At 42.2% G+C, this 72089-nt stretch overlaps 2 protein-coding genes across 3 annotated transcripts; one reads left to right on the top strand and one right to left on the bottom strand.

Moving 5' to 3' along the window:
* The first annotated feature begins 1825 nt into the window (after positions 1 to 1825).
* Positions 1826 to 3936, top strand: LOC101468862 (titin). The gene has a single exon (XM_004570632.6). It carries the CDS (start codon positions 2044 to 2046, stop codon positions 2782 to 2784), a length of 741 nt encoding a protein of 246 aa, XP_004570689.2. The 5' UTR covers positions 1826 to 2043; the 3' UTR covers positions 2785 to 3936.
* Positions 3937 to 38762: 34826 nt separating this feature from the next.
* On the bottom strand, positions 38763 to 47042 carry cyp26c1 (cytochrome P450, family 26, subfamily C, polypeptide 1). 2 transcript variants are annotated; one of them, XM_004570630.3, is made up of 7 exons: positions 46912 to 47042; positions 45821 to 46177; positions 44314 to 44538; positions 43890 to 44165; positions 43608 to 43766; positions 42382 to 42789; positions 38763 to 40466 (listed from the first exon to the last, which is right to left on the bottom strand). In XM_004570630.3, exons 2-7 carry the CDS (start codon positions 46025 to 46027, stop codon positions 40122 to 40124), a joined length of 1620 nt encoding a protein of 539 aa, XP_004570687.2. In that variant the 5' UTR covers positions 46028 to 46177; positions 46912 to 47042; the 3' UTR covers positions 38763 to 40121. The 2 variants fall into 2 exon arrangements, with proteins under 2 accessions (XP_004570687.2, XP_076747519.1); XM_076891404.1 differs by having other exon boundaries at positions 45821 to 47042.
* Between the last annotated feature and the right edge of the window lie 25047 nt (positions 47043 to 72089).

Genomic DNA, 72089 nt, shown 5'->3' with positions numbered 1-72089 from the left:
AAGAGGTACTAACCCCAAGCAGCACCCCATCACAGTCTGAATGTGTGTGAATGTTAGATGAAAAGCACTTGAGCATAGAAAGAGGCTGTGAATGAGGCACATTGTGTAAAGTGTTTTAAGTTCTCTGGGAGAGGAGGAAAGTGCTATATAGGAATCAGGCCATTTACCCTTTCAAAGGAAAAGGAGTCCAAATAAAATAAATTCAAAACCTCTAAGACAAATCAAAAACCCTGGAACCTAAACCAGCGATCATAACAGGCAAACAGCATAAATGATACAGTATACTGTATCATATGTGTTGGTTCAACAGTTCAGCATTCACGAGGATTTTCGAAGGTCTGACAGCATCATCTGTTTATCAGCTGCCTGTTTCATTGGTAACAAGTAACATGAAGTGCATGAAGTCATTATGCCACTTATCCATTCTGAATGTGTTTAAATTAATTGTAATAATTTATAATCCCACTGCATCAGGGACAACTTCACACATTTTGTAAATGGCCTGTGGCCTGTATTTGTATAGCGCTTTACTAGTCCCTAAGGACCCCAAAGCGCTTTACACATTCAGTCATCCACACATTCACACACATTTACAGGAACACACGACAGGACGCAGGCAAGGAGGCTTTGTTCTTTCATGTCTGAATAGAAAACCAGAAAAACCATCTATTCTTTTCTTATTGTAAATATCAAATTCACCCTGAACAATCACTGCAGTCACTCTGTGGATGAACTGAAATGCACATATTTACGTTTATAGCCTACTGTGTGTCAAAATAAACATTTATTTACATAAATAAGTCTATTTACATACACATTCTTTCCAAAGAAAGCACATGGGAAAGACACGGAGCACATTTCTTTCCTATGTGGAAACTGCTCTGATCGGTCAGACACCTCCCCGTAGAGCCAGTGTGTGTGTGTGTGTGTGTGTGGTGGGGGGGGGGGGGGGGGGGGGGTTCTCGGGGTTGCTGTCAAATTGTCGCTTTTACTCTTTAAGACTAATTTAGTTCTTAATACAGACGTTATGTGGCTACAGACAAACCATTTTACAATAAGTGCGGGACAATAGGACCGAGGCCTACTTTAGAGTTACTTTCACTTTCTAAGGAAACTCGATTCCGCGCTTTTCAAAATAAAGCCGTGTTGCGTCGCTGTTCTGCTTCATTGCACATATAAAACATGAATTGTCATGTTAATAATATAAATACAATATCAGCGAGGATTGTTTTGACTGCAGCAATAAAGCAGTAAAACCTCAAACAGCGCCTCTGATAAACTCTTCTTTCTTTTTACATGTTCCTGAGGATTTTCCTGATTATGACGTTATTAAATTGGTACCTGATGTTACGCTCACACTAACAGCAGTGTTATATAGCTGTAAAAATAAGCTGTTTGCCTCTTTCTTCTTCTTTCTTCTTCGCATTCAGGTTGCTTTCTTCTCCTCGTGGTGCTGAGGCGTTAGTTTGAGTGTTGTATTCACCTGTGTTGATCACTTTCACCTGCGAGCCTTTAAGGATTAGGAAGGGAAACCATAAATCCCATGGACAACAGTTGGATCCAACTTTATACAACCGATGCGAGTTTTTGTTACTGACTTTCACCTCACAGATCTCCAAATTAACTTTGATATTGCTAAAAAAAAAAAAAGGGGGGGGGGGGGAGAAAGAAAAGAAACAATTGTTATTAATTTATTAAGAAATAAATCATCTGGTTCACAAATATTACAAAATTAACAAATGTTTCATTTAACACTGAATTGATTAGAATATATGGCTTTTAATCAATGACTGTAGAAATTGGTTGAAATATTTTTTGTTCTTTCATTTTGAAAGCGAACAGCAGAGAAGCCACGCTGAAGGTTTTTTTCTGAGACATTTTGCTCCACAGCAAAAGAAAAAGGCGGAGGTCTGTTTCTTTATCAGCGACTCAAACCGCCTCATGTTCGTCGGTTTTTACTGACCTGCCTGAAAAGATTTCGACGAGTGAGTTTTTATTGATGTGATCATCGATACTCTGTCACTCCTGTATTGATCAGTGGACATGGGTCGGTCTGTGGTTCTCGGAGCGCTGCTGCTGCTGGTGGCTAACGTTAGCTTCTGTCAGGCCGAGACTGTGGAGAAGTACTTCAGGGTTGGTGGCACACTTCAGCTCAGCCCTGAGCCGGTCTATGAACAGATCACCAGCATCGTGTGGAAATACGGCAAGAACCTGCTGGCTGAGTGGGTGAAAGACCAGATTCCTCTGACATATTACAGCAAGTTTAGAGGCCGAACCACTCTGAACACTGGCACAGGAGTGTTGGAGATCAGGGACATGACTGCGGCGGACAGTGGATGGTATTCAGTGGAGATCAACAACCAGTTCCAGGGTCGGGTTCATAAGACCGTGGCGATCGAGGATGTGCCCCGACCTGAGGTGACTCTGCAGCCGCTGGCGTGTGATCGACCATCGCTATGTGGACTGAAATGTTATGGAGACATTACAAATGCCGGGCCTGTCACCTACTCCTGGAAGAAGGACGATGGAGAGTGGGAAAGGGGACAAGACAAAAGGGATCTCAGCAGTCTGGAAATGGACAGCGTGAAAACCTTCACCTGCAGGATGGAAAACTCAGTGAGCCAGAAAGAGAGCTTACCCTTCAAAAATCGATTCTACCAGGAGAAAACGCCAGAACCAGAACCAGAATCAGCAGCGGCTTTTTTCTACAGATTCAAAGAATCAGTCAAGACTGGGATTGATGGTATTTTTGCAGCAATGTTCCCAACAGCCCCTGAACAATGAAAACAGCCTGCCTGTGGGTATTATAGATTGCTACTGCTGCAGTAGTCATTCTTCCTAAAACAAAAGAAAATGTTTTTTTATTTGAGGGTCTGCCTTTATTAACATAAGAGCCCACACCCTTTGTACTGTCAGGAAAGCTATGGGAGAGTCAATGTTCGAACTTTAACAGAAACGTTCCTCGATGTGTTAAGGTGCTTCTTATGGGCTAAGATCATGGGCGTGTCCTCAACTCATCGAGCAGGAAAACAACCCTGAAATCCTCCCTGTTTTAATTCACAGATTGGCAGAATACGAAGAAGTAATGATATCTTTACACTGAAGTAAAAAAGCCATCAGTGCCATAGCTTTGAAGTACAGTTACAAGTGATGTATCTGTAAAAGTTCTTAAGGTGGAAATCTGTCCTGCTCATTCTTATTTTCTGAATCTTTTAGGGTGGCTTTGCATGATTCACAGGTTAATAATAATCAGAAAATCTTATGTACGCAAACACACGTTGCAACTTCTTATCTGGTGCGCGTCTTTTATTTTGACAGCGAATGCGCACCTGCGGACCACTTATGTGCACCCCTGATAATAATCCTGTATTTCATAGCAGCCCTTCACTTCATCCTCTGTCTGAAACAAACAGACTTGACTCCTGTCCAAAATACACACTGTCTATGTGTGTATATAATCTCAAAAAAGGCAGAATAGGTCCACAAATATGTTGATGTGCATAGTTTAAACATGCATCATGTACTCGTGTAATGCTTCAGTGCTGACTTAATGAGACACGACTCTACACTCTGTGCTGTCCTTTTTACACTTTTTAAAAGTATTTTTTAAGCACTGCACAGGTGACTTTTCTTTTTTCTTCTGACTCTTCTGTTATGTATGAACCAAGAATTGTGTGCTATGCAAGCTATCGCCAGTAGGGGGCACCACGCCCAGTTATGTGTGTGTGTTACTTCTGTGTGATCCCAATAAAAGAAGAAGTCAACTTGTAAACAAACTATTGTGTGTGCAGTCTGACTCGGCATAAGCTCTAATAGTGTACTGACACTACAGTGGAAATATAACATCTTCCATCTTTCATATTAACTTCTTCACAGTTTGATTATTTATTAGAAACTGTGGTGCCTTTCAAAATAAACCTGGCAGTGCTACACAGACTCGTGAAGTCTTATTTTACCTCCTAAAATCCGAGCGCGAAAAAATGGACGCCCGGCTCAAGCGAAGCCGGAAATGGGCGGGGGATTATTAGCTTGCGCAGATCCTTCCGCTCAGGAACGCGCACAGCTGCCCGTCTGTCTCACCTGTGATGGATTTAGAAGAAGCTTTTAAAGCACCTTGAGCCAACTGTTGTGATTTAGAGCTTGTAAATTAAATTGAATTGGAAAAAATAGAGAACTACAGCTGTCAGCAGATCAAAATTTCTTTATGTATTCTTTTTATTTCTCGGGGACCGTGCACAGAAACATAGATCTTGTGAGCGAGCAGGCATCTTTTCTCCATCTGCAGTCCTGGGAAGTTAAAATGGCGTATACTCTATACACAAGTCCTAAAATCCTCAATGTTTTTGGAACTAATTTGTCTCAAATGTATTGAGTCTTTAAGTTTGCATCATTGGGGGCGTGGCCTCTTTGACAGGAACATTTAAGCCTGTAAGTACACAAGCAGTGTCTCAAATAATGAAATGCTGGGTAAAGTCAATGAAAAACACAAAACAAAGTCAAATAAAATAACTTATAAGTACAATAACAATAAAATATTCTGTCTTTTTCCCCACAGTGAAGGTGTTCCTGCTTCAGCCAAAAAAAATGAAAGACGACTTACACCAACAGTGCGTGTCACCTTCCTAAAGACAAATTAATATAAGATGTTGGGGATTCATTTCTTTAAAGCACGTAGAAACTTTTGGTTAAACACAATAAACTTCAAACAAATAGCTTCAATTAGATTTTTAGGGTCTAGAATTACTTAACTTTCAACTCAGGCTCCATGACTGTGGTGCTAAAGTCATATTCTGGGGTCTGATTATTCTCAGTGAAATTAACTCAGAAAAGATATAATTAATGCCATCTGCTGTTTCCACTGCAGACGATTCAATTCAATTTTACTTGTGTAAAGCACAAATGTGACCACAAGAGGGCACCACCTGCCCGCTTTTGTGACTCAAATAAAAACACAAAGAAGTTTATTTTGAGAGTTCACAATCATTCATGTTTGGGACATTCACAGTTAGTATGTGTACCTGCACATACCTGTGGTGCATTCAGGGAACAACCCTGAATGCATGACCCTGAATGCACCACAAAGACAGACGGCAGAAAGCTCAGCCACTTTTTTCACATATGTACAGATACGTCTGCCCAACACTGTGACTTTCACTGGAGATACAAGAAATCCTTCAGTTCGACCAGAAACAACCCAAATCTGGAAACCAGGCCTTCAATGAGACGCCCATAATCGGGATCAATTAACCCGATCAATTAGAATCACGATATGTTTTGTTCCCAAGGAAATAATTTATCTGAGGATTTGAATGATATGAAGCTGATTTGGCCCCATGGAGGTCCAACGACTTTTCTGATAAAACTTCATGAGTACTTTACCTGATATTCTGAATAGGAACCGAAATTTCACCTGTTCAGGTGAAATCCACTCTCGGAGGATAATTTTTGTATTTCTGTTCCTGCTGAATGCTGTAAATCACATAGCAAGTAAATCAGGTCAAAGGTCACTGGGTGGAACCTACCTTTTGAAACAAGTGACCTAGGAGGCTCATCTCATCCCATATATAACCTACCACAGTCTCCTCTATGGAACTGTTATATAAGGGGTGCTCAAAGTCCAAATTTACCTAATAGGAGCCAAAATTGTAAACACTTATATCTCTCAAACACAATACACAGATGTTTAGGACTTAAAGTCAGTGCAGTGCCGTCGCATTCTGTTGATAGCATGATTTTGTTATTTTGGAAGAATTTAAAAACAGGAATTTATGAAACAAAGGTGCATGATCTGTTGGAGAATCAGCCAGTCCCACCTTCTGCTGACCTGCTTCTCTGGAGCTGTCAGATCCACATAAATCAGTGAATGTGTGTGAGAATTTCTTTTGCCTGCGGGCGAAGACGTTTTGTCCCGTTCATTAGTTCCTCAAAATGCCGCTCACATTTTTGAGTGAGCTTCAAAGAGCCTTTTTCTGAGGTCGCGTTTAAGTGTGTCAGACCGTGTACCTGCACATACCTGAACTTTCTGCTCCTCCTCCTCCTGTGTTGTTTGTACATATTTAATTCTTTGTGGTTGCCACTATACACCTCTTCTTGTTGAACGTGCGCATGTGTGTGTGTTGGCACGCACATTGCCGTGAGGTGAAGGCAGAGTCGTCTCTGACGCAAGCAGGCTGATCGGGCTGGCCCGCCGCCCATCTCCTCCCCACCTGTAATTACGCCCGGTGGCAGATCTAGCGGCGGTTCGACGGTGAGGTGAAGAGTTGAAACTCTAATCGCTTCGTTTTGGTTCCACTGTTGAGGGGCGGAGAGGCATGTTGCCTGTGCGTGCGTGTGGAGTTATAATCTGTGAGATATCGATGCACAAAAAGCAATTTTCTGCTGGTTCGGTCGACGTTAAAGAAAAGGCTCCGTTTCGTCTCACAGGTCAGCTTGTGCGTGCTCTTTAATCACAGGCCTGTATGTGTGAGTGCATGTCTGAAGCGTAGATGCTGGATTGTAGTTGAACTTGCTTGAACCCGCAGACCGTGCGGCGAACTCGTCTGAAGATGAGCTCCTCGCTAACATAAACAAAGCGCTGCAGCTAGCAGGGCGCGGCTCGCATGTGAGCGTGTATGGCTAATTAAAAAGAAGCAGAAGAGAAACTGGATTCAAAGTCTGTGTAAACTACACACAGCCTCCTGGAACACTGTGAAAATAATCATCTGTTTAGCACCTCCAATACTGTTTTCATTTATTTAGCCTCCCCGGTGCTTCTGATGATTTGACCTTTCACCCAGATTGACTTCCTCTCTTTGAAAAAAGACAAAAACAGCTGCTGAAATGTGTTGCTGTGGACACTAATCCACCACTCTAGGTATTTTGGCAACTTCTAAATTACTTCTAGCTAAATTAAAGTTAGGAAAGAGTATTTAAAGCAACAATCCGGTCTTTAAGTCTGACGTCATTCGCTGTTTGCGGGTCCAAACTCCGTTTCAGGTCCCAAAGTCAAACGAACACTGCAGCATCACTGAGTTACAAACTTCTTTCATCTGTAATAAAATGATCAGTGTTGCTGCTTTACCAGGTGTAACAATTAAGTTTAACATCCAGGCATCCATGAAAACAGGATTTATGAAGTTTAACGGAGTTAGAAGTTAGCAGGTTAAAAACATGTTTAAAACACAACAGCCTAATAAACACAGAGCATTTTGGACACGGAAGCAGGGTTCATACGTCCTCCCTTAAAGATGGGATAGCCCCTACAAGCTAATGATTTGCATGTCTTAATCAAGCTGAAGGTCTGTGCGACCTCACTGAGAAGCTTTTTATAGATCAGCTGCCTGGTTTGCAATAAACAGCAGCGCAGACAGCGAATGTGATGATCAAAATTCACAAGATCTTGTATTAAGAATTACTTTTTTGTCTTATTCACTGCACCAATGTTTCATGTTTTTATATTTTTAATGGTCTGTATCACCTGTTTTTTAATTCCTTTGATTGAAATCGTGGTGCTAAATTGTGGAATAATGTGTCAAAAACCCATTTTAATATGACCGTGCACAGAGCCTGCAGCAGAAAGCTTTCGATAAGAAATACAGTTGATAAACACTGTTCCTTATCTCAGAGTGGGGTTGTAGGTTTAGGTGAGCCAGACACAAGCATAGCCTGGTTATGTTAAACCTGCTTTGTAGTATAAAATATATATGTGGTTAGCAGACTGCATCCATAAACCGTGTCCCCACAATGTGAGTGTTTAGCGAGACGTGTGTCCCCACGATGTTAGGAATACAAGTACACGCATGTCCTCCACAAGCTTCTCAGCAGCTACAGACCACCTGTGTGTTTGTGTGTTTTCCTGGTGACCCTGCAGTGTGTTTGCTGTCAAACAGCAGGATTTATGACTCACTCACTCACTCTCACACACACACACACACACACACACACACACACACACACACACACATCTAAAGCAGTGTTTTCCAAACTGCGTATAAGTGTGTCATCAGATGTTATAAAAAACAAACATTATTATTACAATATTCTGCAAAAGTATGCAACAAAAATGCACTCATTAACTCACCCAATATTCTTTAAAACACCCGTCAGAGGGAGATTTAGTATGATGGTAGGGTTTGAGTGAGGGATGACAGAAAAGGACCTGATTTATAGACAGAAGTTTAATAAGGAGAACTACTCATCATTGTGGAGCAAACCACACAACATATAAACACCCTCGTTTCTGCTGCCTGTATTTGAGATTTTATTCTTTTGATCACTACCTACAGCTTGTAGCCATTGGTAGGGACAGGAACCCTCTCACCTCTCAGAGGAGTCGAATACCACCTCCAGGTCCACAAAACACAAGCAGACTTATGGATAAACATCCATGCACCCTCGGCCGGCTCGTGGAGCGCACGAACCAAAACTGCACCGTTCCCCCTGAGTGAGGTTTGAAGAGTAGACATGCTCTCAGCTCCGTGCCAAGTGAGGTAAAGAGGCACATGGGAACCAAACATGCTGTCTGAGAACGTGGCTTTCCTCTAACGAGTGCTGGATTTGAACCAGAGGCAGCAAAACCATGTGCTAGACTGTCCCAAAGTGCTTGATAAGGTGACTGAGGCAAGGTAAATGGCAGTGGAGCAGTGGCACACTTGCAGATATCATGTTAGGTCCAGATGTGGCAAATGGCCCGTCAAAAGTGCCTTAGTCCAACAGTTCAGTCCAAAGAAGGACTGGCATTTTGTGCAGGTGTGCCTTGAACTTCTGGCTTCTCCTGTGGGCGTGCTACTGAGCCAAAGGCTACTTAATCTATGAGATGACTGCGTTCGCTAATGTGTGTCAATTATAAAAGGTTGAGCAAACTTGTCTCCTGAACAACTAGAATCAATTTTCTAGCTTGAAGACGGAAATCGAAACTGCCAAATGATCTAAAAATATCCCAGCAGTCAGCGATTGTTTTTAGAGCTCAGCTGCACCACGACCCATAAAGACGATTAACTGCTAAACACACGAACCCTGAAAACAGCGATAAGATCTAAAACAAGCATGACTGCACTGATAAGCCGTTCAACACTCTCACACACACTCGTTCTGCAGGGTCATTACTCATTATTGCTCCGAGGTTCAGCAGCGGGTCAGCAACTTTTCCTTTTCCCGCTCCTTTCAGTCTCACTCTCTTCTCTTTTTCAACATTTTTCACAGTAAATCCTAAATGAAAACAACCTTACAAGTGAAATAAGCTTTGGGAATAAAGGTGGATTTAATCAGTGAGTTTTATCATCATCATATATTTGTTTGGCAGAAGCTACGAATGAGACGGTTTGTGGTTCAATCCCCAACTCAAGTCAAAGTACCCTCGTACAAGATACTCACCTTAGGGTTGCCTTCGATCATCTCATCCTGATCATGCCATCTCAGTGTGTTTGCATGCTTAATGTTAGCAAAGACGCATATATGATTCATAAAAAAAATGTACATGTGAGTCAGTGAATCAAGTATGTGTTTAAAAGTGGTTTGAAAGTACCGTTTTAAGGCAGCTCCTCACACATTTGATTATGTAGAGTGGTTCTTCACTTTAATTTTTAGCTTGTTTCATTTCTCTTTAAAACTAGGCAGGTTTTCATCATGTCAGCATCTTTGTTTAGATTCCTTTAACTGGAAACCGAAACATAACAATGCTCATCAGTTTACGCTAGTGACCCGGCTAGCTCGACAGAAAGAGAGCTCATGTTGCCCTTTCCTATAGAAAAATGCTGATCCGGTCGCAGTAAATCCCAGTAAAGCAGCTGTAGCAGCTAATAACTCTGGATCCTGCCATTCTGTCAAACTTGGGTTGTTAGCATCAGCTTCTTTGTTCCCATTAGGTGTTAACAGAGCAACAACGTTTCTTCTTGACATTCAACCATCAGTCAACTCACAATAAACCAATAAGTTTATAAAAAGAAAATCAAGTCAAAATCAAGTCGTTCCTTCAAAAAGTGAGCTGCTGTCCTGATCGCCTGTCCTCCACATCGAGTGTCATGATGTGATGAAAGATGTGAAGGAGACGTCGTCCTTTTATTCTTAATGATGGGACAGCAGATATTGTTACAACGTCGCAAAAATTGAGCTAAAAAAGCACATTGTAGATACTTTGCTCTCCACTTTGCCGGTGACTGTGAGGCTTTGTGTTTATGTTCTGCCAATTTTCTGTGACTGTGCTGACTCATCTATAAAGAGATGACATCATTGTACTCTGATTCAAGTGGACTAGAAAGAATTACTACAGAAAAGTTACCGCAGCTTAATCTCACCAGTATTTTTCCAAACAACAAGCTGCAAAATGACGCCAACACCGAGCTACCAAAACCTGCACTTCCTCTCATGTCCACTAGGGGTGCAGACAGTGAGTCAGTCTTCAAAGACTTTCCAGCAGAAATGAAAAAGTTTACAGCCTGATACAGAAAACTGTTTGGTCTTTATGACGTCTGTGGGGTGGGGGTGTACACAAATTCAGTCTTTTAAATGTTATTAAGGTTTAGAGTTATAATTATAAGGAGTGTGGATATTATAACTGATGGGCTCTCACTCGAGCTTCATGCGTTGCTGAACATTTTTAATGCAACAGTCTGAAAACTAATATGGTTGCATTTAATTCTTATTGTTAACTCACACACCATCCAAGAAGTTTTATGTTTAGTCTGACGTAGGTACCACTTCACCTTCTCATCCAAATATGGTCATTTCTGTCTCCAAAAACTGAACATGATGGCTTTCAAACTGGATGGAAACCACATAACCCTGAATCCGAGGTTTGAAGAATAGTCAGGCTGTCAGCCCTCAGGCAAGTGTGCCTTGAACTTGTGGTGGTGGACAAAACGGTGTCAAAATGTTCAAAAACCAATGAGTTTGGTTGTCTTTCATGTTTTGACAAAGATCGATTTGACACATGTTGCTTAAAACTGGAGAAATACTTTTCAAAAACCTAAAGCAGAATGTAAAAATGTGAATGTGCTGTTGTTCTCAAAGTGGATCAAATAGATGCGAGTGATTTGCAGTGAGGGTTAATCTGGCAGAGCTGCTGCTTTTCCTCTCTTGTCTAACTCTGTAAAAGCTTCCAGCAGCTCAGAGAGAATCGGAGCTTTCAGACCACTTGTTGCTAATAGAGGGATATTTACCCTAACGGGAACAGAGAGAGTGTAACTGCAGGTCACTGCACTCTGCAACAACACTGACACAAAGACACACCGACAGCCTGCTCTGCTTGTACAGCAGGGACAGACAGATACACTGTAAAAAAAAGTCGGTCTGAATCAGCCGGGTACAAACAGGCGGCAGGTTAAGAACAGGTCACATGTTTCTAAATCATCCAGGACTCCGTTTACTGCACTGAAGATGTCTCATGTTTGCCCACGCAGCTAATCAGAGATGTCAGAGCAGGTGTCAGCTGTAGGCCCTAAAGCAGCTTCACCTGCTGAAAATACATATTCCCCAAGCAGCTGTGAAATCAGAGCGTGCTGCACCAGAAACCTCGTTTAATTTCTTCGGTCAGTAGCTGATGGTCGTGGTCACCTGCTGTTTGCATGAAAGACACCAACTCATCTGCAAACACTACAGAGACTGAACAGAGACTGTTCACCTTCAAAGTAAAAGCTTTGTCCTGCTGCTGAAACCAGCACGCTTTAAATGTCCCAACTTTTACTTTGAAAGTAAACAGTCTCCATTTGGATCGCACTCTGCACAGCGAGTGTTTGCAGATCAGTTGTGTCTTCCACGAAAATCTAGACAAGGAGGACCACACACCACACAGTCTCCTCCTCACTACTTATGGTGACAGCTGATGTTGTTGATGTGAGTCTGCTGTGGAGAGATAAAAATCTGAGGATCAGCTGCAAAATGTGCATCCGCACGTCACTTCCTGCTGGGTTGTTTCATGTAGGTGATTAAAAGAGAAAACGACCGGTGAAAATGATACCTTACATCATAGAGGCTGCGATTTTAAATAAAAAGTAATGAGTAGCCTATGAAGTAAAATGATATGTTTGTCATCCTGTGATTAGTTTCTCATCCTGTTCACTCATATTTTCTCCTCTGGTGGGAGAGATGATCCTGCCTTCATCCAGACTTTCCATGACTGACGTTAAATGAACTCCTGAGCCTCAAAATCACTTTCATTATTTTGTTGTATGTAGCTCATAATTTGATTTATATGACTTTTTTATTTTCTTCACATAACTTCATAAAAAGCTGTTTTTATTGCAGGAGCATAATGTTCAGAGCTCGCCTTTGGCTTTGATTTTACAAGCTGCAATTGAAGGTTCAAAACATATCGGCAGGTTACGGCACGAAAATCAAAACAGACTGTTAATTAACATTTACATGACCTGCGTCACTTGTCAGTTGTGTTAATTGTTCTGCTTTGAATTATGGGATGGCATTATCTCCTTTCCTTTCATAAAAAATGGAGAACCTTAACTATTATTTAGCCAACAGCTCCTGTTATTGGTGCAGATACTTCGAGGTCACATCAGGAAGTCTGAAACCTTCCTACACAATTTTGGCTACTTGACCACATCCCGATGGTTCTGGTGTGTGGTGAGTTCATTGATCCTGGTTCGTGGCCTGCATGAAGCAACACGAAGAACACACAGAGCGATGCATGTAAGATGTTGTAGTCCGGTCAACAACACGTCGTAATGGACACGCCTCAGGGTCAAAGGGGTCGGCTGAATTCTACTGATACACCTCCACAACTATACGTTAAATTAAGTCATACAGTTTGGTAATGAGCAAAGTTAAACACCCACATCGGCAATAAGTTACTGCAGCTCGAGATACTTACTCTGTAATGATAGTTTAGTGCTTCTGCATAGAGCAAGCCTATGCAGGTCAGACTTTGGGAATTACCCCTCGTGTTTCATTGGCACTGAAATCAGGTCGTTCACCAGTGTGTGCAGCTACACTACATGAACAAAAGTAATTATTTTAATTCAGGTGTTTTCAGGCCCATTGCCACAGGTGTATAAAGTCAAGCATTTAGCCATGCAGTCTGCCTTTACACCCAAGAGCTCTGTAATAACATACAACCAGTAAGGCACCACGTTAGCTTGTGAAATTTCTTCCCCCTAGATATCCCATAATCAGCTGTAAGTGGTATTATGTCAAAGGGGAAGTGTTTAGGAACCACAGCAACTCAGCCATGAAGTGGCAGACCACACAGAGCTACAGAGCCAGGTTGCTGAGTGCTGATACAGTATAAGAGTCACCAATAACTACAGAACACCAAACCATGAACATTACCATCAGCACAAAAACTGTATGCTGGGAGCTTCCATTTCCAGTTTCCATGGCTGAGCAGCTCACACAGGTGTAACGTAGAGGTGGCCTACTGTCCATATGTTGTAGTTTTAAACCACAACTTCACTCAGAAAAACAAAAGAAATGGAAACATGCTGGAGATATTCACAGTCACTCTCTGCATGCGGTGATTTCGGTGATCCCCTCGTGCACCTTCGTGCACCTGCTGGTGTTTTTGCACTACCTAACTGTGGCTACGTTTCTCTTTGAGCGTACTATCCATGTATGGTTATAATTATGTGTTCATGTGGTTTAAAGTTGTTTGTTTATCCTTAAACTTGTTATGTAGCTTATCTGTAGGTTTATGACTCATAAAGGATTGATTTGCGCCTTCATGTGATGATTGTTGTGATTTGACAAGATATAAAAAAAACTGAATTAAAGTGAAATTGAACTGATTCTTTTAAATGTAAGTGTAACAGGTCTCGTTGTGTATTTTAGTTCACAATATCTGATTTGTGGACAGTGTGAGTGCATGCGCACTTAAGTGACAGTATGGATGCACAATCTCATTTTGAGGTTTTTTTTTTAATTAACAAACCTGCACAAAGTTTATTTTTTATGGGGGAAAAAAGAGCAGTAAACTTCTCTTTTCCATGGCCTCATGACGTTTTCCACTAAGGTCAATTGTATGTGAGTAGCCAAAAAGTCTCCAGTCCCCTCGACACCTCCTCACTTACCCAAACCCCAAACTGTTAACAATAAATAACTAACTAACCCTATCCGGTCTTTAAGTCTGACGTCATTTGCTGTTTCCAGGTCCAAACTCCGTTTCAGGTCCCAAAGTCAAACAAACACTGCAGCATCACTGAGAGTTAAAAACTGAATAAATTCTTTCATCTTTAATAAAATGATCAGCGTTGCTGCTTTACCAGGTGTAACAATTAAGTTTAACATCCAGACATCCATGAAAACAGGATTTAATACATTTAACAGAGTTAGAAGTTAACAGGAAGTTAGCTCGCTAGTTTCCACCTAAACATGATATAGCATGTTCTGACTGAGAGATTACTGAAAAATTCAAATGTACAGCACTACTTTTTTCCACTCTATAAAAGTTAACATGAGGGTTCCTGATGGTTAGGGACAAATGCAATCGCATGGCAGGATGCTGTAAACGGGCCAAACTTCAGTCAGGACAGAACTGAGAACATTTCAGATGGATGGGGTGGCCTTAACTCTTGTGGCAGAGCAGGTCAGCCACTAAACAGAATGTCGGTGGTTCGATCCCAGTCTGCTCTAGTCTGCATGCCAAATATCTTTGGGCAAGATACTAACCTCATCTTGCAATGAATGTTAGCTAGAGCACTTACGAGCGATTGGGTGAATGAATTAGTTGTATAAATCGCTTTGAGTGCTCAGTCACAGTAGGAAAGCGATATATAAGAACCAGTCCATTTACCATCCATCCACAATATAAGGTTAGTCATTAATATACTGCTACATGGGCTGTGGTTACATCGTAAGGTTTTTAGGGGCTTGTTGAGATTAAATAGAACAAGATACAAAACATTAAAATATGTTAAAATCACAACAGCCCTTAATCAACGCAGGAAGCACCGTTCATATGTAATCACTTAAAGATTGGATACACAAGTTCAATACTTACAGCTTCTTCCATAAAAGCCCCAAATTTATATTACTAAATGTATGCTTGTGTTGTTTTGCATATATTGTAGTTTCTGTGATACATTAATTGTTAAAATTGAACAACGACATGAAACAGCAACAATATCAGTGTGTTAACACATATTTACAGTCTGCAAGTAACTGTAAACTGATCAGAACTGCCAGGCTTTTTGCCATCTTTCATGCACCTGTCAAGTTATGTTGGGTGAATATTAACATTTCCTCATGGTGTTGTTGGTCTGTCACGGTAATAAACAATAACCGAGTGCAATTTGTGCGCTTGTTGTGTGAGACAAGAGAAATCAGACTGAATAAATCAAATTTACATTAAAGCCCATTAACATTGTTTGGGTGGTTTCTGAGTTCATGTCCTTTTTTGTTATCATGCGGTCTCTTTGTTGGCGGCTGGAATATCACTGCCAATCACAACAATTTAAAGCCAATGAAAGGTTGTAGAAACAGAACCGGGCAGGGCTGGGCCGGGTTAAGTTCTGGAGAGGGAAGGCAACAACAGCTTGTTTTGTGTGAAATAAAATGGGATAAAAAAAGCGGAACACTGATCGAGTTAAACGGCCTGTGTTGCCGGCTAAGCCCAGGCTTTAAAGAAAACACCAGCAAATTAGCCGGAGCAACACACGGCCGGTGTTTGTTGTCATTCCGGAGCCAGTTATGCCTGGCGCTGTTTCGCTGTAACCCCGCCACGGTGACACCTATCGCACCGTTAAACAAATACAGCGAGGTCCTGACCCTTCCGTGTTTGGATTCGCAGGCCGGGAGTCCAGACAGCCGCGCAGCGCGTCGACGCACGTATCAACACAGACCTCGGTGCAGGAATGCAGCTGCAGCCACGGACCCCACCGTGACCTTCTGTGTGTGTGTGTGTGTGTGTGTGTGTGTGTGTGTGTGTGTGTGTGTGTGTGTGTGTGTGTGTGTGTGTGTGTGTGTGTGTGTGTGTGTTTAAATGCATTCATTTTTAAAAAGGCTCACAAGTTGCTTACTAGACAGACTAGTAAGTTTTTTAGTTCTACCAGTACAACAAAAAGTGGAACTTATGTTACCAAATTTCTAGCCACTCTTAACAAAGACTGAACTGGTGAATGGAACTAAAGTATGATTTCAGGGACATGGAGTAAACACTGGAGTGCTGTCATAGGACAGTTTGTTACTGAGGCAACAGCTAAGCTGGTGATAATTTAATTCAGTTTCATATATATCACCAAATCACAACAACAGTCACATGAAGTTGCTTTAAATTGTAATAAAAGTAAAATAATACACAGAAAACCTAAAAAAGCAGACGAGTCCCTGTGAGTGCATCATCAGAAGATCCCCAGCAGCTTAGGCCTGTTGCAGCGTAACTAAAGTAAGCCTGCAGTGTGAGAGCAAAGTGCTCTAATGGGGTGATATGGTACTACAAGGTCATTAAGATAAGATGGGGACTGGTTACTAATTAATGTGTGTGACAATTAATGAAAATGGAATATTAGTAGCAAAACAGCTGGTTAACTGGTTTCTCATAGATGCTAATCTGGAGCCTGTACTGTTTTATCAAACCAGACATAATTCATCTACATCAAACACACGTTGGCCAATGAGAAAACCTATAATCTGTTAGTATAATAGGACATGCTGGTCTCCCATCAGTTTCCCTTTTCTGTTTATCCACACATACTCTTCATGTGTACAGGACAGCTCCTATGAAAGGCGTCATGTGAACTGCAAGGAGAGACATGCACAAAGCTGAAAACAGTCTTGAGTACCTGCATCAGCACACATGCAACTACCAGTGAACAACCCAGCCTATTTTCATCTTCCCGGTCTATAACAGTGTATTATCTCTTCCTCTGTGTGTTTACACAAACACAGTAAAGTGCAGGTTAAGAAGCAGAGCTGATTCTTTGTTTTCACTGCTGAGAACACACACATGCTTTCTCCCTATAGGAGAGTTTGAACATGTGTGCACACGGATACAGGAAATCCATTTGAGCCTTTATTCAATGATTTCCTTGATATCACCAGTGCATTAAAAAAAGGTTTCCATGGACTCTGTTGCAGCAGCAGTATCAGTAGCAACAAGCTGAGGAAACTAGTTAAAGAACTAGTTTAATAACAGTAGTTTAATAACTAGTTGCTGCAAAAGAAAGACAAGTAATGCTTCCCAGCTACCATCTGACCTATGGTAGCTAGGATAGGCTCCAACTCCAGCCCCCCCACGACTCTGATAAGGATAAGCAGAAGAAGGATGGATGGTGTGCGTTGACGTATGTGGAATAAATCCTGTTACATTCTCGGGTTTCAGCTCACAGCTTTCCACGCTTTGGTTTCTTTGACAGAAATCACACAGTGCTGGTTATCAGCAGGTGATTGCATCCTGAGCTGAGAAAACAGTATAGTGGTTAGATCATGGAAGATAGAGTTTGTAATTATTTCAATTAAGAAGTATGTCGTACTATTCAGTCAGATCTCCATCATCAACTCAGCTCAAGTAAAGGAGTTCAAAGACTTGAGGTCGTTTGGGGGGATTAATGAAACGTGAGATTGAAAGACGGAATGGTTTTTAATTTCATCTTTGCATCTTTGTCTAGACTACTGCCCTTAAGACCCAGACCAGGAAAACCAGTTTAAGACAGATGTGAAAAGGACTACAGATTATAGTCCTTAAATGAAGGTGGAGTCGTTCATGAGGTCAATGGCTGAACTTTGGCTTGCTCACAGTAAGAGTAGGACAATGGAGCAGCAGACAGTAGACCACTGCAGTACATTTTTTAATATCATGCTGTGGTTTCTTTATTACATTGGAATTTTATAGACATTCAGTATATCTTGGTTTCTACTCTTTCCCCTCACATGAATATTAAAATAACATTACATTTCAATAACAAAGTCAAGAAGCATCTAACTAAGGTCCTTCTTGGCTGCCTCTGAGGTGAGACATTACAGATCTGTCAAACCCAGGAACGGATCAAGATCACGGACCACAACTGGTTTGGGAAAACACAATATTCCTTGGAAGATCTAAAGTAGGGGTCGGCAACCTTTCTGATGAGTGCCATCTAAAATTTCCTCAGAAGCCAATGTGCCATATGATTGCATTAGCAATAAATTTAATAACGCTCATTATTAGCAGTGAACAACAATGATAAGAAGAATAAACTGGGCCAATATGGCATGTTTGTTAATACAGAGACACACATGTTAATATGATCTCTGGTCTCCCACTCAGAGACACAGGTCTCCGAGTGTCCAGCATTCAGACGGCTACCTGAGGACTCATGTGAGAGAAAATATGCTCACACAGACATGTAGAGCCAAATACTGTCAATAAGGCCTCTGCAATGTTCTGAAGACAGTTAAACTTGTCAGGTAGTGATGTCCAGCAGGTGAAAATGCAGCTCCATGAACATGCTCAACTATGGATACCAGCTTCGTTCGTAGTTCTGCAAACTTTGACCCCACAGAGTCGAGGTTTTCATTTCAATCAGCTGCATTTCGATGTCCTCTGTGTCCAGCCAGTTAATGCAAGGCAAATCCAGCTGCTCATTAAAGCTTTCTGGTTTGATCAGAAAAGAAAACATTGGTCCAAACACCTGAAAGCCCCGAAAAAGCATTGTGAATGCTGTCTCGAGTCTACGGATGTGTCTGTGTATTTCCGCGGTGCTGATGCTGTGCTGAGTGGACAGCTCCTAAAGCTTTTGAAGTGTCGGAATGTGGAAATTTCAACTGCCAGCTAGCAACGTCCCTCTCACCGGTAGGCTAAGTTATTTTTAGCCAATTACAAGTTGAATCTGGTAGTTGGGGTCGTTAGCTAAGGCTACGTCCACATGTACACGGGTATTTTTGAAAACTGAGATTTTCCGTTTTTGTTTTTTTTTAAAAATCCCGTCCACACATAAACGCCAAAAACGAAGAAAAACGCTGCCAGGAACATGGCAAAACAACAGGTGGCGATATATTCTTAAAAATGTAGAAATGTTGGCCAATCAGAAGTCTGGAAGCCTGGGTGGGAAAGGGTAAACAAAGATGGCGCATAGAAGCAGAACTGGGTCCTATGTGTGGAGGACAGTAACTGTGTGTGTATATGTAAGCATTTTAAACACTGCAGAGAGTAAAATTAACAGTAACAGTATTTTGTCTAAGTCCGTCATTGTAGAAATTGATTTCAGAGAAACAATAACGTGGCGCACAGTGTGACGTCAAAAAAGGCGCACAGCTAATTTGCGATGTGCACCGCTGGCCTGGCCATTTATTTTTTAATGCCCCTTCTCAGATTAATTCACTGTGTGTCGTGCCATCAGTTAACCCTTTGTGCCCAGGGTTACCGACCCCTGATGTAAAGGCAGTGGTTGGGGATAAATAGGTCCAGGTAGTTTTACTTAGTCTGCTTACCCTGAGATCCAAACCCAGTCATGCAGTAGATGGTTTGAGTTTGCAACGGCAGGTGTGTGTAATGTTTTATTAGGCCTAACGCACTGAGTACAACCTCAGTGCTTTACATGACCTTCATCTAAATGATCTGCCCCTTTCTCCATTAGCAATTTAAAAGTTACACTAAAACAGTGGTTCCCAAACTCTTTTTGCTAGGCCCCCCTTTCTTTTATAAGAAAAATGTTCCCGCCCCGGAAAATTAAGCAAATACAATTAACCTGCAATAAGTTACAGGTAGTAATAAAATACACTACTAACTCTTTTATGCTACGTCCATACCTAGACGGGTATTTTTGAACACGCAGCTGTTTCTATGCATTTGGGCCTTTCGTCCACACGTAAACGGTGTTTCGAATCACCAAAAACTGAGATTTTTTAAAACTCCTTTTTTGCGTTTACGTGTGGACGAGGAATACAGAGTTCGTCACGCAATGTCAAAGGTATGTGCCTTTGTTCACGTCACGCTGTGCGCCACGTTATTGTTTACAGGAGATGAATTGCAGAATGGCAGATAGAGACAAAATACTGTTTTGTCGGATGTAGGATACTGTTTGTCTGTGATTTGGAGAGCCCAGCGCTGCTCCCGACACAGGGAAAACCAATTTGCTGAGGAGACTTACCTCGGCACTTGTGCAGGTGAAGCCAAAGGAAGATTTGCGTCACCATATTTTTTATTCTTTGGCTTGGAAAGAAGTTGGTTTGGAAACATATTTGGCGATGCTTCATCTCCTGCTTTGCGTTTGTGTGGACGCCCCGTCAAAAACCTGTCAATTATGCTAGCAGTGTCCGAACTTTTTTTTTTCCCCTTTCTTTTCATACCGCGCCCCCCTTGCAATGGCTCTGTGCCTCCCCCTAAGGGGCGGGCCCCACACTTTGGGAACCTCTGCCCATAAACATATATGGGACATATTTCCACAGAGATGTGAATGTTTCCTCTATTATGATCAGACTGATTTGCTTTACCTAGCCTGTATCTGTTTAGGATTACATTAACTGAGTTTTGCCATTTGTGATTGGATACTTGTGAACCAAGTTCCAGGTCTTACCTGTTCCTCTGGACTTTCTATAACAACCAATTCTGAATTCCTTCCTCTGCAGTCATCTCGAGCTCCTTCCCAGGTCTTCTGATCCAGAGAGTCGCGGTCTTTTATGGTGTTTGTGGCCCTGTTATGATCCACGATGCATGCATCATCAGTCTCTGCTCTATTTCAAAGGTTCCTAATTATGCTTTGAGATGCTACCTAATTTTGGCCTTTTCTTCAAATGCCTTGGTTTTTTAATAGCAGAGTGACAGGAAGTCTAAAAATTAAGATATATTGTGTGTCTGTGGTGTTACACAATCAAAAAGACAAAACCAAGACAAAGAAGAGGAACAAAATATGAGAATTATTTATTTTAAGAAACAGATTAATCTGCCAACTTAAAATGCCCCAAAATTCCAAAAAAAAAAAAAAAAAAAAATGTGTCTCTTGCCAAACTCTCTCTCCCATTGTATTATGACCTTGCAGATCTAGCCTTATTCACAGGTAAACGGGATTAAACTGGTATTCCTCACAGATTGTTCAGTGTCTCTGCCTGAGAAATCTTCAAGGAATAACGAATATAGGCTGAAAGCACAAACGGAAGTCATCAGGCATTATCCTCCAAGTGCCATTAAATGGCAATCAGGAAAAAATACAGTTACATGTATATAATTCAAACCATTTATTAGCATATACTTATGAAATAAAAATCATGTTTTATTAATAAACAGAGTACAGTTTCTATGAAGGATTCAAATCATCATTCATATATTAAGATTAAATATCAAAGCATATATCTTCATATTTCTGTGCAGTATGTTTGAGTCAATCAGTATTGCCTTATATAGAATAAATACCCTTATATGCTCTGGTTTAGGAGAAATATTTAACCAGACAGAGCGCCCTGTTCACATATCCAAGAATTTTTGATGTCACAGCTCACAGCTTTCCACCCACTGGTCCCTCTGACAGAAATCACATTACGTCCATCAACCCAGTTCCAGCTGCCACTTTTGACCCTCAAGCCAGTCCAGTAGTCACTGGCTCCCAACCGAATTAAGCTGCTATAGACGAAGTCCTGAGTATCACAGAAAGAGATCAGATATGTTTATGACTGACAGCCTTTAATCTATAATACACCCAACTTAAGATTTCACTCTTGTTCAATTTTGGGATGAACTGCTGTCTCAAGTTCAAGTATCTTGTGGTATTATTAGGAATTTTGGTAAGCTCCTCATTGTGGGAGAAAATGTTGATTTATTGATCAGTCCTACACAGATTTATGACATTATTAAGTGATTATTGACCAAAACAATATCACAAATACAAGAGGCAGAAAAAAGCTTATTAGGATTTTTCTCTTCAGTTGATCATTTTCATCTTTCAGGTTTCTGAAGTTGTCCCCCAACGAAGATTGAGCTTCTCTCATGTTGTATATCTGGACATTCAGGTCATCCCGGTCCTGCTTCCAGTGTTCATTGAGACTGATTACTTCCTGGAGGTTGTGATTCAGTTTGGCAGAAATGACAGAGGTAACTAGAATGTAAAAAGAAGTAAAGTGTTTGCCTATCATAATGAAATATACTGTACATACAATAAGAACTATAGCTTAAAGACTACTTTTGTAGTGCATTACTAAGAAAGTTCTGTCGCAGCGCCAACACATAGACACAGACAACCATTCGCACTCACACGCACCCAAATTCACTCTTATGGGGAAATTAGAGTTTCCAATTAACCATCCCCACTAATTGCATTTCTTTGGACTGTGGGAGGAAGCCAGAGTATTTTAGTAGTAAAATGTAATCACTCACATCCTTTTCACTGTTTAGCTTATATATGTCTATGTTGTTTAAATAATCATAGGTAATATCCTAACTCTAATCCTACACTAACTCTATATTATGGAAAAACGTAAGAGTGAATTTATACACATACAAACATAATGTTCCCTGTAATCAGTCTATGTCTTAGTGTGCTTCTCAAGTTTCCTATTTTATTTTGAAAATCCCTAGTCCTGTGTTCAGCGTGGTCAGTTTTGCTTCCTCCAGTTCTCGTTGTGTCTGATTAGCTCCAGCTGTGTTTCCCATCCCCCCGTTATCCTCTGTGTAAGTCCTGTCGTGTTGTCCACATTAGCTGTGTGTTCTCATGTGTTCCGTTTTCTCTCGTTTATGCCAAGTCACGAGTTCCTTGTTTGGAAGAGTTTTAGTTTCTAGTTTATCTTTTGCTTGTTTCTTTTAGTGTTTCTTTGTATTCATTTTTAGTTGATCACCACAGCTAATAAAGCTACCTCTAAGGTTATTTCTCCCACCTCTCCTTCCTGTGTTTGGGTGAAACTCTTGCCCACCACAGCCCTCTATGACAGTCGGCACTAAAGATCCCAAAGTGTGCCAAGACAATATCCCCCACACATCACACCACCAGCAGAGCAGAACTGTTAATATGACGCAGGATGAATCTCTGCTTTCATGTTGCCAAACTCAGACAGTATCATCTGAATGTCTTCTATCTGCTTCAAGGTTCAACATGTTACATGTTCAGTGATGCTCTTATGCATAGCAGCTGAAATGAATTTCACCAGAACATGTCTTTTTAATTGTAAGTCTTTTATTTTGAATTTTAATCTCTTAACTGTTTGTTTTGAGTGTGTGTGCATGTCTGTCTGTGATGACGCACTACACACACAGCTCATCCCTTCTTTGTGAAGTTGTGAAGGTTTTGCTTTCAAATTCAGTTTAATGTGTGCTGCTATATTTAGCTGAGGCTGCTGAACACAATTATAGATGCCAGTTAATATGATTTTAGTGCATATGAGCTTAAAAGTTGACCTGTGAATTTCTGTTTGGAATTACAAATTAACGAAATCCGAGATCCTGAATTTATTTGCCTCTTTTATTGTTTAATTTTATTTACTTGTTTTTCAGTGCAGACACACAAATTTCTCTGAGCCGCACTGTTTTCTGTCATGTCATTTCACATCTGACACACACACTGGGGTTACACATACCGTGGTTGTGACAAGTGGTTATTTGTGTTACAGTTAACCTCCTGTCAGCTAGAAGCATTCACATCTGATGTCTGACCTCAGCAAGGCATTTTCATCCAAAGAACTGAAGCTCACTGGATATTTGATCTTTCTCAGCTCATGCTGTGTAAACTGTAGAGAGTCTGTGGGCACGTGTAATTGCCTGAATGCACTGAGCTGATCAAATATTTCTATTAACAAGCAGTTGAACCGGTGTGCCTAATAAACTGACGACGTACGTGTACATTTTCTAATCCTTTGCTTATACATCACTGAGCTGAGTTATACTCACAGTGGATACGAAGGAACAAGATTATTAAAAGTATCACCCAACACACCGCCAACGGTAAAAAAGGTCGAACATCGTCGGGAATGATGAAGGGACGCTTCTTATCTGACAGAAAAATAAGAAACACCATTCATATTCATATTACTTATAAGTACTTTAGTATTGTTTAGACTTTATGAACACACTGCATGTATTAGTCACAATCTACCTGACGTGGGCTTGTGTTTCTCCACAGTGGGAACTGCAGAGTTAACATAAACATCCTCTTGATCAAATTCATCTGAAATAGCAAAGATTAAATTCAAAAGAATGAAATTAAACTTCATATTAAATTATGTCAGAGTGCAAAAACTGTAACAACTCTTTGCACCTGCTAGCTTGTCCCTGTGTGATGTCCCAAACACGGTTCCTCTGCTTAATGAGGAAAAAGTCATCGAATATATTTCCCAGAAAAATATTTACAGAGAAAGAATTTTTTATTTGTTTCCTTTAGAATCCAGAACTGGCAATCACCATGCTATAAACCCATTACATGTTCTGTTATGTGCAGACACATCATTGAATTACAGGAATCCTGTACAATACTTAATAACATGAGTTTAATTTTTCTATAACCTTCAGTTAGATGGAAAAACATCTTACCTGCAGATGCATAAACATTAGCATTATAGGTAACAATCATCGCTTTGGATTCCATCTTCTTCTTGCTTAGAGTCTCAAATGAACTGTAACTTACATTATTCAGATGGTGTTAGGTTATGTTCAACTTCTGCTTTTGTAGGTTTTAATTTCACACCTCAGTTTAGGTGCTGCTGCTAAAGCTGTTTATTACATTAGTTATGTGTCAACTGTTCCTCCAAAAGACGGAAGGATCTCAGTGTATCCTCCTGTTCCTGCACCATGCGGACCAATGATGCACTGTCATTGCTGTATTTCAGTGAGTTCCTGGTTCAGTTTTGAGTTGGTAACAAATCTCCTGTAACCCCTTTTAAAGTTAAAACAGTTATAATAATTATGTACGGCGGTTAGCACTGTTGCCTCACAGCAAGAAGGTCCTGAGTTCAGTTCCACCATCAGGCCGGGGTCTTTCTGTGTGGAGTTTGCATGTTCTCCCCGTGTTTGCGTGGGTTCCCTCCGGGTACTCCGGCTTCCTCCCACCGTCCAAAGACATGCAGCTTGTGGGGATAGGTTAATTGGATAATCCAAATTGCCACTAGGTGTGAATGTGCGAGTGAATGAGAGTGTGAATGGTTGTCTGTCCCTGTGCGTTGGCCCTGTGACAGACTGGCGACCTGTCCAGGGTGTACCCTGCCTCTCGCCCTATGACAGCTGGGATAGGCTCCAGCGCCCCCCGCGACCCTGAAAAGGATAAGCGGAAGCGAATGGATGGATGGATGGATGGATGGATGGATGTAATAATAAGACTGAAAAAACCCAATTCACCACAATAGCACCGAATGTAACCAGTACTATTAGGATTATATATAACTTCATTATCACGGGATGTATCATAGTTTCAGTGAATTGCAGTGGTTTAATGAGCAGAAACAAGAGTCTGCCTCGTGTGGACGTTAAAGGAACTACTGTAAATCATTTCTAATACACTAAAATAGACGCCATGGTCACTATCCTGGAGGGAGGGGCTGAGCACAGAGCACATCCAATAAACAGCCACGCCCTCTCCACATACGTCTGAGTTCATTTAAGTAATTAAATCGAGACAGGAGTCTAAGCTGGAACGAGTGGATTGTGATTGGTAGTTTCAAAACTATAAATTTCAAAGGAGCTGTCTGTTAGTTTACTGTTTCAGAGGTAATGTGTCATTAGTCATTAGTCATTAGACATTAGACAGAGGACAGAGAATCAGGCCTTTGGTCTGGAAATGGCTGAAGAGACTTGTTTCCTTTTAAAGTACAGAATATTAACACTTCTGTTAAACCGCTTCCTCTGTAAAAGTCACTTCTTTGACGCCTCCTTCCTTACTAACTCCACTTCCTGTTTCTTGGTTACCCTGTGACTTATTACTAAGGCTGATGTATTTGCACATTTGAAGTTATAACATGATTTGCTGAAAATCTGTTAATCATAGTTCGAAGTGTGATTTTTGAAAAGCAGCCAGCTCCCGCTCTGCATCCGAGCTGTGCGTGACACAGCTGCTGGTACAAAGACTCCCAAAGGTTTTATTCATTTGAAAGGTGCAACACAATTAACCAAAGAGTCACTTAACTGTCAGTCACGGCCTGCCCACGCCCACATAGAGGTCTAATCAAGCAGAATAAGTGAAAACACCTGTGTGCACAGACCATGTGAGCGCTTTAACGCGGGTTCATGTGCAGACAAACTTCCAAACATACTGTAGAATCACAAATGCATGAGGACACAACAGCACAAACACGTACAGGAGGCTTTCATGTGCCGCTGCTGGGTGTGGTGCCCTGACAGAGTTCATGAATTAACTGAACTCTTGAACTGTGCTGTGGTATGTAGCAGACAAGCAGTCGGTTAAACGGCAGGAAAATTCCCCCATAAAAGGCACATTTCCAGTAGTATGTAGTGTTGTTCTGGAGCTTTCTTCCTATGATATACACTACTGTGATCAGATCTCCAGCCACACGTCTTTTCTTTTTCTTTTTCCAAGAAGACTGGAAATAGGTGCAGCAGTTTGTTGACACATGTGCAAACATACATGGAAATAAGGCAAAAAACGGAGGTGGTAAAAGTCTGACAAGCTTGAAAACCCAAAACCATGACAGAGCCCCTACCGTGCTTTATACATGGCTTCAGACGCTTACTGCTGGGCCTCTCTCCTGACCGCTTCCCCACATACTGACAAAGATTAGAAATTAAGTGGAAAAGCAATGTCCAAAGAAGAACTCTAAAGCAGCGTTCCCCAACCTTTTTTGTGTCACGGACCGGTTTATGTCCGACAATATTTTCACGGACCGGCCTTTAAGGTGTCGCGAATAAATACAACAAAATGAAACCAGTACTGGTACCAAAAAAAGAAGATTTATTCATAACACACAGGAAAAGACCCAGGGAAACCAAGTTATTGATAAAAATGATTTAAAAAATAATGATAAAAACCCTGAAAACCATAAATTTCACACCCGAGCCTCAACTCTGGCGGCCCGGTACCAGACAACTCACAGACCGGTCTGTGAGTCGTCTGGTACAATGCTGTAAAATTTTAAAAAGCTCATCATTTATGTTTATGCAGCTTCTCGGATCAGCTTCTGACTCTAATAGGCTCCCATTCAGCTCCCGTATATCGTCCACTCACAATGAACCCTGCTATCGTCATTAGTTACATTTTTCCTTCATAAACGTTGGCACTCAGAACTTCCTGCTTCATCCAGGAGCTTGTATACACTGGTCATATATAAACTGAGCTGTGACACCTGAAGCCGACATGTTTGAAATGCATTCTTTCTTATGGCCAGCAGGGGGCGCCTGTAAAAAGCAACCTATGTATTGGAAAATCGACCTGATAAGTATATGGTCTCAAACATTACTTCTTGTGAGTCAGCGCATGGCGATCACTGGATAGATTATTGTCCCATTTAGCATCAAGAAGACATTATAAAGCGATACGCTTTCACTCAGGGATCTTGTTTCACAATCTCGAAGTGCTTGTGAGATATTCTATCATCTCTTGTGTGTCGTAAAATATCTCCTTGTAAGTTTTTGTGATATCACAGCATTACAAAATACTTTACTGTGTCCACCATTCTCATTTCACACAAACCATCGCCGGTGGAGAATTTCTGACAGCAGCTGAATGCAACAACCATAATCAGCTGGTCCGTCCACACATGGACGCTTGTTTTGATTCATCTACGCTCTGAATGGCTGTATTACGTGTGCATAATCAAGGTAATACCATAAATCCTTATCCGTCTATTCAATATCAAAAACTGCACTTCCTCTAACGTCCAGCGGAGGTTCTGTCATTGAGTCACCCCGTGCTCGAATGTCATCTTTACAGCAGATGAGATTATCCTACAGATAATTTCCTTCATCGTCAAACCTGTTAAAACCTGTTACTTACCTGTTTTAATTGTATTAAGGCTGAAAGTTTGCATTGTTCAAGAAGTCTGAGCTCCAGTTTTGCTGAATCAGATTTGAGCGTTTTAGTTGGATGTTACTGAACACTAATTGTCAGTGTCTGTGATGCACCTGCACCAACCTAACATTATCTGATAACTTGGTGCTCCACCCTCTCATCCTCTAAGCTCTCTTGTTCCAAAATCCTAATGTAATAGAGACCAAAATGCTAGGTTTGAAAATGCATGCGTTTAAAACCACAGTGGGGCTATGTCAGTCTCTTTATGCAGTCTGTTTTTTCTTAGCTGATGGAATTATTTTTCCTCTGTTTAGCTTCATTCTTATGAGTCCAGTCTACATGAACATTAGTCTTCTGAGACCTGAAGGAGTCTTTATAATAACTAACTAATCTAAGGCCATATTCATTCAGCTAGTGACCAATAAGAAAATGGAACATGTTGTAAAACACATTTTGTTGCCAAACTCTTAAAATATTGTTGACCCTGAGATTAGAACCAGTGTGAGCTGAAAACATGGGACCAAAAATGTGCGTATCTCACCGATTTAGAGCCTTTATTGTGAAACTAGCAGTTCATCTATGATAAATTCTGCTGTGATGCTGGGTTGTTGCAAAGAAAAAAAGAATATGATGGTTAGTGTGTGTGTGTGCTGTGTTTCTCTGGATTCCTTAGACATTTTTAAATAGCTAAAGAAAAACCCACAAAGATTTGGAAATGAACATCGCTGGTATGTTGCTCCATATCATCAATCTCTCAGACAACATGTAAATCTGTCAGTTGGTTTACCGCCTGTTTTTACTTCAGTACAGTCCCTTCTCTTCCCCTCCTCCTTTACCTCTTTCCATCTTTCATCAGTTTGCGCTTTCTTTCTTTTTCCCATTTGTTCCTTTCTTCTTGTCTGCCCTCCTCCTTCCTATTCTCACTTGTTTTATGACCCCTTAAGGGCAACACACCTGCTGCATCGTGCAATGTTGCATGACTTCTGCTGCTTTCAGAAGTCTTCGATTTGATAAAAATCATCGTTTTTGCTCATTGGCGTGTTGATGCATCAACCACCAGAGCAAAAAAGATGCAGTTCCTCTGGTTTCCACTAGAGGCATTCCCCATAGACTCCCATGTTAAAATATCCAGCTTTAGGGAGAAATAAACATTTTTACAGCCTAATACTAAAATATTTTGGGCCTTTATGGATAGCTTCCATAAAGATCCTTGTCTTTAAAACTCTTTGATTGATGTGTTTTTTTTTGTTAATGATGTGTTTGGGATTTTAAAGCTAAAGTTAGCGATGTTTCCACTCTGAATAACTGAAGTGGACCTTTGATCCACATTAGTCGAGGCGTTTTGCAGTATTTTTCTGGGACAGAGTCTCACCTGCTTGACTTTAACAAACACAGAATGAAGCAAATTCTTTACTGAAGTGTATTTTTGAGCTTGCACAGACCCGGCGTATTTGCATTACTCAGCACAAACTTAGCTACATGCTCGGTGTGAACACGTCACGAGCACATCGCCCTCCCACCTAAATATGGTTAAAAAAAAGGTTCAAAATGCAGTCATCACAGCCATATTTTATATTTTATGCACTCTGTTTTCCTCCCCTTACCTCCAACCAGGGGGGAGATTTTCCTTGTCACCAAGTGCCTGCTCATAGGGGGCTGTAATATTGTAGGGTCTTTACCTTACAATACAAAAGCACCTTGAGGTGACTGTGATTTGGTGCTATATAAATAAAACTGGACTGAATTCAGACTTATGTGACCACATAATTTCCTCAGGGGCTAATAAACTGAATTAAATGATGCAATACTTTACAAAGTTCCAAAATATAAGAAAATATCTGAATCCTGCTGGTGTTTGTCCTTTAGGTCACAGTATGCTTCAACAGAATGATGCACTTGTGACAATCGACTCACTTTATTGCAGGAAAATGACATTTGAGGCAACTGTATGTCAAGTTGATGATACAGATCGAGCTGAAGGAAAGGAAGTTTCCTTTTGCTAGTGCACCAGGTCAGAGGTCACGGTCAGCCTGAGGGGAGTCGGTCTCGGTCAAAGACACTGCAGTGGGGCAGAGGGGAGTTTGAACTTGTGACCCTGTGAGTGTGAAGGCTTCGACTGAACGCAAGCTTCTCGGTGCCTCCGAACAACGCTGAGCTCTGCAGGCGCTTTTTCAGCTCGTCCTCCTCGAGGTTGACGGCTGGAATGCTGACATAACAGATGTTGTCTGACACAGCCAATAATTATCTCCTGTATGTCCATACCCGCTCTTCCTCCTCCTCCTTCATATCCTCCACAGACTGGTTAGCTGTCTGCATTTCCTCCAGCTGCTCTGCCTGCAAAGATTCACCTTAAGTCTCAACTTCTAACCTTTAAGAGCTATCCACACAGCATTGCTTCCTCCAAAATACCACATTTTCCTCACTTCTTTCGCCTTAAGGTCAGCTCAGCTGCACAAAAATGGGACAAGAGGACGTTAAAATATATTAAAAATACTTTCAAAACATAGTTTCTCCACGAATGGTGGCAGAAAAAAAAAAGATAATCTAAGAACAGTTTTTCAGGAGTTGATTTCTTCCGCAGATTCAGTTTTGGTGAGTTTGAAATGCAGCTAAATAGTTTTTTGGCCGAGCTTAACTTTGAGGGAATGCAGAACCACAGAGTCAAAAATAGAGAAAGTTAGCTCAAATTAGCTGCGTTGCAACATCCAATCATTTTCAACGCTGCCACGCCAGACTATTAACTGCCCTACAGAAGACATGCAGCACAGACTGTGGTATGTCTTGAGACAGGAAACTGAAGCACAAGTCTGCACCTTGCACGAACTTGTTAACCTGCTGAGTAGATCAGGTTTGCTGTGTCACTTTAACCTTTTTTCCACTTTACTGTTTTTATTATCTTCCCTCACAAGATTGAGAATAAATATCCTGCTAGATATAACGAGGGCATACCATTATAATGATGTTAGTTTGTTTTTAAAAAAGCTAATTTAAGCACTTTATCGCTCAGTTAGGTGCATTTTTTCCTTCTCAAAAGCTCACCATAAATAAACCAGACCTGACTTTATTTGTCTAGTTTAGCGGATCGCTGTAACGCACCACTGAGCTGGGCCTGTGGGTTAATTTTTCTCTAAAGACCTCTCTTTTACCTCATTATAATAATTAAGTGCTCCCCCAATGACCTGAAACAGCCATTTAGAGAAATTGTTATCGATGTGTACATTTTGCTCTCAACCAGAACACGGGCAGCACGGGTCCAGAGAGGTGAGGAGGTCGGGTACGGGCGAGGAAATGAGGAAATGAGGAAAAATATTTCTGAATATTTCATGGTCAAGATCTTCGTTGCGCTAATGAGCTGATGATGGAAGCTGTAAGCTGGTTCCAGCTCCACTTCAGAAAAAGCGCACTACACTGATAAAAAGTACACAAAAATAAACAGCTGATCCCCAAAAAGGAAAACGGCCACTGTGTATTTAATTAGTTATTAAAACACTGTCTTAAAGGTGCACTACGGGAGAATTCTTATGCTTTAAATACCCTTTTTGTTGCCAGTGTGTGACCCAACTTAGAACCTCTGACCTTCTCAGTTCCCTCTATCAGCCCGTGGACTGATTGATTCAGTCTCCTCCCTACAGAACCACTAAGGCAACACTAGCTAATGTTAGCTTGGAAATAAACTCCACCAACTGCCAACATTAACAAACGAGTGGCCAAAGGACACACACTCAAATGCAGCTAACACATGAGGACCAAAAACAGCCATCGCTAACCAGCTAACTACTACAGTAGTAATCTGTTTAAGTTCCTAAAACAAGCAAACATCAGCAGGTCGAATTAATCTGTTGGATTTTTACCGTTTGCTCAGTTATACGGCTGTTTGCTAGTACTAGTTTACCTGCTAAGACAGATGAATTATAAGTCATAAGTTCAACCAATGCTGCGTTTCTTGTACTTGCAGTGTTTCTCAGTTTGACTGCATTCCAATAGTGGTAGTAGCTGGAAAAACAGGTTGGTTTTGCTTCCTAGCAATGTAGAGCCATTCACATCCACTAACAATGCCTGAAGTTCAATGGGATTCCAGTTAAAAACAACAACGCATTGTTGTTGCTAGATACGGGGGTTTGGCCAGCTAGCTGTATTTAATGAAGTATCAAGTCAATTTTGTTGCCATCATACTAACATATGGGTTCATATAAAGGTATACCTGTACCAATTAAAGACTTGTTGTTGTTTTTTGCCTGTCCCATTTGGTTCTTTAGCTGTCAGAATTGTTGTCTGAAGACCAACAAGGAGACCCAATGGATTTACTTTGCCAAATGGATCATCACGGCCTTGCCGTATTGGTCCATTTGATCATCCATTTGTTGTTATTATTTATTTTATTTTATTTTCAGTTGTTACAGACGGGACAGACATGACTGAGGGATAGGAAAGGGAGAACGAAAGATGAAGGAAAAGAAAAACAGAAGGGAAGAGGGACAGTGAGAAAGGGCACTTAAAAAGAGAAAGAAGAGAAAACAAGCAAAAACAGAGCAACATACTAAACACAACACCACCATGTTAATCTAGCTAAGTGTAAACAGCAGTAAATACTAAATATTGAATGTTGTTGTGTAGCAAGCAGGACCGACAGCGCACAATGTGCTTGGAAATGGCAGCCAATAAAGGTGTAGTTTATGTCTATGGACAGTGAACACCCGTGTGCACCTGTGTGGATCAGCGTGCTTGTATTCAAAAGGTTTCCCCATGTAATGGTCTGCAAGAGGGTGTAGAAAGCCATAGCCCCGTCCCCCAGGGCATGAAGCAGGCATGGAGGAGATCCAGGCCCCAGACATCCAGAGGCCCCAGAGTGCGAGAGCCCAAGGAGGACCACCGGAGGGGCATCCGTGCCACCCTCCTGGGAAGAGCTGAGGAGAGCCCCAGATGAAGGGTCACCCAGTAGCCACAGAGCAGAAGCAAGAGGGGGCTGCAGTGCCGGCAGCCAGCTGTGCCAGAGTAAACCGAGCCACAGGCCCAGAGGCCGGAGACCCGAGGGCCCCCTTTGCCCCGGAAGAGGCCTGACTGAGCAACAGGCACCAGGCCCCGCCAAGTAGTCACCGGGAGTGAGCTGGTACATACCTGAGGGCCCAGCCCCGGACACCAAGAACCACCAACGCACCGACCCCTGAGGGCATCAGTTACCGACAGGGAGTGTGGTGAGGGGAGATAGGCCTTTGGAGGGCCTGGGAGTTCCCAGAGAGGTGGAGTGTAAGACCCAACCTGACATATAGACACAGACACAAACATGCATTCCCACCCTCATGCACACATATACAAATACTCAGCACTCACCCAATGTAGAGATAGACATACATGGACACTGTACACACAATCACACTCTCCAAACAGACTCTATACCCCAGGTCCAGGTACCCTCGCCCCTGGAGGGGGAAACGGCACCTAGACCCAGGAGATGTTACCCTTTCCCCCGGGGTGGAGGCAAGCAGACCGCCCCAGGCTCCGCAGCAGCAGGGAGGCCCCGCATCCCAGATCCGAATCAGACAGCCAACACCTCCTCCCAGCCCCCCCGCCCCAATGGCCAGCAGAGAACAGGGGTGTGTGAAGACCCCAAACCTCCCTCCTCTCGCTCATGTGTAGTGTTGCTGTGTGTTGTTCTAAGGTGCATTTAAAACAAGGGAGAGCATGGTGCTGCTGCCAGAGGGCAGCAGGTGTTAGCATGGCCCCTCCCGATAACCATCAATGTCTACATGGATTTGAAATTGAGAGGTGGGCACCGGCGCCAAAGGTGGGGTTGAATACACAGACCGTCCACTGGACGCCATTAACGTGCCCACCCTCAAGACCCTATATGTATGTGTTATGAGAGTGTGAGTAATGTGGATGTCTATGTTGTGGAATAAAATTGAGGCACAGGTGGCCAGAAGGGGACAGGCCCTACTTGTGTGGGTGGGTGTGTTGGAGCGGGAAGAGGGAGGCAGCCGGGGATGGGGAGGAAAAGAAGGGAGGAGCAAGATGCCCCTCCCTGGGGCCAGCTCCCCCGCTGACCCCAGTAGGCATCCCCGTCCTTCGGCACCCACCAAGGCAAGGGAGCCCAGGCCCATCCAGACCAGGGCCTACGGCAGCAGGACCGCCCAGCCCCACAGGACCCGGAGGAGGAAACTGTACCCACCCTAACATTCAATCATCTCCCAGACTGCACAAGACAATAGACACCCAGGCTAAGTTTATTCTCCACCTCTCCTATGGCTCTCCTCCACCTGCAGAGTGTTCTCCTGCAAGGATGGAACAAACTCCCTGCCAGTTGAAGACTTGTTTGTGTAGCAGTCTTTAAACTAAAGAACCAAATGTCGTATACACTGGATGGATATTTTTACAACAACTTTAAAACAGTCACATTTCTGAGCTGGCTCAGGATGGATGAACTCCCGGTGATCTTCTGCAGTGGCCAGATTCTAACTTCAGTCCTTTTTTATTCCCAAAGTCACACAATAGAGCCTGCAGAGTCTGTGGAAACTGACTCAGCACATCAATGGCAATGTACACCAGACCACCGAGTTTGCATGTTGCATTGTGGTTTTTTCTGTGACAGCAGCAGCAGCAGAGATTAAAATAGACTTAAAGAAAACACATGTGAGGAGCTGATCTTGGCCACCAATCACTCTATCCAAGTCAACATCTGACCCCGTTTTCCCCCTCATTTCGCAAATGGGTGTCCCTTATCTTGCCCAAGAACTGCCTTTGAACCAGAACGCACACCAATGAAAAAAAGGAGGAGGAGAAGGCTGAGGACGCACTGAGACTAAAAATTCTGCAGCAGAAAGATTTTTATAGCTCAGAGGAGGCGGAAAAGATTTCATAGGATGCATTAAGAGAAGACGCTGATGCACGTGGTGAGTCAGCAGTGCGACTGAACTTCAGAGTTATGTCATGCTTTATCTTTATCTTTATTTTTTCTGCAAACAAAATCTTCTGAAGCTTTCACAAAGAAAGAAAAGAATGTTTTTGAGCAAGAAGATGAAAAGAGCTTCAACACTTTAATCTCAGTGGCCCTTATATGTGCCCTCTGTGGGTAAGTAAACCCCCAATAAGAAGCTGATAGTGATGGGTAATAATGGTCTTAGTTGTCAGAGTGACTACCCACTGGCCACCCCCCCCAATAATTTGCCGAACCCCTCAGTAACCTGTGTTTTACAGCAGCATAATGGAACTAAAAATTCTGTTTTTGGTGTGCCACCCCGATACTTTTAGTGACCCCCAGATGGCCACCCCTATGAAGAAATTCTGGAGGCTCCCCTGCCAGTTGGCAATTCTCATCCTCCTGAAAATTATATTTATAAACCTTGTCAATTATATTTCACGGACTCCAGATTTATAACTTCAGTTCAATGTCATTTATAGTTTCAGTTCGGACCAGGTGCTTCATTTTGTAAGTTTCACACCCTACTGTAGTACAAACCCAACAATGTCCACATGATGACTGTGGGGGAACGAACTCCCTTTGGCAGCGAGAAATCTCCTCCTAAAATTACTTTATAAAGAATTTTGTTACACAGTAACAAACAAATTACAAATTAAGCTAACAAATAAAAAATGAGATTTGACCTAAGAAATGATGAAGGACTTACTCAGCTGGCCTGAAGGACTGAGGAAGGCTGTCCCACAGTTTAGGTGCCACAGATTCAAAAGTGTGGATATAAAATATGAACATGGAGCAGACTCTGGTCAAGAACCTGCTGCATTCTGACCATTTGAAGACAAGCTGGCGATGACAGAGAAATGCACATGAAAAGCCAAAGCCGCTCCCTTATTCACAGGGGGGTAACCACAGTGGGTGTAGCAATGTTTTGATCTGAGTTTTTAAGCTGGATGCCCTTCCTCATGCAACCCTAAAGGGATTTGTGTGTCTGCTCCTGGGATCAAAGCAGGAATCTTTCACTTGTAAACCACATTACTGAGACACCAGATATGCATGTGTGAGAAGTGTGTAGTCATAGTTCCACATTATTGGCTGACAGAAAACGTTTGATTTCTGCTGTTTCTTAGGCATCAGTCACACAGGCGTAGAGACCCGGTGGTAATTAGTGTCCTAGAGAAAAATCTGTATTGCACTGGTGAGAGTTTACTGCCAGGTGCTGAGTGAAACTGGTCTCAAAGAATTATATGATGCTACAGAGGAAACCTCCTTGTGACTGCTTTGGTTAGTAGCAGATTGGAAGACACAAACTTGTCTTCCTTCTCTCACCCCAACCGGTTACAGCAGATGGCCCTGCCCCTCCCTGGGCCTGGTTCTGCCGGAAGCTTGTTCCTGTTGAAAGGGAGTTTTTCCTTCCCACTGTCACCAAAGTGCTTGCTCATAGGGGGTCATATGATTGTTGGTTTTTCTCAGTATCTATTATTGTAGGGTCTACCTTGCAATATAAAGCGCCTTGAGGCGACTATTGTTGTGATTTGGTGCTGTGTAAATTAAATTAAATTTAAAAATTGAAATTGAAACTTGTCTCCAAACACTCTCTCTGTGGCAGTGGTTTCAGCAGTAAGGCACAACTTTTATTTTGGAGGAAAAAGTTCTTTCACTACTTCTTGGTCGTTAGTGAGCGAGTGTTTGAAGGGAACTCTGCGTCCAACAATCTGCTAATGACCAAAGCAATCACCAAAAGGTTTTTGGTGCAGCATCGTCTTTGCAATTGTTCCCAGAAACCTCCAACTACCACTCGCCAACTAGTTGGCTGATACATATTTATCCCCAGTGAGTGCAGGTTTCCAGTCTCTTTGTATGACTGGACCAGTTCAACAGATTGGTAGGTGAGGGGACAAAAAAGGAGTATCTGCAGCTCCAGTTTGGTTATTCCAAAAAGACAAATTGGATACCAGTGTTGTGATAAATTCAAGAACTTAAAATCCCTCAAACCAGTGAATATTATAAAGGCTTTGACCAAAAATATAAAACTTCCTATACAATATATTCAGAACTAGTTGGGTTATATCGGCATGTAAGTCTTTATATAGAGACATTAAATTCTGTCATTTTGTTTTATAACTGCGACTCTCCCACCTCAGAATTCCTTGGTTGGATGATTTGAAACTCCCTCTCACCCTTCAGCTACTTAAACTGTAGAAACACTTGGTAGTTCAATATTTTCCGCTTCATATCTTCATCTCATGCACTAAAACATGAAAGTGAGATCACCCCTGAGGTCACTTTGCGGTGCCCATCAGGCATTTCCAGCAACCACCTGACTACCCTTGCTGACAGGCCGAGAACAGAGTGAAGCAATGTGGCAGAAAATTAATGGGACACAAACAGCCTGGCCTATTTGTGTCCGCTGCAGGACCCCGTAGTCCTGCCAAGGTCGTTATCTGATGGACGCTCGGTCACTGTGAACTTGGCGACGTTTTGAACCAGGGTTCACGCCAGTGCCACCGGCTGCACAGGTCAGTGACCGGTCAGCTGATGGGAGGGTGCATGGGAACCAGAGTGGGGATGCAGCAAAACACAAGACAATGCAACACATCCTGACTGTCAAGCATTATACAACTCACGCAAGTGGAATGGTGTGCAGCAACTGTTTGGGTTACATGACTTTGTCCAGGTTTAGGAATATGATGATGAGTTCACGGTTTCATGAATGATTTTGTGGAAACTGAAATAAAGTTTAACAGTTTGAACAGAAGTGAAAACCAAACTTAATCTAGAACTTTTAAAATTTCAGTCAACATAAAAATGTAAAAAATCAGAATTCTGGACTTTAGCCGAGTTTTCACTGCCTCAAATGTTTTTCACAGATGGACATAGTTTCCAGGTATGAAATGTGAAGCTGGTATGGCTCAGTCGACGCTCCCTGTAATTACCAGCAGGAGGCGACTTCTCTGATTAAAATAAACAGCTGTGTTTGTATAGCAGTCTATGATTAATTATTCAGTAACTGAAACAAGAAGCATTACTAATAATGCACAACTTTAGGCAGAGCATCATTTACCCATGAACTTCCATAGGGCCAAAGGTCTTTCTTGCAACCACAGATGTCACCCCCTGGTGACCATTAAAAACAATGCAGATCTCAGGGACATTTGCATTGACCACTTTTTAGACCTGGAAGCTACAGCCTGCTATTAAGGGCCTGGTATGCTCGCCACATTGGTCGCTTCTTGCACTACCACTAACATCACACAGATCCATTTATGCTAACGTTACAGCGCAGGTATTCTGCTGTATTCTCCTGGACGATAGGTGTCGCCACTCAGGCAAAAACCGCCACATCAGTTCAGATACAGGAGAAGAAGTTATAACTGTCCTGCGTTTTTAAACTGTTGCAACATCTCCTTCTGTATAATCTGTGAATCTCTGACCTGCTGTACTGATAAATCATTAAAACACACTGTTTACAGCTGCAGCAGCAGTGACATCACACACCAGGTTAGTCAAGAGGTGGACGACCAGCAGAAGCCGACTAGCAACAGCTGTGTCGTATGCTGCCGATCACGAGGTACTGCCCACTGGGTGTAAAATGGCCTTTAATGGGATGGACTCACTTTTTTAAGTGAGCCTCGAGTGGCCATTAGAGGAACTGCAGTATCTGGGACCTCTACGTTGGCTGAAGGATGTCTCCAGAGTGAGTTTTCTTGCTTTTATTTTTTTTTCTTTCAAAAATTGCATTTACTTTTAGTTTACCTTCTCTGCTAGTTTTAGTTTTCTGATTTATAATTTAAAAAACAAGTAGTGAAGGGCTATATTTGAGGGTTTTAGAAAGGTCGTAATAGGGATCACATTTCAAACACACTTTATGAAGACTCACGATCACAATGTAGACATCTCAACCTTGATTAGCATAAATACCAACACCTTTTGGATGCTCAAATTTGTAAAGAAGTCTAATTGAATGTTTTTTTCTTTAGTTTTACTTTGAAGTTTACGTTGAATAAGCTACAGTCGTGTTGGGTCAAACCTCTGCTTTCTTGGCCTCTTCTCAGACACAGGATGTGACAAACTGTGACAAATTTAGTTTAGCATCTTCTAATTTACTCTTTACATCAACTGTACAGCAGCTACATGTGATACACTCAATGAACGCACAAACAGGACAAATTTACACAGACTCCTTAAAGCAAAGAAAGTGCTATCTCCTTCCACAAATCCATCCACACCTCAGATTTCACAGCGCATCTATTAGACAGTCCTAGAATTAGACCAGTAAAAACAATAATAAAAAGTATAACTTTACTCTCAGTATATGCCGCTCTAAACAATAAAATATTTCTATGTTCTAGCAGTGATAAAGGTGTTATGGGCTTTACTAGTTAGTGTCTCTATCTATAAATTGTTACAGATAAAAGTACAACAGATATGATACATCGGCATTTTAAATACAGCTTATTCATAATGCTACTTCATTTGATACACATATAATAGCACTGTTAAGGATAGATAACATTCGTATAAAATGAACTTTATGTTCGGGTAGTTCCTGGTTGTCGGTTCAGCCTCACACATCCGGTCTCTCCAGTGTCCATTATGAGCATTCAGATATGGTTCTATTACAGAAAATCACATTTCAGCCTTAATCAAACTGTCACATTTCAAAGCTTGTTTCTCCACGTGGAGCTGCCTCGCAGCCAGTGCCATGCTCAGAGGCACTTCAGAGGCAACATGAAGTCCTAAGAAGTGAACAAAGGCAAAGTTCTAAATATAAGCTAGCAGATATACAGTACGTAGCACTTGGATATGTCCATAGTGATGATGTAAAAAGCTTATTTTATCAGGAAGGAGTGCAGAAAGGCGAAGATGCCAAGGCAGAGTGCAACAGGAAAGACAGGCAGCAGAAAATCATGACGCCACGTGTTTGTTTCACTGGATTTGAGTGGAAAGAAACATCCCTGAAACTGGATATATAGAAAATATACTGGTAAAAGATTATTAAAGTAGCGTGAAGGGAGGGTTTAAGAGTCCCTGAATAACTGTTTGTCCTCTGGATAGAAACTATTGCTAGTGACATGCGGTCCACTCATGACAGCAAAACTTAATCTCCTGTTTGAAAACTAGCAGGAAAAATGCTGCAAATTTTCATATTTTAATAACTTAAAATGTGTGTAAAAGTAAGTAAATGCTGGGAAACATGTAACATGGTTAAAATGTGCTTGTGCTACAACAGAAAGTCGTTTCTTAGGTTTGGGTCAGACCACTGAAGAAATGAAGTAACCCCCCACCCACCCATGTCCATGCAGATGAAAGGGGGCCTAAACTGCACCATCAGGACTGGCGAGGTCATTTTCTCTTTTCCTAGAGAGTTCCCAGAAGCAGGAAAGGTCAAACTGCCTCCCTAGTTGAGTTTCTCAGTGTCTATTTGTCTGTTTTTTTCTCTAAAGCTGGCAGTTGTAGGAAAAATGCACGTGCAGCCCGTTTACTGGGTGCACTATTGGCACTGTTTGCATCTTGGGGAAGTTCTCTGTAGCAAGGGTCCATTTGCAAGTCCCAATCAGCTCCACAGCGAGAGTCTTTAGGATGATCTGAGCCAGTTCTTTCCCTACGCAGCTCCGCACTCCACCACCGAACGGCACGTAGCTGAACCGGGCCGACCGGCACTCATCCCGATCTGGGCTGAACCGTTCCGGGTCAAACAGCTCCGGGCTCTGGAAGACTGCTGCAGTCTCATGGGTGTCCCGGATACTGTACATTACACTCCAACCTTTTGGGATCTGGTAGCCCTGCAGAATAAGAAAGGCATTTCATTTTGATGATAGTGATATAAACTCTGACTCAGGGTTCTAAAACAGTTTCTGGACCTTGGTAATATAGCCACTGTCGGCAAAGGTTTACAAAACAATGCAGAGAAAATGTTGAAATTGAAAAAGTCAAAATTTTATTGTTTGGATGATTTTTAATTATTATTATAATTCTCAAAATCAAAGACTCACAAGTGAAAAATACAAATTAATTCAAGAGTCTTATGATGTTGACCTTTTAGTTTCTGCCTGACATAGAAAGCTGGAGGCTTTAGCGTGTTGAAAACTTCTTCATTCATTTGGTTTTCAGCTTCATTCATTCAGTCAGCCACTCATTATCCTGCTAATCCAGACTTCTCTATAAACTAATCCCAGTTATTTCTGCAGAGTTAGGATTTCCTTGTTTAGGTTCCAGAAGCACTCACTTGACCGAACAGGCATAAAGACATTTGCAGGAGCACAATTACGTCGTGCCTATACAAGTTAATACCGTGAGAAATAATTAGCATCACGCGCTCTATAATAGTACGGTGGAAATTCCTCTGCTATCGCTTTAAACGTCACTTGTCCTTTTTCAATGAAGGCAGCAAATTGGGGGCACACTGAGGGCAGGGAGGGGTTTTTAAAAGCAGTTTCCCAGGAGGGGCCGTCAAAGCGTAGACAGCCACGCCTCCGAACAAAGAGCCAAAATCAAAATTCAATAGACGCAAGGTTCGCTCTGCCTCCAGCATGAAGTTCTCTGAGAGCAATTCGATTCTGCGATGGACTAAATCACCCTCAGACTCACTGAGTGTCCACAAGGAGGCGTTCGACACATGTCAAACTTTAGCTTTGCTTCTACGGTAAAGAAGATAATGGCTACAGGCAGCTGGGTTTAGACGGACAGGATTGGTAAACAACAAAAACCCTCCCAAAAGGTCATTGTGTTATTGTATTACTCCAACAGAAGTATGAAAAGTGTCCAAGAATTTGTACCAGCTGTTATTATTTATTAAGCTTTGGCTACTGGGCAAGTCTTTGTGCTATTGACGACTTGCCGGACAAAACCCAGTTTGTGATTTTTTTTTTTTGCTAATTTAATGGTCTGCCTCATTGAGGACTGAACTCTGAGCTTGTAAAACAGAAACGTTCCTTTCGTTGTTTCAAGCTAAAACATATACAGACATTTTATGGGGCCGTCAGCGGCTGGTAGCCAGTTAGAACATTTAACATTTGGCCCAAACCTACTGGATAAAACTATATGTTCATCTGTACTGGTTAAGGTTCAAAAAATATTGTCTAAGCATACTGTAGTTACCAACTGGATGGCTATCGGCTATTAGCTATTATTAGCTATTATTGGCTAAGTCTATCAATAGGGGGGTTTTTTTGTGCAACTGATTGTTTTGGGGTTTTGTTTGCTGCCTCCTTGACATGTTAACTATGTAAATAATTAGCTTGCAAAGCACAATTGTTAAATACCACCAGAACGGTGCTTCCTTCAGTTTTTGTTGTGTCAAGCTAGTATAGAGAGTTGCTGATGACATTTACTGGGGCACATATATCAGCGAGCACCAGTTGCTGACTGTAGCCCAAACCTGTTGCATACACCACATCTCCACCCATACTGCTTGGACTAAATGTTATAGACTGTTATCTAAATGTATTTTAGTTGGAAATTTGACAGTTCTATATCATGTATCAGCAATTAATCGAGCCAATCGCTCGTTGGCGTATTTTTAGTTGAGCATTCATAAATTTCCCGCACAGCCCTTGTCAGTTCCAGGAGCAGAGACATGGAGATGATCCCTTTGGGATGAATAAGATTTAAATTCCTTTGTATTTGATAAAAATATATTGAGTTCTTTGTAAAACTATACAAATAAGTAAAATCTTCCTACCAGAGACTCAAACTTACATCTAGTTCAAACGTCTGCAGAGCTGTTCGGTAACCGCCAGAGACTGGCGGAAGGAAGCGGAGGACCTCTTTGACGACACAGTCGATGTAGCGGAGCTGGCTGAGCTTCTCCAGGCTCAGCCAGGGTACATGAGACTGCGACCGCGGGAAACCGTCTTCGTCTCTCTGATTCCGACACCCTCTGTTTAGCAGGCAGGTTGTTTCTGCGTCAGTGGCGCCCTCCTCTGTTTCCATGGTGACACCAGATTGAATGCAGCTGTTGTGAGATTCATAGCCGAGGTCTTCCGCCTCCAGTTCAACTCTGGCCTTGTCCACCACTGCTGGGTGGCGAAGAAGCTGCAGAACCAGTGATGTGGAGGCGCTGGCTGTGGTGGAGTGAGCAGCAAAGATCAGCTCCACTGCTGTTTCCTGCAAGAAGGGAGGTGGATGGGTTGGGTGGATGTCACCTGAACATACTGCTCTCAGGTTCACAGTCAGACCCGTGAGGTCCCTGAACGTCAACTGAGAGCCAAATAGCTTGCTCACAAATAATGTACCATCGGTGCACGACTGACCTTTTACCAAATTATCTGGCTCAATCGTTTTCACTCAGCGTTGACCATTAAAAACATCTTTAGCATGATTAAATGTACCTGTATGAACTGATGGACTTCTTTTCTCGGGCTGTTTTTTATTACAACCAAAAATGAATCAGTAACTGCCCCTACAGGTAAATTCTGAAGCTTTTAAAATTTCCCATATAAGGTGTTTTCTAACGAGCGACCTAATGAGACTACAGATTCACCACCATCATGCTGAACACAGAAGGCTCAGTCACAAAACTGGGTTTTAGTTTGTTTATAGCCTCAGATTTATGTTTTACTTTTGGTAATTGCTTCAAAAATCATAAAAAGCCTTTTATTTCTCACCATTAGCATCAATTTTAATGTCTACAGTGGTGTTCGAGTATCGCTTAGTGATAGCATAAATCACAAAAACTTCCTGAGATTGCAGCGGCCGCTGTGCTGTGCAGGAGCAGTATTTTAGACGCCAGCCGGTTTCAGAGTGTCCTGCTCATTGACAAACTGTGCCTAAGTGGTGGTTAAATATGACTGAGTGGGTCACAAAAACACTCAGTGTGTGCACACTCTGCACATCTGCATCTCAGTGTTGTCTTGTCCTATCATGACTTTCAGAAAGTGAGGCTGGCACATCCTTCCCCGCACTGTGGACATTAACTCTGGTACCTTGAGCTCCTGCATGCTGAGCTGCTGGTCGTTCTCCTTAGCGCTGGACAACATGTAATCAAAGGCGTCGTTATATTCCTCGTCCATGTGCTGCCGCTCCCTCTTCTCTTCAATGATTTTCTCCATGTGGGCGTGCAGGATTTCTCTGGCTTTTATCCCCTGACAGAAAAAGATTGACAAATTGCAAAGAATTCATGTGAAAGCCAACATGAATGACATTAATCGGCTTTTAATACCACGTTATCCATGTAGATTACACATAATGTCTTTAAGCTCCCCCACCTTGCGTAACCCACTAAGCGGGGCATCTATTGGCAGAGAGAAGAGGTTGTTCATCAGCTGCTCGAAGATCTTAGCCAGGTAAACGATCCGTTCCTCCTCCAGCTTCAGACCCAACAGGACCCTAACCGCGATGCGGAACGTCAGGGACTTGGCTGCACTGTACACGTCGACGGCGCCCGGCTCTGAGCACCACTTGGCGATTTCAGATTTGATGACGTCCTGAAGCCGGGGCAGGTAGGACTCCAGAGCACTCCGGCTAAACACTTTGGCCAGAATCTTGAAAGACATAAGGAAATGGAGAGAAAGGGGTCATGAAAAGTTCACAGCTTGTGCCCAGCAGACAACACCTTTTAGTGAAACCCGGAGCAGAACAGACAGTTTGTGAATCCAAACGTCAGTTCAACTTCCTGCTACACCTTCTTACTTTTCGCTTCCTCTTGTGGAGGTCTCCGATGGAGTTGACCAGGGTGTTGGGTCCCAGGATGATGCGTGTGCTCTGAGGCCACTGGGTGCACACCAGGCTGTGTTCCCCCAGCAGGATCTTGCGGATGTTTTCTGCACCCGTCACCCTGATGACCGGCTTCCCCAGGAGGTGGGTCTTAAACACATTTCCGTGACGCTCTCGCCTCGAGATGTGGAAGTTTGAACCCTGGAGGGTAGAAAGAGATATAAACTTTGTCATGAAGCAATGACTCATTAATACTTTTAGGCCAAATAAAACTGCAACAACTTTTTATACAAACACTTGGAGTCTCTCTCTGTTTTTGTCCTTTGGTGCAGGGAGTAATACACACAGCTGTGTCACTTGTTTTGGTTTCTTTTTGTTTTGTTTTTTTCCTCAGTAATATCTTCATTTCTTAGAACAAGAACATTTTTCAGAGGAAAATCTTTCTTTTTGCACCATTTTGGTCAAACCAGCTACTTTTACTTTTTTAATCTGTCATTTTATTTTACATAAAAACAGGCTGTCTCTGTTAATCTTTTTAACATGATAAACTTACATTAGGTAACATAGTTTGTGGTTAATTATAAACAACATACAGTCCAATATGACTTCAAGTGGGTCAGACTATTAAAACAGCTCCATAATATAATAACCTACATTTCTTTAAATATAAATGATCTAAGAACATTTAATGGACCATCCATTTGCACAAAGCTTGAGATACTTTTATAAAACATTTTCAACAGCATGTGCCTGAGGGATGACAGTGGATCTGCCCAAACCTTCACATGTAGACTTTTTGTAAGTAAACTGCTTATTTTACTCGCGATTCAAACAGCTTGCAGAGATATTTTTTTAAATTCCGTAAGCTTTATACATTTTACTCCTTTTCAGTCATGCTTGCATCAGCTCACCAAGTGATGCAGTGCATTAAGCTGACAAATTAAAGATTTTAACGACTTTACTGAAATGCCTCTTACATTCACTCCTCCCGCTCGGGTTAGATTAACAGTTTGTGACCCTAAACTTTAGGGCAGGAGTGCATGTAGATAATATTAACAAGTGAAAACTAATGAGTTGGTGGGAGCGATTTAAGAAGGCGAAAATTTGGAGATGGGGAAATACGCGTGAGCTGTAAGGATGTGGAGAGGATGGATGAGAGGTGAATTCTTTTCTGTAGGGAAGACAGAGAGGGAAGGAGCGAGGTGGAAGAATTGAACAGAATTCTGTTTTTGCTCCATAACAAAGAATTACGCGCGGAGCATAAAGTCCGCACATGTCGCATCAACATCTGAACTGAACCCGCACAACAATCTGCTTCTCGAAACTTCCCGCGTTTCTTAACAAAGTATCGACACCGTGATTATTCAAACTTCCAGCAGTCCCGCGTGGATTAGAAGCCAATAACAGATGAGCATAGCTAAGGAAACACACACCTGCATTTTGGGGCTTAAAAATAAATAAACAAAAACTCGAGCTTACTCACCTGGAACAACCAGTGGAAAGTCTCTCCGACCAGTGGCCAGCCCATGGAGCCTCTCGGCAGCGGCAGGCGGCTCTCTTTGTCCCGAGTCAGACTCCAGCGGAGGCTCCACAGCTGCCGGGTCAGTGCCAGCAGCAGGACCGCGGAGAGAAGCGAAGTGAGCGCGGTGGCCAAGGCCGACAGCACTCCAAACTGAGGCAGGGGCAACATCTCCTCCGCGCTGGTCCGTTTCCCAGCATCCACCTGTGTCTGCGCGCTGAAATTGTCTGGGCTGTGCGTAAAGCTTCTCCCTGTCCGTCTGTCCGGAACTCTTTTTCTATTCCTCCTTTTTCCTTTTTTTTCTCTGGTCTCCTGTAAAAGCTGCCCAAATAAAAACAAAAGGTCCGGGTGTGTTTACCCTCCGCTGCCCCAGAAATTACTCATTCAGCTCATCTCCGGAGAGAGCCAATGTAAACAGTTATTACAGCTAGTTAGACCAAAACAATGACGACCATTACGCAGAAATATGCAGAGATGGCGCACACGTCTGCGATCATTTTTTCCAATTAAAACAAACTGTAGAGTGCGTCTCTTATAGCCTGACATTATTTTTAAAGCTGCGTGCATGTTAAAGAGTTTGCGCAGGCAGACGCACCTTTGAAAGAAATAAAAAGCCGATCATTGCGGATGGATGCGCCTGCACACACTCACACTCTGACTCTGGGCGAGCTACATGACAAACGTGCTCCTCTCCTGCGAGGAAACTCCCCTTCATTCCGCTGTCGCTGCTCCTTCAAAATGAGGAGTAGCTGTCAAGTATTCCAAATAGTTTTACAGGTTTGCGTGCGCCAGCTTGTCTATTAGGTTATGCACCTTTATAGGTACAGTTGAGGGGGCTCAGCCACCCTAACCCCCCGGGCGGCACAGAGTTTATAGAGCAGTGGCAATAAATCAGGTTTTAAAAAGAGGCAGAAGGAATAAAAGAGGGATTTGAATACAGTTGACTACAGTACGGAGCGAGGGGAAAAGTTCAGCAAATTGCTCTCTAGCTCTGATTTTCCCAGTAAATGAAGTAAGACGTTAGAGAGTTCGGTCCTTTTCAGATTCAAACTTACCTCCAAGCAGCTTCCTCTGAGCGCACGGTGACAGAAATCCGTTCAGGGTTTGGGGGAAAGTTTCTTTCTCGGCTCCTCTGAGAGAGACCGATGCCTGCTCCTCCACAGTGAGCGGGCTGCAGGGGGTTTTATAGAAAAAGCAGCGTGATCCACCTTCAATTGTGACGTTGGTTTGAATATGTTAAAAGGGCTCGGTGTTTCATTCACAGCGCTGCAGAGAGAGAGGGAAGCAAGAAAGAGGAAAACGTTTGGAGAGACGCAGCAGTGCGTCCTCAGTGTGTGTGTGTGTGTGTGTGTGTGTGTGTGTGTGTGTGTGTGTGTGTGTGTGTGTGTGTGTGTGTGTGTGTGTGTGTGTGTGTGTGGTGGGGGTGGCAGCGAGTGGAGGGGAAATCTGCAGGTATGTCCAATTAGTTGTGCAGAGGTTTCAGACAGGAGCTCCGTTTAAATTCAGAGCGAAGAAAATGGATCAGAGGCAAAAATTCACGACTGCATTCGACTTTAAATTTTCCAACAAATAACAAAGAAATCCGGCATTAAATGCGCAAGATCCAAAGTTTAACCCAATATTTTTGAATTCATTTCTTTAAATTTCAGCGATAAGTTTTGATCCTTGTTCCTCCAGAAAGAGGGGGAAACAGAATCTCTCACCCGAAATCTATGAGCCAGAAATACAGCAACAGCCTCATTTATTCTTATTGTATTCTAATTTTTGCGTCATAACTTTTGCACTGTCCACTTCCTGCTGTGACAAAACAAATTTCCCACGTGTGGGACTAATAAAGGTTATCTTAACTTATCTTATCTTATCTTATCTTATCTTATCTTATCTTAACAGGATATTTCCTCGTTTTTGAATTTGGCCTCAGCAGGGAACTTCAAATCCCTCCTCGACACTCCAGCAGCGCAGTTTTCATTTCCCGGGCAGATTCCTTCAATTAATACAAAGACTGAGACGGATTTCTGACCACATCCACTCAAGCCTCTGTTAACGGGATCCGTGTGATTTTAAGGTGGCGTTTCTTAAAAAATTAATGAAGCCGGTAACACGATTTTAAACACAAACTTTGGAAGCTTGCTGTCTAGATTTACGATGGATTTGGTCGCAGTCTGTGTGCGCAAAACGGCGCAAAATCTGCACTTTTTAATGCAAAAAAAAAGCCTCGTGGGGTCACAGCCCGGCCAATCCACCAAACCTCCAGTCTGCTGTCATTTCTTTTGAACACACATAAACATTTCCTCATTATTTAAAATTCATTTTATTTATAATTGTAATTTCTTTCTTTTTTGGGGGTGGATTAAAACTGGGATTATCTCATTAAACCTGCCTTTGTAAAACTGGGCACATCATCTCCAGCTGTTGTTGGCGTGTCCTCGCGCTGCGTTTACATTTGACTGGTGCTGATTGGAGAGTTTGTTAGCTGGTGTCTTTTATCCAAACTGAGGCGGAGAGGTGGATGAGCTCCGCCCCGGCAGACTGATGGAAACACGGCCTCGCTGCTGGTTTTTACACCTACAATTAACAGGACGGTTCTGTGTGAATTCCACTCAGCGCTTTAGAAGCACAGCCTGGTCGCATTTGGGCTCAGGGAGGGAGGGAAACCCCGGAGAGCTCCGACATGAACTTACGGTTTGGAATAAAATGATTGGATTTTAATTTCTGAAATCAAACACAAATCAAAGAAAAATAAAACAAACACAAATCATAATCGTTTTAAACCATCTCGTGTTCCAGTAAAGTTTCTGCAGATTATTATGAAATGTTTTGTAAATTTGAAAGGTGTCCCGTGGAGTGTTTTTCCACTCTCAGTGCAGCTTTCCACGCAGGATTGTATTTGTTGTTGTGCACTGGGTTAAAATGGGCTGGACAGATGAACGACAAGTGAAATCTGATGATCTGAGTTTATGTTTTGATTCCAGTGGATGCCATGGAGATGCTCACTCAACAAGATGGGACGTAACCCCACCTCACAGCCCCGCCCACACTCTAAACGCATCCTTTTTTTTCTGCTGCGGTTGAAAATCTTCTTCCGGTGAAGCTCTGCAAGGTAACTCCCAAAAAGTTAAAAGAACTCCAAGGTTTTGTGTTTCAGTGCATTCAAAAAGTACCACTGCAAAGTTAGAAAGACGTCTTCATTCACTTCTTTGATAAGTTGTTATTCTTACAGAAGAGCATTTAACCCACGGGTGACCATCCAGGGGGGAAACACTCTGAGTCCTGGACCTGTGAGTCTGCTCTCAGAGATCACACATCCAAATATTCCAAGGACTTCAAGCGTCCACCACTCTGTGTTAACCCGAGCTGCAGACCTGAGAGTCCATATTTCACAGAGCTGCAGTAACACAAATTTACCCTGAAACATTTGAAGGACCAAGTTCTCTTCATGAGATCATTCAAAATGCTCCTCATTAAATGAACATTTAAAAAGTCCTCAACCTTCAACCCTTAAAGGACTTTATTAGAAAACAGACCTGACTTTGTTTATTTCCTACCGCATCTTTCCACCTGGAATTTATTCATAAAAATCTGCGATCAGGTGGAGGCTTTTTAAATTTGAATTTTAGTCATTTTTCATGTGTTGATTTGCGATCAAATAATCCTTTTACGTTTTTACCTTATCACCTTATACCCTTTTTTCCCAGCAGAGGAAACCTCATTGAAATGCAGACACCTTGAAGTTCCCTTTGCAGATCTTTATTTTCACACTGAACTCGGTTCACTCCTGGTGTCACAGACACAAAGGTAAATGAACACTAAACGACCACAAAACATGCAAAATATTTTAGCTTTAGCGCTCACGGCAAAGCTCCCCATCAGCCATCATCACGACCATGCCAAGCTCACATTGTCTTTAGTTTCTACTGAAAGAGCAGAAAACAAGCACTGTGAAATGATTAATGTTAGTGCTTCTCCTGCAAAATGGTTCAAATTGCCAAAAATAAAATAGTTAATTACTTGAAAAAGGAAAAAAATATCCCAGAAAGTCAAAATATTTAAGATAATAGTTCAACAGTTTGTTGTGCTTTGCTCGTGCTTCGGGTTCATATTGTACTGAAGGCCAGTGAGTAACAGCGCAGAGCTCCATGAATACAAGAAAACCATCTCTGTGCAGTTTGCAGTGAAGCCATGCTTCCAAAGGAGGCAACAGAAACCTGTAGTGTGTGATAACTTTGCTCTCAGAGGATAGGAGAGGAAGATGAGAGACTTTTAGAGATGAATTTAAATCACGATTTCATTCTATTCAAAGGTCACAAGGAGGGAAAAAGTTTTTTTCAAATCTTATTTTGGGGCAAAGAAAGCAACTCTTCAGGCTGTGAGTGGATATAGTGTACACGCAGCTCTCATCTCCTGCTAGTCACGGAAATGAAAGTTCTTCTGGATGATACTTAGACAGAATAAAAGCCCATATGCAGCCACGATAGAGCTGTAAGCCTCAAACCCAGCAGCTGATCACAGCTGGTCTACTGGAGGTTCCCCAGCTGCTAAGCCAAACTGTGGCCATGCAACTCAGGTTTGTGCTCATCTGCTGATCAGCATGCCGACCAATCGATACACAACGAAAACCCCAGAATACCTCTACAACCTGTCTGAAAGGAGACTGGAGCTTCATTTTCTGCCTTCATGTGTGAACTTGTTAATTAAACAGCTTCATGTTATCCAAAGCGCCATAATCTCCAGACACATCTGAGACATCCACGACTGCCGGGGAATGCCCCAAACCCACAACGCTCACGTTTCACATCGAAATGAATCTTTCTTTCATATGTGCTGTCACAAAGATGGGACCAAATTAGAGCTGGAAAAAAATAAAAACTCTCAATATTAAGAGATCCTGAAATATGACTGAATTTGAATGCACTGCATTGATCTTTACTACATACACTCTCCAATTATTTGTGAACAAACTAACCTGCAACAGTCAGTGGAAGCCAAACGGATCAAGCTTGTGAGGGCTCGAGTTCAAAATCACAAATTCTTGTGAATCACGTGACCAACATAGAAAAACCCCACAGCCTCACAGTTTTACTGCCCGCCGCCGTCTACCACCTGTTTCTTTGTTTTTGCAGAAATTTAAAGGGACATTTTATCTCCAGATCAAATCTAAATACACTCACAGCCACATTATTAGGTGCACCTGTTCAATAGCTCGTTCAAGCAAATATCTGATCAGCCAATCACACGGCACCAACTCAGTGGTGAAGATGACTTCCTGAAGTTGAGCTGAGCATCAGAATGAAGAGGGAAGGTGATGTAAGTGGTGTTGGACATGGCTCGCTTATTTGCCTCTGAATATTTCAGAAACTGACGATTCAAATTAGTTTTATTTGTATAGCGACAAATCACAACAACCGGTGCCTCAAAGTAAAGACCCAACATTTACACAAAGAATACAGAAAACACCAACAATCGTGTGACACGAAAATCTCAAAGGTTTACGGAGGAAGGTCAAGTATACACAGGTCAAAGAGAGCAGCCAGGCTGCTTTGAGCTGATAGGAAGGCAACGATAATTTAAATAACCATTTGTTCCAACCAAAGTATGCAGAAGAGCATCTCTGAGCACAGGAGCAGCTGAGCGGCTCACAGAAACTGGAAAACAGAAGATTGGACAAATGGTCCTGATCAGCAGTTTGTGGTCATGATGTGGGGATACTTACAGTCCCATGTGAGTATCGTTTAAACTCCACAGCCTTCCTGAGTATTGTTGCTGACCGTGTCCATCCCTTTGTGACCGCACTGCACAATCTTCTGATGTCACAAAGCTCAGATCATCATCATCAGTTTCTTCAACACGATGATGAGTTCGCTGTCACCAGATGTCCATCTAGATTACAGATTCCCATCGTGGAAGCAGCCGACAAATCTGCAGCGACTGTGTGATGCTGTCGTGTCAACAAGGAGGAAAATATCTGAGGAATTTTTCCAGTGACTTGTTGAATCTGTGCCACAAATGATTAAAGCATCTCTGAAGGGAAAATGAGATCCAACCTGGGGCGTACCTAATAAAGTGTCCAGTGAACATATTTCCCCTTATTCTTGATGGGTTTACAGTAAACTGTCTACCTAATTTTATAAATAATGGAAACAACTGACACACCTTATGGAGCTCAAAGTGCACATAAATAAATAAATAAATAAATAAATAAATAAATAAATAAATAAATATTAACATTTCTTTTTGTTTCTTCAAATGACGGCACGGTTACTTAAAAGCAGATGGTAGATCAAGAAAGCAGGAACAAAATAGTTCCTACGTAAATGTGTATTTTTATTCTTTGCCAAGTCAAATGAATTTTTGAAAGTTTTACTGATTTCTTTATTTTTCTTCCACGTCGAGGCGTTTCCACCGTCTAAACACACCAACAGCTCTGCGGCGTCGGGAGGAAACCAATGATTCAAGTGGTTTTGGTGTGGTGTGTCCTGGAGCTACGGTGGATTCATTTATTCATGTCGAAGCGGTCTGATATGTGAAAGGGGGCTGTCACAAACCAATTCAGTAAAAAGTAAATCAATAAACCACCGTTTATAAGAGCTGTTCCCCATTTGAACATCTTTGGGAATCTGTTTCTCAGTGGGATTAAAAGAAACAGCAAAAAAGAGACACAACCGTTGTCCTCTCCGGAGACACAAACACACGTTCTCAGATGCATTTCCTGCCCTGTTGTCTCATCCTGTTAAAGGCCCATTCCACTAATCCCAATCCTGAGCTTTTAAAAGCTTTTGTAACAGAGACCTTTTCTCCGGCGGCGCCTCGGGCTTCTTTAATCCACAATAGTCCAGATCACAGGTCTGGTTTCAAACCAAAATACAACAGACGGGGTTCGTTTGAGAAGCGGTTCCTCTCAGTGAGAGTCATTGTTGTAAAGTTTGTTACTGACGTGCTGTAAATGGCTAAATGTGACAGACAGAGAAGCTGGAACAGATCCCGAGGATAGAAGTGTGTGTTTGTGCAGGCCGGAGGACTGATGAGCTGATAAGATAAGCCTGAGTTTAAGTCACAGCATGATGCTCACACCTGATCCTCCAGTGTTGGCCCAGATGTTTAGGCCAAGTCGAGACTCTCTGAATCACAAGAACCACAATGATGCCACATATGATGACTGCTGTCAGGATGAAGGAGGACAAAGTAACTTTGGGATTTTTCTCACCTGTAAAAAACACACGAGGAACACATGCCGAGCTGTCCAAAGTCTTCAAACGAGTCACACAGGTTTGGCAGGGACTCGGATGTCCCACAGCAGCATCGCACATTTGCAGCTCTAGACATTAGACTGGTCCAAAAGTCCAGATCAGCTGGATCTGCATCGTGTCCAGCTAAGCTTTCAGTGAGTCCACGGTGAGCACCCAGGTGCCACCTGTCGCCCAAACCTGGAGGAGCATTTCCAGTAGTGAAGACACATCGGATGCATGAATCTAACAGAGAACTTTCCAGATGTTTTACCTGGCAGAGAATACGAAAGTAGAGACAGAGGGAGGCATGTAGGAGCATGCTAAACACACAGACACCGACAAGGAAACCCAGAAACGCGTGCATTCAACGTTTCAGACGTGCATATTTCAAAGCGTAGAGATAGATGAGCACACCCTAACGTCACCTGGAAACAGAATGAAATCTGAACAACTTTCGACCAGTTCAGCTGTCAGATTTGTGCATCTCCCCATACGGAAAAGAAATAGAAAAAACTTATAAAAGACATCAGATGTGGCCTGCTTCATAAACTGAATCATTGAAGGCTTTACTCATGAAAGTGGCCACTTTCTCATTACTTTCATATATTGTTTTAGGAAGTATCCAAAACATACAACTTTCATTTATATAATTTTTCAAGGGATCTTTAATCTGTTTTCACTCTTGTATGCTTTTCATACAAGTTTCACACAAGACAGATACAAACTTTATAAGATTTATAATATATATATATATATATATATATATATATATATATATATATATATATATATATTTTATCTTTTCCATATGGGTTATTACCTCTGACCTTTTAACCTCCTGAGTCCTCATAGTTTGTTTGCTTTTATTCACCGACTAAATCACATTTGTAACTGAAAAAACTTCTTCATGAGAAATCCCCACGTTGTTCTTTAAAGTCTCCCGACTGCTGCACGCCGCTCACAGCAGATAATTCAGGTGAACGTAGATGTCAGCAGCAGGTAAAGTGTGTGTGTGTGTGTGTGCACGCACTCGTGTGTGAGAGATTGGCGTAGCTGCATACCTCTTAGGGTCAGAGGTGTCTCCCTGGGTTTGATGCCGACGCACTCTGACAGGTGCTAAAATGTGTTTCAGCCTCACCTTGTGCTACCTGAGGCTGAGACACACACACACACACACACACACACACACACACACACACACACACACACACACACACACACACACACACACACACACACACACACACACACACATACATGTTTAAACATTTGAGTGAGAACGCTCCATGTGTGGCTTAGCGTTGGGCAACAGAGCTCAACCGTGCAGTTCCAGATTTATAAATCCCATTCCTGTTCTGATTACGAGCCACAGCGCTTCAATCATACAGAGTAGACTGAGTACGAGCTACGAGCCTGTACACACACACAGGGACACACACACAGGGACACACACACAGGGACACACACACACACACACACAGGGACACACACACAGGGACACACACACAGGGACACACACACACACACACACACACACACACACAGGGACACACACACACTGCAAAATATAACCAAAGTTTCATCACAGCACATATAACTTCTGTTGTACAACACTACAAGGCAGGAACATGTTTTAATAAACTGGAGGTTGTTCGCTGTGGATTTGCAGTGCATTATGGGAAGAGCACTTCCTCCACTGATCTTTTCACGCTTCACCTCGTAGCAGGTTAGTTTGACTCGAGGCTTTAAAAGTCTTTACAGAAGGACTTCCTGAAACATCATCAGAGAAAATAAAAATATACTTCACTTCCAGAACCGGAGTCCTTCAAAGATCAGGAAGTGGATGCTGAGCTCCAAACAGCTGGAGCTGCAGATATTTTTACCGTAACGTAACGTTCATAGTTTCATACACTACAACACAGTTTGGTTTGTTTGTCATTGGAAGCAAAAGAAGGTTTAACGAAGGCCGAAGTGCAAAAACACATTATGTACACATCAGTATTTCAGTGTTATCAGTATTAAACATTGATAACACTTAAATACCGATGTTTCTAATGTCAGTCTTAATATTTATTGCATTCATTAATAAACTGACTTTTTTACTCTTGGTGTATTTGTGCTACGCTAATCCTAAACCACAGTCGATAAACTTGTCTTAAAATAAAAATGTAAAGTTTATTTTTTTACATTAAATTTCTTCGTGAATGTAAATCAAGTGAAACTGACAAGTAAACTATAAACGATCCCTTTGCCACGATAATTATGTTCCAGTATTTCGTTAGATGAAACGGAAGGAGACATTTATTATGTTGAGTCTCGTTGTGCCAAAATAATCAGAAGTTGTAATTAGGAGTGAAAGCTGAAACTGCTGATGTCATCGTGTGGTTGTTTGCGTCTGCGTTACTGTAATGTTTAATACCTGTTACACTCATTACCTCACAGATCTTTGATCTGCAGTTGGACCACATACTCTGTATAAGGACCTGCTCACACATATTTATACAGTACGCACAGCATCGTATATGAGAACGTGTTCAGTCAGGCTCACTGTCGTCTCTGCGACCTCCAATCTCTTTGGAAAAAATAACATGTCATGTTTAATTTATGGGATGAAATCAGACAGTATGTAAGAGGTTACACAGACAGCAGAGCTCGTAGATTATTAATATGAAAGCTAACATCTGCATTGCTTTCAGAAAAGGAAAACCCTAATATGGGCTGAAACTGCTCAAAGCAGCTTTCCTTGTCAGGCTGTCCTCAGTGGACTGATAGGATTAACTTCTGATGTGTTCTGGTGGTTTCTTGTTTTCTGCCACCTATTTCCTGTTCCAGAGGTGGATGCTTGTGTTAAACATCACTCTCGGATGTATATGATGTCACAAAGAGCATATATCCCTCTATGGCAGGGGTGGGGAACTCCAGGCCTCGAGGGTTTGTGTCCTGCAGGTTTAAATGTGTCCTTGATCCAACGCAGCTGATTCAAATGGCTTAATGACCTCCTCAACATGTCTTGAAGTTCTCCAGAGGCCTGGTAATGAACTAATCATTTGATTCAGGTGTGTTGACCCAGGGTGAGGTCTAAAACCTGCAGGACACCGGCCCTTGACGCCTGGAGAGGTCCACCCCTGCTCGATGGTCACTACAGGCACAGAAATACAGTGACCCACACCTGCTGTTCAAACTGCTTGTTTTCGAAGGACAGCCACTCAGAATCAGGTCAGCTGAGGATGAGCTAAAGTCCTGCCTAAGGATATCAGAGATCAACGATGGTCAAAGTGACTGGCGATACTCGCCAGCGAAATCAGACATGAGCTATCGGTTTCTATTAACATCATTATTAAGGTATTCAGAATAAAACTAATCTGCCTCGCTATAGTTTCATGCTGATTCTCCACATGTAACCGACACTTGCAACACAGACGGGTCCCGGCACGCTCCTGCTCGCTTTGAACTTCGAACAGCTCTGCGGCTCCATCGTCATCATCAAAGGACGGGAAACAAAAGGAGGATATTCCGGACTCTTGTGCTGATTTTTAAACTGCAGCTCAATCTGACGGCATTTGTAGACACGCTTGTTTGTCTGGCCTCAAATGACAACAAATCTTAGCACTTAATACATCGTACGGTGTTGTTTCAACAATTCTTAATGCTTGGTGCGAGTAAAAGTATGACACGGGGAGCTGGAACCCGAATAAACATTTTAACTCCTGCTGCTGTTTTTGAATAACATGAAATGTAAAATTCATACATGATTAAACAAAACGAGCAGACTACAAGGAAGAGCTCACTCGGGAAGCAAAATCTAAAGAATATATGAGTAAAATTAGAACGTTTAGTGCTCAAAACATAAGTTTCATGGCAGGTTTGTTATGTGTCAGAAATCTGCATTAAGAAGCAAACAGCACAAGCTCACGAGGGTCCATGACAGAAATCAGGGGTTTTATTTGTGCTGCTAATTGAACAATTTAACATGAGAGGGTTGGTGCACTTTTGGAGCTTCTAGAGGACATAAGAGGAACTGCAGGTTTAGCACCACGTTAACCTTCCTCTGGTCTTCAGGTTGGATGTTTTCTAGGTTCTCACCACCAGCAGCACCACCACATCACAGTGCTGGCGAAAATGAAGAATCTTTTGGCGTGAAGCGAAAGAGCTCCTCGTCTCAAAAGCCTTTTTGGTCCATGACCTGGACCAGGAGCCTGGTGGACGCTGACTTCCTGTCCTGTTAAAGAGCTGCCAGTCAGCGGAGCAGCTGTCGGTTTACAGCGGAAGCTGCGGTCGGATATTTTACACCGTCTTTCCTGGAAACCCAACACTGCAACGCGCAGCCGAACAGCAGGAGGGAGGAGAGGGAAAGTTTTCGCTCGTTCCCTGGAGTGGAGAGAAGATGAATGAGGGAAGAAGGGGAAAAGTTCATGATGGGGTGATAACGAGGTCGTCTACAGACGCTCAGTGTTTGAGTTCACCCGTATGTCATCATGTAGATTTATTTTCAAAGTGCAGTCGTGAAGATTATGAAGCATGCAGATCTTAACTCAAATAAGCAGCTTGTAGAGAAACACCAACAGAAACATGGATGTCTGAGGAAGATGGATCATAGAGATGGAAGATTTCATCTAGTAAATACAAAACAAATATTTATTTAATGATAATTAACATATCTGAAAATCAAAGTGGTCATGAAGAAACTGGATCTTCTAAATTGCAGTGCGAGAAGAACAACATATTGCTACGTGTGTTTGATTTATCTGGACACAATTTTCGAGTTTTAAAGGACTAAACAGTCTGAATTTGGATGTACGAGGGGCTGAGCAACACAAGCAAAGACATCTTTTTACGTTTTGCCACAACATCGGGCTGTGATCTGTAAAAATATTCTGCGTCTGGAATCCGTCCCATGGATGCTGTCGCATTATTTAAAGCAGATAAGCGAAGCCGTTTGATTCCAGCAGGAGACGAATCCGTGTCCGTTCTCTCCTGTCGTCAGCAGCTCCCTCCGGGGAAGCTGTTGGTGTGTGTGGTGGAGAATAAATGTTGTGAACCTGTTTGCCTCCTTGCATCTTCTCACTTCACCGAGAGCGTCTGAATCTTTGAAATCTGAGCGTTGTGTCATTTTAGCCCCAGAAAAAAACATTAAAATGAAGACTAACGCTGAGAGTTTAGTCCGTAAAGTAGCAGAAAATATTGAGCACACGGTTTTATTAAACAGTTTTATTAAAGCTTAAAGATGGAGGTGTAGTTCAGCAGCTCTGTAGCTAACTGCAGTACCTGAACTGGACCTCTGTTTGTGCTGTCGGAGCCTCCTGGAGCATTTATCTGTCTCTCTATATGACTTTCGGTGAGTAAAATATTATATTTGGACATTAGTCAGCAGGTTGGATCAAAATTAGCTGTACAGCTGAACACATAAGGTCTTGCTAACCAAGCTAGTGACTGTTAATGTACCTCAGCACTCCATGCTTTCGTGCAGACATCATGATTCTGGCTCCAAAAAACACAACATGAACAGTAATGGTAGTTTGGGAGTGTAGACACTGTGCTCCTGGTGTCCTTTACTTACACTCCAAGTGTCAGAACACAAACATTTTCAGAAATGACCGTCACTTTGATCTAAACTACACACCTGTGCAGGTTTGTAATTGCATCTTGCACGGCTGTAATGACAAAGTCCGTCCAAAGTCAAACACAAAGACCTACATTTGCTTTGCAGCTTTTAAATATTCTCAGTTTTACATGATGATCATGGTTCATACTTCACATAGTGCTTGGAAACATCTGGCTGATGTGTAACTGGCTGTGCAGCCATCGCTCAGGATGTACTCAGAAAAATGTGGTGCTTGTTGTTTCCACCTGATCGTGCTCTCGCGTCTCATGATGACATTTAATGGTTTTGTATAAAGCAGAGGTGATGTGGAAATGTAATCGCTTTTTGGTTTCAACGGCTTTGAAACAATTATCCAAAATAAGGTGTTAAATGCAGCAAAGTGGACAGATTGAATCTGCGATAGAGAAATGTAGAAACCCTGACTACGGGAGGGAGGAAGGTGAGTAAGGTGAGGCGCACTGGGTTTGACCCTCGGGGCAGCCCAGGGGTGAGGGGCTGCACCAGGACTACCGGTGGTCCACTTCCTTATCTTTCAGGCGGAGCGCCCCGCCGAGCCGGTAGGCCGGGGGTATCGGGTTCGGGCCAGGGCGAGAGGTCGTGACCTCTGCCGGGAGCGAGGGCTACTGTTCTGCTCCACTCGAGCTTATAAAAGAGACGCCTGTTTTCAGAGAGGGGAGGCGGCGGCGGCGGCTGGTCGGATGTTTTACACACACACACATGAACACACACACACACACACAGTGAAAGTCTTTATGTAATAAGGATGAAGCCAGAAGGTTCACCTCCTGAACATTAGCACATCGGACTTCTAGAAGTTTCTAAGAACTCTGAACCTTTTGTCAGGTTTTTTGCATGTTTGAGTAAAACTTCATTTCATCATGACAGTAAAAAAGAAACAGTAATTTCCTGTTGATGAAGTTGGGGAACACCTCGTCTCTGTGTCTCCCACCTTGTTTCCATTCTTCTTGTTTGGGCATGTTTGGTTTCCATTACTATTAAAGTATCAGCATCCCGCACTGCAGCATGTCCGATCTTTTCACTTCTGCCTACAGCAGTTTGAGCTAGTTTCAAGTCACTAATGTTCATTAAACAGCAAATCCACAAACCGCAGTTCCTTTAACATCCACTTGAGGCTGGCTCCAAAAATTAGTCAGTCCATGCTCGGAGACAAACAGTGAGGCTTGATGTGCAGCTAGCTGTACCAACAAAGAGTAAATGAAGTCTGTCCTCCAGTACTGATGAGATAAAGTCACAGATATTATTATTTAATAAAATAAAATGAAGAAAAGCAATAACCCCCAAATGTTGGTTTCTATGTGATGATCCCACTCAGCCAGTTATAAAAGATGGACGGAGCCTCTCCTTCTGAAACGTGGCGCCACCAAACAAGTGCCTTAAATCTGTTTCCTTTCTAATGGCCACCAGGGGGCGACTTCACTGGTTGTCATGTAAGTTTATGAAAAAATTGCCATATTTCTACTTTGATCTCTGACCTCAGTAACCCGTGGTTAGTTTATGGTCTTAATCTCAAGTCACATTGAAAACAACTCTGCGCTCATCTCGTAAACCGTGGTCCGTTAACGGCGTGCAAAATGCTAATAAAGCAGGATGTGCTGCAGACACGTTGCTGATGTTTCTACTCGTTGCAAGATGATTAAAACTAACTTCAAAGCTTCCCCCGGGGCTACACTAACCTGTGGGTGATGTCTAACAAAGCTAGCATTAGCTGATAAATTATCCACCCTTGTATCTAAATCTGTTAATCCCTAAACCCCTGAAGGCAAAACGGCGTGGTGCTGACCTTGAAGCTAATACGCACACCTTTTTTTATCAATTATTATTGTGTACAGTGTGTCTGCAGTTCCAAAGTTAAAGAAATTTGAGCTTTTTATCTACAAATTTCTAAATCAAAAGGTAAATAAAGTAAAAGTGACACAAACAAAAATCAGAATACAGTCAAACTATTGTGTCTGTCATTTTGTGTTTTTAGCAACAACAAGTGGTCAGACACATCCTGATATCAACTTTCTGTGCATATAAATAACACTCGTATAGTTTTTTGGCCTCTTGTTCTTATCCATGCACATTATTTCTGTATTTATCTGTTTATCTTTCTATTTTTTTATAAAATCTCTAATGTGCTCTTTCCTCCTGATGCTTGTGCTGCTGTAACTTGCGCATTTCTTCAGTATGAGAGTAACATAGTCTGTCCAGAGAAAGATTTGAAAAGGGCTTCATGTGAAATGTTAAAAATCCCGAGCGTGTCCTCACCGTGCTCCTTGTGTGGTCTGGCCTCTCCGTACTCAAGCAGAGCTGTGACGAAGGCTCTCAGGGGACATCTCTGCCACCAAACTCGCCGTGTCACCGAACCTCTGCCGTGGCCTCGGGGCTGACATACCTGACAGCGGGAAATGACCACTCCACTTACTTACGTCTGCGAGCGTTTAGAGGCAGCTTTCTTTGTTTACTCTGATGAGGGAGTAAACAGAGGAAGGAGGAAGTGTCCTTTATTGTGAGGGAAGAGTGTCCATCGAGCCCTGCAGTCACACATGGCACACAGTAGGACCACCTGTTACACACACACACACTTTTGAGGGCAAAGACGTGTCCTCGGGCTACAATGACTCCAATCAGTGCCGAGCTGGATCAGCTAAGGTGTGTGAGTTAAGTTTACAAGCTGAGATGACGTTCGCAGTGAATCACAAGGTAAGTATTTACCCTGTGGTTTGAGTTTGGGTGGGAACGTGTGTGTGTGTGTGTGTGTGTGTGTGTGTGTGTGTGTGTGTGTGTGTGTGTGTGTAAAGAAAGACACACAGGTGTGTTAAATGTGGCACAGACTCTGTTAGGAGGATCTGTTAAATTCCTCCTGAGTTCAACGCTCAAAGTCAAACACGTCTCACGCGACAATATTAAAAGTTCATAAAGTTAGAAAACACTCGAGTTTGCAGATGATTGTACTGCTGCGCTGGTGTGGTGGTGGAAATGCACGGAGCTGCGTTCAGAGACACTTTTCTGTTTTAACTGCAGCCAATGTTCACAATGTCACAGCAGATCATCCCAGCTCAAGTTTGCTCCGTGTTCATCTTCTTCTTCCTGCCTCACGATGGCGTTTATCTCGAGCCATCTGAAGCTCTCAGCATTAGCCCTTGTTGAGAACTGGTCAGGCTCTGCAGGTACAATGGTTCCAACCACCAATTGGTAGGTTGGTAGCTTGTATTTGTATTTAAACCAGCCCCGGTCAGTGTTTGTAGCAGTGACCACCCATGAAACAAGAGCTTAAAAAAAAGGAGGAAACATTGGTCGTTTAACCAAAACTATGATCTTTTTCTAAAATATAACAAGATTGCAGATGTGTGTAAACATTTGTCATGTGTATGTGTGATGGCTGCAGTTACAGCCGCACATATTGTAATAATCTACCAAACATCAGTGCGACAATAGACTTACACATAACACTACACTTGTGTTTTTCTTTCTTTAAATACAGGATTTCATTTACAGAGAAATACAGCCTTGGTTTTGGTTTAGAATTAATTTACTTATGCAATCACGTAATAAAAAAAGTGCGCACATTTTAGTTTACACTGGTGGTGGAAAAGGGGCGGAGCAAGCCTATATGGAGACCTTCAGATTGGGTCATACCACAACTCTGGACCATGGGGGGGAAATTTAATTTGTTAGTTAGTTTCAGTCAGGTTTTTGTGTTTTTTATCCCTTTTTGTGTCTTTGTGGGCGGATCAGCCACTATTTAAGTTTCCTCTTTGTCTCATTTAGGTCAGTTTGTTTGAGTTAGTAACATTGTTTGTTGCTTTGATCTCTTTTACGGACCAAAGATTTTAATATTTGTACAAATTAACCAAGTTTTTTTGGACTTTAACCTGTGCCTGACTTTCCTTTACTCCTCAGTTCATCACAGTATGACTCGAACTTGGATCTGTGCAGAGGGCATTGAATTCACTGGTACCACCAAGTGCACAGCACCACTTACATGTACATGGTCACAAACCAGCACACATGAGAGCGGACAGAAGATAACTTTGTTTGAAGATAACTTTTGTTGTAAACCAAAGATGGTGATTATTTCAAACCGCCTTTAGTTTGTGTCTTCTGTCATTATGTGTCAGCTGGCCCACCTTCACTGATCCAAACATTCCTGGTATTTAGTTTTCCATATTTGTTTACGTGGACATCATAGCAGTGCGGTACAGTTTTCTTCTTTATCAGCTTTAGATGGGAGCTAGCTAACGTTCTGCTAAATTAGCTGAACCTCATGAAGCCTCTTTTTCATAAATACCCACACATGAAAACTGAAACAGTTTTAATATAACCTTTAAACATTTGATCAGGCTTCTGTGTTTGATTGTGAATAAAACATGAATTTATTACATTTACATATTATTGCATTCTGTTTTTATTTACATTTTACACAGCGTCCAGATTTTTTTGGATTTTAGCTTGTAGTGCGTCGCTGCTTTCCGTGGTTTCATTGTCATGCCTCCAAATTACTTTGGGACCAATCAGCAAGAGGAAGAACTGTGCAGCCATAAAATCATCATGTTCAGTATTAGTGCTGCTGCACTGAAACCAGTCTGCAATCGTAAAGGTTAACGTAAAACCTGCTATCTTTACGTAATCATTAAAACTGCGATTTAAAGTCGTCACCTAAACTTTTCTGCAACTCGCCGCTTCACCATAATTCACTGCCCCTCTCTCTCTCAGCAGTGCCCTCCTCCCTCTCCTCCCTAATCCATTTATCATTTACTGTAGGAAGCAACCTGCCACTGGTGACTTATCTCTGCTCCACCCCCGACACACACGAGTTCACGAGCACACACTCAGTCCCTCCACCCCGACTGAACTGCAACTCAACACAAATCTGTTGGATGGCTTGGCAAAGCAGTGAGCAAATTTTTCACAAAAGCTGAAATATTTTCCACTTGCGTGAAGCGTAGACGGTAAGAAGGCTACCTTACCTTAAACCCACCACCAGGGGGCTACGCCTGCATTTGCAAAACAACTTTCAGCAGTTCAACTTTAGAAACTCCAACTCGTTTTGGCAGCGAAACTGCAGAGCAACAGGACAGCGTTGGCCTCTCGCAGACGTTGTGTCGTAGACCCTACATGCACGAAGTGGACGAAGACAGAGGAATTGCATTTTTTCACGCTTGATGCTCTTCTGTTAACAAACTAAGCTAACGTTGCTTCAGCTGTTGCACGGTGTGACGTAGAAAAGAGAATCAGAGTAGATTCAAACTGAACTGAATGCAGACAAACTGCTTCAAATGTGACACGTGGTCGCTGTAGTCCTTCAAGAAACCTCTGCTCACGTCACAGATCCGTGACGACCTGTCGTAACGCTCTGTCTCTGTCTCATTCATAAATTTTACTTCCAAAATGAATACAGTACAAGCAATGAGCAACCTGAATGTCGAGGTGTGTGTAAACTGAATAAACATCTGAACTCCACACCTACACACACCTGACTAGACCTCTACACTGTTCATTCCTGCCCCGCTGACCTCTGACCTCCATCTATCAGCTAACGTGCTACCTGCCCTACAGCTGTGTGTGTTTCCTGCTGTAAAACTGTTCTACAAGAATCACCTTGGCAATGACCCGGCAGCTCTTTATTAATGCATACCATACCCGCAGATAGCCTGTCCACTGGTGTTTGAATCCGAGTGTCAGTTACAGCACACCTTTAAAAAAAAAACTACACTCGTGAGAGTAGAAAAACAGGCCAGAAGAGTATTTGTATGAGGCTACTGGAGCCTCCAGTGGACATTAGTGGAACTGCAGCTTCAACCTAGCCATAATTGCAGCCAATAAATGCTAATAAGATACTTGCAAATACAAGTATTTGTTGGAAAAATGACCTTTAAACATCTCCTACGTGTTGTCCAGGCCTCAAGTGAACTTGATGGAAATTTTGTTTTCACACATTTGGATGTTTTAAGTTTTTAAACCTGATTTAAATTTTTTATAAGGCCTCGTTTGTCGTGTCATTGCTCGTCAGATCAAATCTGATGCTCAGATACAGTTAACCTAACCGAATAACATACTTTAAATTCATAACGTAGTAGAAGAGTATTACAAACGGACGGTAAGAGTTTATTGAGTCTTATTGGAATAAGCAGCAAATTGCTTCGCTGCACAATCCAATATTGCCTCATTTACACGAGGCATTTTTCTGCCTTCAAGGCATTTTATTTTTAATAAAATGCTTTTTAAAAACATTTTTGTACATGTGTTTATGTTTTTAGGTTTCAACAGTTTAAAAGAGGCAACGTCCAAACCTCCTTATTTGTGTAACCAGTACCGTCCGGTTTTAAGTGTTTGTTTTCTAGAAGCTGTATAAATGTATTTTTGCCTCAGTATGTGTTCAGGTGTCTGTCCCATCCTGTCCCTCTGCTGCGGACGTAAAATCTGAGAGCTGTAATTACACCGTCTGTCAACTCCACCCTATCTGCTCCTACCCGTCTTCTGGTTAAACACAGCGTCGCTCTGTGACACACACCTGTAAGTTCAAACCTACAGATATTCAAACTCCTCTTCCGTGAGTGGCACGTCATCGGCCCACATACTTCTGACATATTTTGGAGACACGTCAGCCTCAGAAGCAGGAGTCACGAGTCCAATGAAAGCTTCAGTTTAACACCGACACTTAAAAAAAAAAAAAAACGAGCAGAAACCGAATTTTGCTACTAATGTGAAAAATATTTTTTCCCTGTTCTGACCTTTCACAATAAAATCTTCCAACATGGACGCTGTGATTGCTGTGCTGAGAAACTGAATAAAATCATCAGTTTAATTCTTGGATTTAAATAAAATCTTTGAATGGAGGAATTTTTTGATAAAATGGTAAAAATGTCTTTTTTGTTTTGTGTATTTATTAAAGTGCTACACTCACTGTGGGAAAACAGTTATTGGAGGTGACAGCATGAATAAATTAGTCCAACCGTGTGCGATGAACTTACAACCCTGTTACCTTTGAAATGGTCCAAATTAGCTACTTATTTTCAGTATCAAGCCACAACTTCAAAGAAACTGAAACCTTGCTTTCATGTATGAATGTAACCAGAACACAAGCTGCTCAGGTGAGTCACCTGAACAGAGTCGCATCACTGATGAGCTGCAGGTGAGTCTCATCAGCGCAGACTGACTCAGAGAAAAGTGCTCTGTGAGCATTTAAGGGTTAATTTCAGACCTTCGAGCGATTGCAGTCTGAGTATTTGGAGACCGGTTGCCCCAAACCAGTTGACCCGTATGTTTGAGGGTCCTACACTCGACCAGTTTGTGTCTGCAGCTGTTTGAAATTGAATGTTTTTTAATAATATATAAATGATGTTGATGGGATCATAAATTAGAGGTGCCAGGTGGCTGTAACAGGTAACAGGGATGGGAATCGTGAAAAGTTTCTCACATTAGCAGAACCGATTTCGGTACAGATCGACAGATGACAACAGCTTCCCCTCAAAAATGACGCAGCGCCAGTTTGAGCAACTTCTGAAACAGGATGCAGCACGCCCGGTGGAATCACGGGCTGCAATCGGACCGAATCATAGCCACATCCGGGACGATCCCGGGGTTAGGGGAATGTTCTTGCTTACAAATGTGCAGTGACGTCATCAGAATGACTGCGTGTAATTTCTGCACCTTTTTCAGGAAATGATCAGGAAAGACGCTACAGGAACATTTGGTTTGATGTTGATGTCAAAGTCAGACTTTTCCCGAGAATTTCTGTGGAGTAAAAGCTGAAACCGTATGATTCACTCTACAAATGGACTTCTACTCTACCTGAGCACTCAAAGCACCTCATTCACCCACTCTTTATTTTCTAGGCTTTTTCTATAGAAGTGCTTTCTATCTAACATTCATACTCCGACACATACATCGGAGAGCAACTTGGGGCTAGTATCGTGCACAGGGTTATCTGGTATGCAGACCGGAGATTAGCAGATGACCTGCTCCACCTCCTGAACTACAGCCACCCCAAAATCTAGGAATGCATGCAGTTAAACTTAAAGGTGTACTTTTAGTGAGCCTCCTCCTGCCTCTATGGGAGATTTAATCATCAAACAGCCTCCATCAGGAGCAGACTGATGTCCCATCAATACATGAATTGGATAGTTGGATTAACTGTATGAACTGGTGTCAGGTAGGACGGAGCACCAGCCCTGCTCAGACTGACACAAACAGATGAGATGAGCTGCAGGGAAACGGCGAGAACAATGAGAGAGCAAAACACATGGTAATTGTATTGGAGAAGGAAGCCGTGAGTGTGTGTTTGAATGTGTGTGCGCTCTCCCCTGCTAGGTGAGGGAGGGTTGGCATCACTATGAAAGAAGAGGAGGAAGGAAGTTTGGCCAGCTCAAGAAAAGCTGATTTAATGAGAAAGTAAGAACCCTTAGAGACTCCTAATTTACTGGAAAACATGTTGTGGGTGATGGATGGCAGAGATGTGTTTGTGGCTCACAGATACCTCCACCAGCATCATGTGCAGGCTCTCTCTCTCTGGATCAGCATCCACAGGTGCAAACATTACATTACAGACGTTACATCAGCAAAACCTGACGTTCCACAAACAGCACAGAAGAACTGGCGTTTAGAAAATCAGCCGCCACTGCACCTTTAGGTCAAAAAACACCTCCGAGGTGGTTCAGGTCTCCTGGGTGCCTCCCCTTGCAGCAGAGAGGAACTTGAGCCAGGGCTGTATGGGAACCTCCAGGAAGAGATAGAAAACACTAATTTGAAGAAGAACTGGTACCTGACTTTGGAGAGCAGAACAAACTGGGTGGATGCCTCACCTGACTCGCTCTATGGCAGCATTATACTCTCTGTTATCCCAGTTTATGGAAACTTCAAATCCAACTCCCTGAAAATGAAACAGAAGCACAGACGAGTCGGTTTCAGAGTAATGGGGTTAAACAGTGGGCAAAACAGAAGAGTAACATAAGAATTAAAGGGTTAATGTCCCACCGGGTCCACCGTAGCTGGTATGCATGCACTCATGGGACTGTAAGGTGTCGGGATAAAAGCCTCCATTAAATCAAATATTTGGCAGGAGTCTCCACTCTGCTCTGCTCACCTCTGGCTCCACTCTGCTGTAACGTGATTAAGAATCAGGTTGATGAATCGTCTGTCAGGCAAAGTTAAAAAAGACATTAGGTATAGTGGTGGGAAATCAGTCACACGGAGAGGGAGCAAGCTGCAGGAGAATTAAACTGCAGCAAAGAACTAAAGGAGCAAAAGAAGCTAAACAGAAGGAAAAATGAGAGTAAAAGATCAAAAATCGGCAAAAAGCCAAACAATGAAAAGCAGCGTTCATCGGGTTCCTTCACACTTGGAGAGCTCACGTTTCCAAACAGCTACAGTGCTGAGCGGCCGTTTTTGTTTGTCCAGGCCTTCGGTGTGGGGTCAGCTGTCTGAGGAGGGAGAGGTCAGAGGTGAAGCCAAAAGAAAACTCCTCCTGACCTTCTGCTCAATGGATTCTGCTGCAGTCAGACACAACTTGTGTCTTCCTTCCAGCCCGATCAGCATCAGCCATCATCCTCTTAAATCCGCCTCTCTCGCCTGCATGAATCCTTAAATCCGTCTGCTGCATCCATGCGCCGATCCACTGACACCTACCCTCCGCTGAAGCTCTTCTTTTTCCCGAGACCGGAGGACTTCTGAAACCCTCCAAACACTGGGACGCTGTTTAAAGGTCGTCTGTTTTCTACCCTGAACTTCTAAAGAAGGGGTCACAAATCCTGAGCCCCCCATCCACGGATTCTAAAATCCACAGAGTGAAATGGAAAACAGGGAGTGCATGGACATGTCTGCTATTGCTGACATTGACCTAGCATAGCGCCGCTCACAGGTCTTATAGCAGAACATGAAATAGTCACAAAAAAGCAGTCTACTTTTTCATGTTCACGGACATGAATTATCATAATTTGTTTTGTTTGTTTGTTTGTGTTTAGCATGTGTTTAGTCTGATGCAGGATTTATGTATTACTCATGTTCATGGGCACAATTTTCCATGTTTTCTCTAACAGACAGCACGAGTACGAATTTCTGCAGGAAATATATTTTGATGAGATTTATACCAATTTATAATTGTAAACCTGGGAGCTTTAAAGCCTAAATCTAAGCAGATGTGTGTTTTTGAGTAATAATGTATTTTAAAAAATGACACAAATGCCTCTTTGCTTAGGCTGCTGCCCCCGCAACCCGGCCCCGGATAAAGCGGATGAAGATGGATGGATGGACACAAATGACACTACATCCCAACGTTTACTTACAAGTGAGAAATATGAGTTTCTTGTATGTGGACATGACTCGGTACACCTGAGACCAGACAGACAGTCATAATAATAATAATAATAATAATTATTATTATTATTATTATTATTATTATTATTATTATTATTATGTCAGAGGGTGAACTGAGGACGAGTGGCCGTTTATTGCTGTTGGTATAAAAGTCTTTACAAAAACAACTTTAAATATTATTTTAATGCACATAAATCTTGTTTTTTTATTGCTTCAGTTCATTTTTTTCACTCAGGTCATCACTGTAAAAAATGCAAACATGTAATAATTGCATTAATTTACACTTACATTTGAAAATGTATTAAAATGTTAATAATTTACAGCCTCTTTTCATTAAAGACATTTTTAATACGCACATAAAACCATCGATTGTTCGATGTTTTCTTCTGACTTTGGACTTTAGTCCAAATCATATTTTTTCATACTTAATAATCAGAAATAGTTTTTATTAACATTGACCTGAAATTATTACATTAAGGTGTTTTTAATTACTAACACAGAACTAAGCAAAATAACACAAAGTGTAAAAAGCTGTGATGTGTGGATCCAAAGTCCAAATTTTCCTTCTTTTAAAAACTGAAAATATGAATTTGTTGCACAGACACACAGCTTAGATCACACCGCACATGAAGAAACCAGAGAAATTTATCTTAAGGAAAGTGCAGAAACTGTAAAAACAACTTGTTAAAGTCGAGGTTCATGAACTTCTGTGAGACTTTGCTGCTCGAGTTTGTGGTGCAAATATGACTTTATTTTAGTGCACATACAGACTCTTTCTCCCTGGAAAATCTAGTTATTGCCTTATTTTCCTGTTGAGTTTATTCACCGGAGTCAGCAAGTTTCCCTTTGAAGCTATTTTTGCAGAGCATCTACAAATATTCAGACTCCAGGAAAGCCCGGCAACTTTATTGGCACAAAGGATTTCTATCAACAATAAAAATAAAAGATCCCCAAGAGAGAGCCATAAGAAGAAAGAGAGAACCCAAGCTCCCCAAAGCACAAAGTACAAAGTGCACTTTCTCACTGAGGGGCTTCGTGGGGGTTTAAACGCGTCTGATCGGGTCACGAATCTCACTCAACAGACAGACGACCGGGTCAACTTTCAGTTCAGGTAAGAGAAAGAAAAACAAGCAGCGCCGCAGCTTCTTCAGCTTCTCTCAGTTGGTTTCTTTTCACATCAGCTCTGCTGACACATGCAGGGATCCACCGAAGGGGTCAATCATACGCTCGGTCAATGCATTCCTTCCTTCCCCCCGAGCTTCTGTCTTTCTCTCGTTTCTTTTCTTCTTATGGGAGGCGGAGGGGTGAGGAAGGTGGAGGGGCTTGAGAAAACAAAAACCCTGGAAGAAAGAGAGCAGAGAAAGAGGAGAAGACAGAAAGAAAGAGAGGAGAGAAGAAAGAGGGTGGACAGAAGTTAGAGTGAATGTGTGTGTGTGTGTGTGTGTGTGTGTGTGTGTGTGTGTGTGTGTGTGTGTGTGTGTGTGTGTGTGTGTCAGGTAGCTTTCATCATGGGCCACCCCGTCATTCAGTATGATTAATGGGCCGCTCGGGGACAACCAGCGCGTTCTGAATGAGAAATATGACTACTATCTGCTAATTTGTTTAGCATTGAGCTACTTGGAGAGGCAGCTGTATGTGTGTGTGCTTGTATGTGTGCAACCACGTGCATCCATTTAAAAAAAGCCTAAAGGACGATGCTTTAGCCCGAGACTGCAACACAACCAAAGTTTGATTGACAGGCTGTCTGTCAAAAGCGGTCCAGACAGGAACGGGGAGGAGGGCGGTACCCCACGGTTAGTGATTTATTTCCAGTTGGGTTCCTACAGCTGTCAATCACTCGCACAATGTGCACCAGGGTGCCGTTCACCTACTGCTGTCTCTTTCTCTCTGTAAGATTCTTCAGCCGGCTCATAAACCACACACTCTCACACTCGGACAAACCTGCGGCAGCATCGGCTGCATCTTTAAATCACAGTAATTATGTGAAAATGACACCAGAGTAAGTGTGTGTGTGTGTGTGTGTGTGTGTGTGTGTGTGTGTGTGTGTGTGTGTGTGTGTGTGTGTGTGTGTGTGTGTGTGTGTGTGTGTGTGTGTGTGGTCAAGAGAGAAAGTTCAACAGTGCATGTTCCCTCCTATGTGAAGGTTTCAAGTTAGCGAGGAACTGTATACGGTAACTTCAGTGGACATCATAGTTAACCTCCCTATCCCCTCTGTGAGGCTGTAGGATGACAAGGATTTCTCCCAGCCAATCAGCAAAGCTCGCACCACATCTTCAACAGTGGCCCTGAGTGTTTCAAACATCCATGTTCTTCCAGAATTCTGGAAAATTTGAGGGTTTTGCCCCTACTACCTAATTCTTCAACTTAAAACAACAAAACAAAGAACTAAAGCTTTTGATCAGCACCATGGACAACAACCAGGGTCAGAGGTCAAAGGAATGGACGCATCACATTATCCAAGCTTATGCTATAAACGCTCATGATCCTCTTAGAGCAGACTACCACAAGCCCAAACAGATCCAGTGGTGCTAAAGTAATCGTAACAGTTTCAACTGGACCAGCGACACAAATACTACAGCTTGAGTTTATACAGCTTCATAATGCAGGTGGTAACAATGTTTCAGTCCTCAAACAAAACGCAAACTGCTCACCCATCAAAACGCTCAGATCCTGGAGGTTTTCTCATCCTGGCTTCTTCTCTCTTCCTTCATTTGAACTTTGGTTTGCTAAATATAATTTAGCCCACGATGAGCTGAGTCTTAATCAGTGAAGAATAAAATGAGTTCATCTTTACAGCTAAAAAGAAAAGTGATGCTTTCACCACGTGGATCCATGACCATAAACACACAGTGAAACTTTAATAGTCTGTAGTATTCAATAGTTTATTGGATGACGCAGCATGTTCAAGCTACACATCCTGAAATATGCATTACAGCAGTTTTTATTAGACTTATATGGCTTATTTTAGTAGATCTACACCTAAATATGTGACTGTTTTCCTTCCTCTGCCAGTCTACCATAGAAAGAAAGACAGTGGACCTGTTTAAAAGAGAAACAAGGTGTTAATTCATTTAATAAAAATCATAAGTCT

This window comes from Maylandia zebra, linkage group LG13, assembly GCF_041146795.1.
Source record: "Maylandia zebra isolate NMK-2024a linkage group LG13, Mzebra_GT3a, whole genome shotgun sequence".
Lineage (NCBI taxonomy): Eukaryota > Metazoa > Chordata > Actinopteri > Cichliformes > Cichlidae > Maylandia > Maylandia zebra.
The sequence above is the reverse complement of the archived record's forward strand: the minus strand, read 5'-3'. Positions and strand labels throughout refer to the sequence as shown.

Excerpts from the sequence above, each read along its gene's own strand:
- LOC101468862 (XM_004570632.6), top strand. The coding sequence starts at position 2,044 with ATGGGTCGGTCTGTGGTTCTCGGAGCGCTGCTGCTGCTGGTGGCTAAC.
- cyp26c1 (XM_076891404.1), bottom strand. The coding sequence starts at position 46,027 with ATGTTGCCCCTGCCTCAGTTTGGAGTGCTGTCGGCCTTGGCCACCGCG. Across the intron at positions 44,166-44,313 it reads TCCACAAGAGGAAGCGAAAA|ATTCTGGCCAAAGTGTTTAG; the intron begins GTAAGAAGGTGT and ends ATGTCTTTCAAG. Across the intron at positions 43,767-43,889 it reads CGCTTAGTGGGTTACGCAAG|GGGATAAAAGCCAGAGAAAT; the intron begins GTGGGGGAGCTT and ends TTTTTCTGTCAG.